The sequence below is a fragment of the Mytilus californianus genome, unplaced genomic scaffold (assembly GCF_021869535.1).
Source record: "Mytilus californianus isolate M0D057914Y unplaced genomic scaffold, xbMytCali1.0.p SCAF_12, whole genome shotgun sequence".
NCBI classification, from domain to species: Eukaryota; Metazoa; Mollusca; class Bivalvia; order Mytilida; family Mytilidae; genus Mytilus; species Mytilus californianus.
The window spans coordinates 41,203,556-41,275,644 of record NW_026262604.1 but is presented as its reverse complement, the minus strand read 5'-3'; the positions used below and the strand labels follow the sequence as shown (position 1 = coordinate 41,275,644).

The 72,089-nt window shown below is 33.3% G+C and overlaps 2 protein-coding genes across 4 annotated transcripts in view; one reads left to right on the top strand and one right to left on the bottom strand.

The window, feature by feature from the left end:
• The window catches only part of LOC127721072 (uncharacterized), an 18,956-nt gene extending 7,271 nt beyond the window's left edge, over nt 1-11,685 (top strand). Inside the window, exon 3 of the mRNA XM_052227756.1 lies at nt 11,651-11,685. Coding sequence (XP_052083716.1) covers nt 11,651-11,685 — 35 coding nt within the window. The remainder of the gene's footprint in view (nt 1-11,650) is intronic.
• Nucleotides 11,686-33,175: 21,490 nt separating this feature from the next.
• On the bottom strand, nt 33,176-64,259 carry LOC127721824 (adhesion G protein-coupled receptor L4-like). Of its 3 annotated transcripts, none has more exons than XM_052228631.1 (15): nt 64,138-64,196; nt 63,589-63,681; nt 56,248-56,553; nt 54,979-55,083; nt 53,875-54,011; nt 50,763-50,909; nt 50,334-50,428; nt 48,319-48,566; nt 47,087-47,271; nt 41,929-42,078; nt 40,948-41,078; nt 39,734-39,993; nt 38,330-38,399; nt 35,218-35,411; nt 33,176-33,569 (listed from the first exon to the last, which is right to left on the bottom strand). In XM_052228631.1, exons 1-15 carry the CDS (start codon nt 64,139-64,141, stop codon nt 33,340-33,342), a joined length of 2,355 nt encoding a protein of 784 aa, XP_052084591.1. In that variant the 5' UTR covers nt 64,142-64,196; the 3' UTR covers nt 33,176-33,339. The 3 variants fall into 3 exon arrangements, with proteins under 3 accessions (XP_052084591.1, XP_052084592.1, XP_052084593.1); XM_052228632.1 differs by having other exon boundaries at nt 40,948-41,066; XM_052228633.1 differs by lacking the exon at nt 63,589-63,681 and having other exon boundaries at nt 64,138-64,259.
• Nucleotides 64,260-72,089: the final 7,830 nt, after the last annotated feature.

Below are 72,089 nucleotides of genomic sequence, written 5' to 3'. Positions count from 1 at the left end.
TATAAAAGACACCATACCTGAGATTAGGAGGTAATTCATTTATGACCATGTAAACTTGCCACACACTGAATGCTGAGGATCTGTAAGATTATGAAGAAAAAGGATTATGTCTTTATATCTTTTGCAATACTGTCTTAATCCTACAGATTGCAACTTCCTAATTTATTACTGTTGACTTTGAACAATTTTATTCGCATTATGTTCAATAGCAAACAAAAGCTGTAGTGTAGTGGATGGAGCTAAATTGTAGTGGTTAGCATATCAGACTATTACAAAAAGGTTCCTGGTTTCAATCCTTGTTCATGGGAGAAAATTTAAAGGACTGAATTTTTGGCTCTCCCTTGACACCATTTTGCAAATATATGGTTTTGAGTGAGGAATGATGCTTGTCTGTATGATGGGGTCGATAAATGACTGACCCGTAATAATATACCCGTTTAAATGAAAATAGATGATAAACAACTTAAATAATGACAGCTAGCTCATAGCTCAACAATGTGCATGACATTGTTTATATTTCAAAGTGTCCAGTATGTATATATATATATAAATATAGCCTTACAATTATCACCTTCACTGGTGATCAGATGGATAAATCTGTTTAGAGTTGTCTTAGAGTTGTCACTTGTTCAGACATACTTATAATATAATTATTTCTATGACTGTATCATAGGATTCTTCATAAGATACTTTACAGATAGTTTTTGGTTCTTAAAAGCCCTGTTGTATGTATGAATGTAAAAAAGGACACACACAAGAAAAGTAGATCTATAGAATAAAAGATCCGCCAGGTGTCGTGCTCTTTAAGATAATCGCATCCGATGTAAAATTCAATCATATTAATAGATCAATTAAATAATCTAAATATTGGCCAAAGAACCTGATGAGGATGAACGGCCTTGGTCCGAGTGTGACCTAAATTGATATCCGAAACACCATGCGGAATAAAAATAATAGAACAAATAATCCATTACAATAGAAAGAATACTTAAATAATTGTATGACATTAATACACTAGGGAACAAACTACGAGTGTCAAAATTAAACCCTCATTACAACTTATAATACTGTAAAGTGTTTTTCAAATACAAAGACATTATAGAAATGCTTGATTACTCCTTGGATTGGTTTAGACACGTGTAATAATTTAATCATAATAGCTTGAAGCCTCTGCTTCTCTCGTTGTCTTGCCTTCGTATTGCTTAATCATCAGATTAAGTAATCTCCAAGTAAATCAAGTAGACATATTATATGGTCGAAACTTTTTTGACCTCAATATACAATTTGAATGAAAATTAGTTTAGTGATTTTCTAATATTAGCAAGAAGGGTATAAACCATAACAATGAGCCAACACATAGCTTGAAATAAAGGCTCGATACAACTCTATAATACACCGCTACAAATGCGATTTTCTATGGAGCATTTACCACTTGGGGGATCAAACTATATATCACAAGATGAAAAGATACTTTTCATTAACACGAACACTGAAATGGAAACCCAATTATACAGCAAAATAAACCAGAAAACCCCATTCTTCTCTCAAGCGCACTACATTTCGGATGTAAAATATGAATAATACAAGATTAGAGTTAGATATAATGGATGACGAAATTCCTCCATCACAACAATCGACTCCCAGGCATAGAATCATTCCTATCAGTTTCGACATAGGAAGTCTAGACGAGGTATTCGATGAAGAGGGGATAAATATAATCACAGAAGCATGTGAAAAAATCGAGTCAAAACTTAAAAGAAGACATCATGCAGCAACCCTTACCAGAGACCTCAGAAGATATTCCAATGATGAATTACCTACATATGCAAGGATTGCAAAGGCAACATTCGCCCCTTTTATCGGGGACCCGGAATCAGAGAAATACTTTGACAACAAAGTGACAGAGTTCAACAGAAAAATACGCCGGGATTTTAGGGAGCATATGCTGGACGGTGCCAAAGAAGTAGTAAATACGGTAGCAAAGGACATTGAGCTAATATGGCGAGACGCCTGTCCTAAACTAGACAATGGAAATAAGGAATGTGGAAAAGAACATTAGTAAATTAAATGACAGGATAATGGAAATGAAAAACAAGTGGGCTGCTGAATACCAAAAGGCGGCAGGTATACCTGAAAAACATGAAAGAAGACAAGAACATAAAGCTGGAACTAAGGATAAATCTGAAATCTCTGATCTAAAATGAGAACTGGATGATCTAAGAAAAGAACTGGACAGAAACAGGGGATATCAAAATTACAGAGGAGGACACAGAGGACGTCGGTTCAACCATCAATACAGACACTCGTCTTATTAAAGACAAAGATAATTTAAATATGTGAACTGAAATGCTACATTAAATAATTTTTATAATGAACTCAGATCAAACATCAGTTAAACAATTCAAATTAAAATCTATACAGGACTTTACATAAGTAGTGGATTATTCTTACTCGGCAAACACATAATTTATTACTTTCAGAATGAGGTAAAGTTTGTTTATGTTACTGATTGTAATTAAATAATTAAATTATATTTAGTATTCGTAAAATGAATTTATGGAAATAGATATTATAAATGATACACAATCTTATTATAGGTCTCACTCTAATCAACCGAGATAAAAATAATAACATGATTTAAGGTCAACAAATACTGTCCGGTGATTATCTTCACACACTTAATGATATCGTCTGATAATCTTAAAACTATACAACGGGCGAACACATTTTGTAATTAGATAAGGCTAGATTTCCTGCTAGTAAGAATAGAAGCATCGTCTGCTAAAACAAATGAAAAATATTACAAAAATTTCAATTCTCAGAAGTTTAGGAGCAAAGCTATACATATATGTTTTTCAGTCAAATAATCAAAACGAAAAAATAGCACACGTTCGATCACAATATAAAAAAAAATTGTCAGCTGCTACGACAAATAATCATACTTGAAACCTTTAAATAAACCGTATAATAGATGATTTGTTTTCAGATGTAAAAATATCGTTTTGTAGCCAACTAACTGTATGAAGTCACAACTGATATGATGCATATGTACACCTACTACTACGCAATAGGAACATTCAATGCTTTTAGCCAATCAAATAGCAAAGTACTATCAATTTACTTCAACCAATCAAAACTATAAACAATAAATTGAAAACACGTGCACATCAGTCTTTACAAATCCCTATAGATAAAACTCACTTCGATGGTCAGCATTATCGGATACACATAGCTATAAATTGTATACATACAGAGGTGTTCTGAAAGGAAAAACACCTCAAACAATCATTAATCTTCTAAGATATAGAGCTACAGTAAACATATTCCAAGATTTAAAATTGTATACATACAGAGGTGATTTAAAAGGAAAAACTCTTCAAACAATCACTAATCTATCAAAATATATAGCTAGTTGTAGAAATTTTACAAAGCAATAGTTAACGAAAAATATTGGAAAAAATACGAAGGTGATTCTAGGAATAAATCTTCCTTTAATTATCAATTCTAATACATATACAGAATATACAGATAAATAACATATAGATATATACATAATAAAAGGGATTGAAAAGGGAAAGGCTTGTGCGTATCTGTGCTATATTATACACAGTTAGATAGAATAAAATCGTATGCCTAATAATAAAAGAAGACGCCTGAGAAATCAAATCAGGATAAGAACCGGAAACTTTTGAAAAACAAACAAAGGAAAAACAGAAACAACAAACGTAGGATATCTTACAAAAGAAAACTGAAAGAAACCGCTAAAAGCATACATAACTTAAAATATATTGATATGTATACCAAACAAAAATTAAACGAAAACGAAATATCAGTTCTTGCTAAGGGCTTAAAATTCGTTCCTAGTCCAAGCATAAAAAATGCAAAGGCTAATATTCTCATTGATTTTGAAGAACTAGCTCGAAAATGAGATGCAAATATCAGTTTGACGACGGATCAAGTAATTTTATCCCTCATCCATTTCAACAGAAAACAGGATAAAATCCTACTCTCGCTAATAATGCAATTGAAGACTACATTTTTGCTACTAAGATTGAAATTGGAAAATTAAATACTAAAAAAATCAAATCAAACATGTCCATAAATGAAAAAAATAGCACTATCGACTTTGAGGAATAACAAAAATATCATAATCAAAAAAGAAGACAAGAATTCATCAACAGTGATACTTGACAGAGATAAATATAACAAATTAGCCATGGATCATTTGAACGACCAAATTCACTATGAACAGGTGAATAAATCTGACTTTGAAGAACTTATAAAGATTCTCAATGAAAAAATAAACAATCTGTACAGGAAATCTTACATTGACGATACTACTCTAAAATATCTATCAATTCCTAAAAATACAAGAGCTGGGAAGACTTTATTTCCTACTTAAAATTCACTAAGTGATGGCCAGGACAGAAATTAACTAAAAGTAAACAAAGTATGGTAAGACAATATTAATATTATGGGAAGACCCATTGTATCAATATGCAACAGCCCACTTGAAAAAGTAGGGACATTCCTCGATTATTTCATTAACCCGGTGGTAACAGAACAATGGACTTACACTAAAGACACCACCGACTTTATTAACAAACTAGAAAAAATCAAACTTCCTCAGGAGATAATTAGGTGTTCATTTGATATTTCTTCTATGTACACAAATATGCGTCATGAAGAAATAATTGAGGCTGTAGATCGTGCTTGGCCTAAATAAAATATATTTAAATATGAAATCCAACTTCCTCCTAAAACAGAAATGCTGGAACTACTAAAAATAATTCTTGAAAATAATATTTTGAATTTCACGAAAATATTTTTAGGCAGAGAGTTGGTGTTCCAATGGGACTATCAGCCGCACCATGCCTAACAGATCTGAGAATGTTTGAAATAATATCAGACATACTAAATCGATTCCAATATTCGGAGGACATCTTAATGATTTCAATTTACAGGGATGATGGATTTATTATTTTTAACAAATCTGAAAGACATTTTATGGAATTAATAAAAATTGCTAATAGCATTCATCAACTTATTAAGTTCACACACACCATTTCAAATACCGAAATACAATTCCTAGACGTAACAATATTCAAGGGGAAGAGATTCTTGAAGGACAACATTTTTGATGTTAAACTATACCGGAAACCTACAGATAACTTCCAAAACCTAGACAAAACCTCCTCTCATCCTAATACTGCCTTCAAAGGATTCATTATTGGTGAAACAATAAGAATAATAAGATCGTCGAACAATGAAATCCACAGACAACAGGAAATAGATCTTTTCAAAAATAAATTAATACATAGGGGATATGAAGAAAGCGAAATTGAACCGATAATAAAGGAAACATTAAAAAGACCTAGACATGGCACATTGATTTATAAAAAGAAGAGAAAACATATAGCGCCGCCTCTAGTTTTAGCAACTAGATACAATCCCTTGTTTAAACAACTTGGCAGAATGGTAAGAAAACACTGGCACATCATTGAGAAAAATAAAACTGCAAAACAACTATTCCCAAAACCACCTATAATTGCATATAAACGGCATAAAAATCTGAAGGAATATCTTACACCAGTAAAACTATAATTTGAATGTAAAAAAGGACACACACAAGAACAGTAGATCTATAGAATAAAAGATCCGCCAGGTGTCGTGCTCTTTAAGATAATCGCATCCGATGTAAAATACAATCATATTAATAGATCAATTAAATAATCTAAATATTGGCCAAAGAACCTGATGAGGATGAACGGCCTTGGTCCGAGTGTGACCTAAATTGATATCCGAAACACCATGCGGAATAAAAGTAATAGAACAATTAATCCAATACAATAGAAAGAATACTTAAATAATTGTATGACATTAATACACTAGGGAACAAACTACGAGTGTCAAAATTAAACCCTCATTACAACTTATAATAATCAGAACATGTAAAGTGTCTTTCAAAAAAACAAAGACATTATAGAACTGCTTGATTACCTCGGATTGGTTTAGACACGTGTAATAATTTAATTATGAGTCAAAAAGAGAGACAAATGTATGCAGTTTCTGACGGCGGCGGACAATTTGTTAAAGTTAGTAATTATTCAGTTTAAAGGGAACCACTTATGGTATATCAGTGATATTTGGTATGCGGTTGTATAAGTATTTGCACATCTCATTTCCATGGAGATTATTCAGTACCGCCCCCTCAGTCATGGTCTATTGACTTGAAAACAATTGAATAAGAATGGAAACAGGGAATATGTCAAAGAGACAACAACCCGACCAAAACAACTCAAGGCCACCAATAGGTCTTCAACATGCGAGAAATCCTGCACCCAGAGGAGGTCTTGAGCAGGCCACAAAATCTTAATGTATACTAGATCAAGAAAACGGACGCCACTCTTCACTTCGAAACAAAGAGATGAACTAAAAGTAAAAAAATATACAAGACTAACAAAAGCTATATGTTCCTGACTTAGGACAGGCGCAAAATGCGGTAGGGTTAAACATGTTTAGTGAGATCTCAACATTCCCCCTTTCACATACAGCCAATGTAGAATAAATAAACACACCATGATACGTACAATTGAAAACCAGTCCAATGTTAGAAAATGTTAAGTAATAAAGTAAACTAAGTAAACATACAATGATAGACATGAATTAACAAAGGACTACTAGCAATTAAACTGAATGCCAGCTATGGACTTGAAATGAACCGATATAAAAAAAAGTATGTCCAAACCAATAGATTTTCCAACAATATTCCTCCCAATAGGGTTTTAGAATAGTATCATCATTCATAACTAAAAGCTTAAACATAACAAAGTGTCACAGTTATAAAGCTGGTTTTATAATAAAGTTCTTCATTTACAACTGAAATACGCTGAATTCAAATTGTCGTCATCAGACCAGGTAAGCAAAAATAATTTTGTTGTTGTAAGTAATGAATGTTATATATATATAGAAATATATATAGAACTATGAACTAACAAGGTTAAATAGTAAAAGATGTATTTTGTTAAGATGCAATGAATTGCTCATTTTCAATGTTAAAGTTCAAGTTTAAGTGGAACCACTAATTGTAGGTCAATGATATCTGGTGTGCAGTTGTATTGGTATTGGAACACCTCATTACCATGGAGATAATTTGGTCCCTCCCCTGTAGTCATGGTCTATTGACTTTGAAAATTGTTCATAGCTTACATGTGTAAGTTTCTGATTAGGTCAGTTTAAGGGGAACCATTAATAGTTGGTCAATGATATTTGTTTTGCAGTTGTATAAGCATTGGTACATCTCATTTCCATAATTTGGTCATGCCCCTTCAGGTATGGTCTATTGACTTTGAAGTTTTCAATAGCTTACATTCTTAAAGTTTCTGATTTATAAGTCAATTTAAAGGGAACTATTAATAGTTGGTCAATGATATTTGGCGTGCAGTTTTATAAGCATTGGCATTTCTCATTTCCATGGAGATAATTTGGTTCATGCCCCTTCAGTCATGGTCTATTGTCTTTGATTTGTTTTTTCCATAGCTTATATGTTATCATATTAAAGTTATAGTATTTTGCATTATTGTATACGTTTGTTGTACTATCAAAATTACGCATAGGCGAGACATATGTTTGTGTCCACATTTATTTTTATTTTTTTGTTGGTAAAAACTGTGATGAATAAAAACATAAAATGGACTGTTTTTAACATCACAAATTATGTATTATATCATTGATGAAATATCTAGAGACAAAAACTATAAAATGAGCAATATCAGGCTCTAGTGAGCCTCTTGTTTACAGATCAAGTCCCAACACCAGTAAAAAAAACCTGTTCATCACAATTTTGTTACAAATATTTTGGGTTTTGCACTATGCTCAAATCTGTACATGGACTACATTTTCTGCAGAGAAAGATTTAAATGCTGCTATGGTTTACAGAACTGTATTCCAGTTATTCAACAGAATAAACTATAAATAATGAAAATCAGGTTGATAGAAAATCTGTAAGGTATTTACTATTCTCCCTAGACACCATACAACAATTTTCAGAACCATTGCCGACCAATCAAATGCATTCTAGCCTGCTCTAATGTTTACGATTCTCTTTAAGATCAATGACATATCCAGATAGCTGGTATCTACACAGAGGCTGAAGCTGCAAATCTGAAGGTATACCAAATATGTTCTATTGTTATCAAGTCTGTACTGTTGACTAATTTGCACACATTCTAAACGTTAACATTGCTTTAGTGTTGTAATAGTTAAGCATGCTTTCCTCACGGACAGGAGGTCTTGGTTTGTAACCTTGTAGTTTTTAATTAATTTTAAGACTTCAAAATTGGTATTTGCAAATTAGCTGTCAAGCAAAGACTGGTTGAATCAGAGTCAAATAATGTGTCTGGGTAAGGTGACATGTCTCCATGCCAACTTATGAATTAGCAGGTTAAAAATCCAGCTCAGTGTCAGTTTAGTACAAAGAAGGGTTGGTAAATATATAAAAAAATTAAACTCAGCACTCAGGTTCAAAAGATTATTTTTGTTTGAGGTTAACTGCTGATCTTATTGTTTTAAAGTTGAAAAGATAAATCTGTATCAAATAATCTTATAAGTGTTTCATTTTCATGATATTTGTTTATTGTGTGACTTTAGAATATGTTTCAATAGTAGATCTATTTTGGCATATTATTTAAAAACTTTTTAAGATGATAATGAAACTTGTTAACTAAATGCTAATCCCATAATTGAGTACAAATTCAACATAAACTACCTTGACCAAAAACTTCAACCAGATCTTGAAGTATGAATCGAAGTGCAGAATGCACCTCATGTAGGCATATCATAAAGTATTTGATTAAGGAGCTTATTGAGATGACTGATGTTACTGATAGATAGATACTGATGTGCTGTTGTTATATGATGTTAAGCTTCATGTTAGACTTTTTATTACTTCTGATGTGAACAATACATTCATATACTAATATTCTAATTAAAAGTTTCTTCTTTTGTTTTAGATGATAGAAATATGCCCCAAAACGTCTTGTTTCATTCCGATAAAGACAAGGGCAATGATATTTGGGGCTGCTAGTTCCAGGGGAGAATTAGAAGCCAGGCTTTTGAGGGCCTTTTATACTGAGGACGAACTTAGGGATGCAAAATCCCTTAGTAACCTCAAAAATGGTGCTAGTATTATCAGTGCCATAATAGGTAAGCTATCCACTATAGCAACTTAGGGGTCCTTATATATTTTTGTTTATTGCTAAAATAAAATTCAAACTGCAATTGTGAAATGCCAAACTTAATTAATTGTTTGCTGTTCCCCTATCCATGGATGAAAAATATGGGTAGGTAGGTAGGAACATATCTTTCTTTTTTAGTAAAACAAATTAAAACCATATCAAAGCAGACACAAGTATAATTATAAAATTTCTAATAAAACAATAAAAATAATCTTTGTTAAAAAATACCAATGAAATTATTTGGGTAGGGCTATTTTTTCTGGGAAGGTAGCTGAACAGCAAACAAACATATTTTGTTTTTAAGCCAAACATATAAAAATTTGGTAAAAAATATCATAAAATTAACACTTAAAAAATGACACAAAATCCTGAGTCGCAGGTTCAATATACTACATCCCATAAAATACTCCACTTAAACCTTATACTAAATTTAAACATGGATATGTATGTTCAACAACCCTTTAAGATAACTAAAAGAAGCATTCAATTCTTTAATTTAAATAAGGAATCTAAAAATCTTAACAATTTGCAAGCCAGAAACACCTTTCATTTACATAAGATAATAATTGAGACTTGAAATCACAAATCTAAAACAGTTTATGCTAAAACTACACAAAAAGTGTTATTTCAAGTTTTTATTTATTTTGCTTTACATTGTTGTCACATTGACATATGAAGCAAATGCTATCATGAATATTGAATTTCATTGGGAGATCAAATCCTTCTGACAGATAACCTAAGCTCCAATCAAAATTTTAATTTTATGAAACATCAATACATCTTTTATAGCAATGCATTCTTTTAAGCTTGCAGCACAAGAGATAATAAAGAAAACCTACCAGAAATCAAAACAAACAAAATAAGGAAAACATTACATAATGCAGTTGCATATGCTAATAGGTATGTACCATTATGCTAATATATATGTAAAATTTTCTAATGAAATGCAATAATTTACATCATGTAAGGATCTTGTTAATCTTACATATAAATTAAAATATGATTCAATAAATAAGTCTCCACACTCCAGCCATGTAATTCCCAAAAATGAAAAGGAAGAAGATGTGGTATGAGTGCCAATGAGGCAACTCTCCATCCAAGTCACAATGTATTTAAGGATGTACTTAAGTGAGGTTTTGGTAAATTTTGTCAAATGTTCTTGACTCCTTGGGTTTTTTCCTAAAATACAGGGTTAAATATTTTGACCCATAACACCCACTTTTCTTTTTATAAAAATCTTCAAATAGCTTATAAATGGTCATTAACAAAATTTAAGCAGACTGTTGATTTCCTTTCTTACGAGTTGAGACCCAAATAATACTAATGCTAATTATAAGGTAAAAAGCTTTTTCCCGCCATTTTATTAACATCAAATATCTTGAAAAGGAGTTCCATTACATATAAATATTTTTAGCTTATTTTGTTCTTTAAGTAATGCTCTTCTGATTTATTGTATTCATTTTGAATTGTTGATTTTAATGAAAAAAAAAAATTTCAGTTTAGTCCATCCTTAAAGTTTACTAGGAGACACCTGCAAAATCGCTGTACAATTTGCAAATAAATTCGTAAGTTTAAATAATTTCATCTTTTAGTCAAAACATTGGGTAGGAGGGGGAGGATCACTTGTCTTATACGCTTTCGCGTACGGATCGATAACGGTCTCGGAATTTGGATATTTTCTCAAAAATTGGCGTTTTCTCTGGAAAAAAAGATTGTTTCAAAGACAAATTTAGGAAGTACAAAACACTACATTTATAGGTCATATCACAAATATTTCCGGCTTTGTATAGTTTCAGAGGAGTTGCAGCTCAATGAAATCAGTCTCTTCCTTTAGTAGTATAGATACTAGGTCAAAGAACTAATCTATATACAAAACAAGAAAGAAAAACCCTATAACTAGTATCAGTATGAACCACACCAACAATCAACAACCACTGAACAACAGGCTCCTGACTTAGGACAGTTGCATATAAAATATGCAGCGGGTTTTAAACAATTTAAAGGCGTGCAAACCTTCATCCTAACCCTAAACAGCAGTATAACATAACAACATGAAACGACAGTAGAAAATATTAGTTGAACATGGCTTAACTTGATCAAAAAGACAAGGCTTATAATTTCATATGACAGACCAGCATTATGTCTCAACACACTCATCAATGATGTTCAATGCTTAGATCGAATAGTTAAAAGCCAATTATAATATTGCAACATTGTTTGGAACCTTCAACTTGATTGGACAATGTCACAAATCTCAGGGTATCAATTCATGATTGATGGTATGAAATCATGTATGCAAGGGAAGACGTTGCATGTCAATATTTGTAGAAATTATGTGTACCCTTTTCTAACATAAAAATTAAATATATTACAAACAATTATATCAAATTAACCACTTTTGTTTTATTTGACAGGGACAAGAAAGAAATGGTTAGAAAGCAAAAATTGAAGAAAGTTCAAAGTCCTTAAATTAATAAATTTTTAATTCATATCTAATATTGTGTCACTTTTTCTTTCATGTATAGTCAAAAGACTGAATTGACACAGATAGGTGAAATTTTTTTGATTAAACAAGGGACCTATAAGTGGAGAAGGTTGGATAGTATAAAAGAGGTAATTAAGTAAAAAAATAGTTGCACAGCAATACTATTGTTGGAAGTTGTAGTACTGAACACTGACTGAACAAGGACGCAATTTTGCTGAATGGTTTTTAATATGGCTGAATTAATAGTTCTTATTATGGCTGAATATGTCTTAATAAGGCTGAAGGTTGGATGAATTTGTCTAAATAGTTCTTAATATGGTTGAATATTTCTGAAAATATCTGATTATTTCTTTATATGTCTGAATATTTCTATATATGTCTGAATATTTCTTAATATGTCTGAATATTTCTTAGTATGGCTGAAGATTGGAAGAATATTGGCTGAATAGTCCGAAATTCAGTAAATATTCAGAAATAGACACAAATACAACATTCAGACATATTCAGACGATTATTCAGATATAATTCAGAAATAATTAAGACAATATTCAGCCACCAATTTTCCATAAGGGAAGGCATGGTTGCCTTATTTAATTACGTCACAATAAGAAATTTGGAGAAAAACAAGAAAATCGTGACGTCATTATTGAACGTTGACCACTGAGTTCAAACGAACCACCCCCAAGAGTGACCGCTGAATAGAAAAATGGTCACCATTGGTCTTCCTCTGATCGGCAGTAAAACACTCGGCTTAATGGGGCGTCCGTTTGGCTGTGCGGGATGTACAAGTTCGCAGCCACGTCCGTTCCGAATGGGGACGTTAAATCCGATGCCTTGTGTAAAGAGACTGCCACGCTCTTTGCACGTTAAGAACTCTTGCAACAACTCTTTGAGGGGTCCGTATGTGGCCTGTTGCAAGGCTAAATTTCTGTCCTTATGCTATATTTTTTCACTTTCCCGTGGCAGTTCATACTACCCCGACTTTCATTCCGGACGGCCTCTATTGCATGACCTTCCTATTGTATTTATTTGTTCTCGTCCTTAACATGCATGGAATATTTGCAACTGGACGTTAAGCAACCAGCAATTATTCAATCAATTTAACGAAGCACAAGTTGAGTAATAGTAAATCTAAATAATCAACAGTCCAGGATAAGGAATTAGAGAAATATAGATTCTACCACTGCATCCAGGGTGATACGATATATGTCTGCTCCAGACAGTTAAATTTTCATATTTAAAAATGTGAGGCTTGTCGAGCTTTTTAAATATTTGAAATGTAAGTGTCGATAGTGAGGAAATGTCATATTTCACTACATTTCTATGTAGAGTGTGTTTACAATTCTGGTGAAAGTAAATGCTCCAAAACAGCTCATCATATGTACTGGCAGCACAATATGGCATACAAACCTGCAACACCTTCTTTTTCTATAATTATTTGAGAAATAATACTTCTTGTGTATTAAATATAAAGTAAATTTAGTTAACCTTTCTTCATATCACCATTTGTATATGAGAAAAAATGGAAATGTTTCTTCTCTGAGCTACATATATACAAATAAGGAGATGTTGTGTCACGATCCAGATGGACTAATAGATATTTGAACAGATATTTGTTCAGTCTTACATCTATATAATAATATAATTTGTGAAGTTGTCGTCAAGAACAAAGAATTGCACTGGCGGTCTTTGCGCGAGACGCCATTTTCATAGTTTCTATTATACATAATTTTGCAATACGCTTTTATATATATATATATTAAATATTATTCACGTTTGGTTCACCTGTGTTAAAACGCCCACTGATTATGCATGGTCTTATTGTATACATGTTGGCTATTTTTAAAAAGTGGTCAGTCGACTGGTTTATATTCACATATTCAGGTAGATTCGTTTCTGCTCGAGGTTTTGGTGTGGAAGGATGCAACACCCGTCAGATCATTGACATTGTTGATACTTAAATTTAAAATACAGTAGTTCTGCTGTTTTTGTACATATTGAATCAGTTCTGAGGTAAGTGTTTTATTCTTACATTTATTGATTTTTTTTTATTCTTTTTATCGAATTTCTAAAACTTTCAAACTTCTGACGATAAATTTTCCAGAACGTAAACTGTACAATTTAGAATGCATTGTACACGAATTTTAATATATATTAAGGCTCCGATAAAGTCGAAATTACAATCTGGGGGTGCATTTACAAAATCTACCAGATTTGTACCTTATACTTATTTTTGAAGGGTGAAATTTTGTCAAATTATGTAATTTTTATCAGTTTGTGGGGCCATACAGGGCTTGCATCAAACCTTGGAATTAAATACACTATTTCAATTTTATAAGTTGAAAATTCATCTCCACAACACACATTTTTTTCACAAAATGTACCCTTCTTACATCAATGTTGTATTACCCAAAATTTGCACCTAGTATTGTTCATGTTTCAATGCAGGTCGAACAATACCTTATGCTTGCTAAAAGTCATCTATCTTTTCATAAAGTTAAGAATAACAGAGTGCCCCACGCTGACGGATAGCCGCCATTTTACACTGTTGCTGTATGATTGAATTTTTACTATTTAAGACTGCTTATAGGCTTTGATCGTCCTCGACACTTAATAGCTTGAAAATTCAAATGTGTATGAGAATATTAAGCTCTATTTTATAAACATTGTTTACCATTCACACAGTAAAATAGACTGTTGAATTGGATGTTCTTTGGCCTTTCTGAAACCGAAAGTAGAAGTTCATGAGTTGATATCACATCGCACTTTCGAATATAAGAAAAATAACAATTTTTATACATTTCATATGAATTGAGTTTTCAGGCATTGAACAATCGATGTAATTATTAAATTCCAATGCGAAATAAATTACTATTTGAGTGGACTCACTTCCGGTTTGAAGAACTATGGTTGATCTGTTGATAAAGCGAAGTAAACATTGGGATAATATCAGTTTCTTGGATAATCGGTGAATTTTGATGGGTAAGGAATTAATCCTATATATTCAAATAGTTGTACAGTATATATATATATCACTGAAAAGTAAACACCAGATGTCCCAATTGAGCCCTTAACGGGAGTGATATAATATCGAAACTGCTTAATATTATACAGGTAGCTCTTGTGAGAAAAAAACATAAAGATTGAATGAATACTTAATTCAAATGATTATATATGGTGTGATACATAAATATATAGATAGATGATAATTACATAGATAGATGATAATTACAGAGATAGATGATAATTATAAAGTTAGATGTTAATTATTTATAATGGGAGTTTTTTTTTCCTCATTTGCATTTCCCCCTACAAATGAGACTATAAAAATGCGGGGCCCCCTTAGTTGCTTCCCTGGGCAACTTAGGGTTGATGTAACAGGTGATAATTAATAAAATATGTTTTTAAAAAAAAGCCCTTAACGGAAAAATAAATACAATGTTTATCAAACAGACATTTGTACTCGTATTTCATTTTGGTGATTTAGTATTACTTTTAAAGTAACTAATTATTAAAATTATGGAAATATAAATGGTAAAAGTATGGATAAGAAACACATTTTAACAAAGGTAAGTGAAAATTAAATTATATCTAAAAATGGTAAAAAGCGTGTATGGAACAGCGGTATACTACTGATGCCTTTATGTATGGAAAGCAAGGTTGACAAGAGGAAGCCACTGTTGACAATATTAAAACTGTAATTATGGGTAGTAAAAGTAAACAGAACAGAGTGTTTGGTAGAAGTTCGGGTAGGCATAGCAGAGTAAGAAGAGGGAGGCATTTACGGAGACCTATTTACAGAATTAAAAAAAGTCAAGAAACATCAGAAAAAAATTTTTGAAGATAAAGATAAAGAAATTCCATAACTTCTATGACACTACGTTGAGAAAACATATGTCAAATAGCTCTATTTATTCCGCTTTTTCCTCTGGTGATGACTTGAGAATGAGAATACGCAAAGTTAAAGACCTCAATCCCAAGGTGTACAGAATGATGAACTTAGACTGCTTGCAGTCACATGTTTCAGAAATAACCATGCATGTATGTTTATGTGTAGAGGCTATGAAGGTTGCATCAGAAGGAAACACTCTAATCAAGCTACAGACAGATGTGAGGTCTCAAGGTTTAGCTAGCGTGATGATGGCATAGTGCCAAGGATGTTTCAAAAAAATTAAATTGGATACAATTCCCAAGGTCCCTGGTTCGAAACCTTTAAACGTCAACGTGCGTGCTGTATTTGGAAGTATGGTCACTGGCAATGGCCCATCACATTTAAACGAACTCATGGCCACTTTCAATTCACCTGGTCTGTCTCACTCTACCTTTACATGGCAAATGGTGGCATTCCATATTAGAACAGGAGATGATGCTAGCAGGTCAAGAAGAAATGCGTTTGGCAAAAGAAAGGAACGATTAAAAACACGAAGTTCCTGCTGTTACAGTGATCGTAGACGGAGGTTGGCCAAAGCGGACTAACAAACATTCATACAACGCTGCAGGTGGGGTAGCAATTATTATTTGAAAAGCAACCAAAAAACTGCTACACATAGGTGTTAGGAATAAGTATTGTTATGTTTGCAGTCAGAATGACAACAAACCACACATATGCTTCAAAAACTGGAATAAAGATAGTCAGTCCATGGAGAGTGATATCATTTTAGAAGGTTTCCAACAGGCAGAAGAGAAACATGGTTTGCGGTACATGCGAGTTGTAGGCGATGGGGATTCGTCAGTTTTTGCAAATATCAGGGAAGGAGTCCCAGGCTGGAGAAGAGAGGTTACAAAGGAGGAATGCGCCAACCACGTATGCAAATGCTACAGGTCCAGCTTAGAAAAGATGGTAACTGAGAATCCACTCTACAAAGAGAGACACCATTTGTCAAAAACAACACGAGTGCGCCTGGTTAGCGCGTTAAGATGTGCCATCCGCTTTAGGTCCAAAGAACTGAATGAACAAACAGTAGACAGATCAACTGCAATTAAAAGACTTCGCCATGACATTATAAACTCTGTCAACCATGTTTTTGGTCAACATGACAACTGTTCTGATTTCTGCCGCGCAAAAATCCAACAAACAAATACAACTACCGGTATTAAAATTTCATCGAATTCTGATCCTCCAACAGCATCCTCCCCCACCATACCAACAAACTCAGATGAACAAGATCTTTTAGATTGTCAGATAGGTGTCTGGTCAGAAGGATCGCCACTAGCACCCGAGAAGAGTCAAGACTCAGAACAACAATACAGTACAGCAATGTTAAACAGCATATAATTACGGATGTCTTGACCTTGCTGAACAGAATAGCTGAGAAATCTGACCGCCGTATCAGCAACAGTACCACGAACCTAGCAGAGAGCTGGATGCATTTCCGAACCAAATTTGATTGAGGAAAGGTCTATAACCTTTGTAACAGTGGGCCGTGGCATGCAAGATGCTATGGTGGGGCTCTCCGAATGAATTTAGGTCCCCAGTGGTCAAGTCAGGCTTGGGAAACTCATACAGCAACAAAACCAGGAAAACATTTCAGAGCGATTTACAAACGTAACGAACAGATGCTAAAAACAATCCAATCGTTACAAATCAAAGCCAAATGTTAAACAGAAAAGTTGGAAACGGAGAGTCTCATCCCTAAAAGTCTGCACATCAAGCATAGCTAGACAATTGTATGGTACAGATGCCATTGAGGTTAGTACTGATGTATCTTACCACAGAGCTTGAAAAACTTCAGAATGATTTTTTGGAAACACATATCAATCTTTCAGCCGATCAGTGTAAACACATTACACTATCAACAGTTCAACAGTTTCAGTCTGGTCTTTGGCATTCTATCCGTAATAAAAGAATAATTGCTTCAAACTTTGGATCCACCATTAAAATATTACGGACGCCATCACGAGTTGGTTGACCGTTATGGAATAACCGTTTCACAGATGATATCGGATATGTTCCTTATGTCGTAACTACAATACCCTTCCCTTTTCACGAATATGACTTACCAAATTAGACTATTTACCGGATTTGTAATAACATAAGCAACTCGACGGGTGCCACATGTGGAGCAGGATCTGCTTACCCTTCCGGAGCACCTGAGATCACCCCCAGTTTTTGGTGGGGTTCGTGTTGCTTAGTCTTTAGTTTTCTATGTTGTGTCATCTGTACTATTATTTGTCTGTTTGTCTTTTTATTTTTGGCCATGACGTTGTCAGTTTGTTTTCGATCTATGAGTTTGACTGTCCCTCTGGAAATTTGTCCGTAATTTGCTGTACTCCCAATTTAAAGGAAATAGACATACCAGAAATGGCATTCTACAAGAAGACACAACCAGAGGAGTATAAGCTGATGAAAGCAGAATATAATGAGAATATCTGTGTGAATAAAACCGGTCTTGTTATTCATCAAACCAACGCATTTTTAGCTGCTAGTCCAGGAATGTTACATCATCAAGTGACGGCACTGTACTTTTTGCTTTCAAAACCAATCAACTTTTATGAAGCTGCAAATTCAAACAATTTCTGCCTCAAAACTAAGACTTTGTTGTCCATATCAGATGATCATACAGAGAATTAATCGAGATGTTGACCTCTGGGAGAATACTCTACTACCCAAACTCAAAACTTTCTTCAATAATGCACTTTTCCATGAACTAGCCTCACCACGAGAAGGAAAGAACCCAGGCATTAGAGAACCAGGAATATAGGTGAGTTTTATATAAAGATTGAAATCAAACAAAAAGCAACTGTAATTAAAATTGTGTTGTTTACTTAACAACATGTGATTTATTGAACTTACCAGGTATTGAATCTTTATTGAGAAGGAAAATCTTCCAATTATCTTTATACAGGTATTGTATATAATTGTCAGCCTCTATATTGAGAAGAAAAATCTTTTAATTATCTTTATAAACGTAATGTATATAATTGTCAGACTCTGTATTGAGAACAACAATCTCCCACTTATGTTATTCAGGTATTGCAAATATTATACTATCTTCATGTATTACTATAGTCTTTTCTAATAAAGCAAATCATCATTTTTTCGAGTATGAACGTGTTAAATGGATAAGTGATGAGAAATCAATGATTGGAAAAATTCATTGAATAATTAATATAAGTAGATAAGGAGAGTAATTTAGAAAATACACTGACATATGAAAGTATTAAAAATAAAAGAATGACAGTTAAGTAAGTCAAATGCAAGTAGTTATTAACAATTGCAAATTAGTGGGTAATTAAATTGATTGATTGTTGGTTGCTTAACGTCCAGTGGCAAATATTTCATGCACAAATTAACAATAAATACAATAGGTAGGTCCGGTAATAGAGGTCAACTGGGTTGCAGGTCGGGAAAATTTGGACTGCCACGGCAATAAATGAGGGCACATTGGATAGGGACAGAAATTCAGCCTTTCAACAGGCCACCTACGGACCCCTCAAAGAGTTGTTGCAAGGGTTATTAACGTGCAGAGAGCGTGACACTCTCTCTACACGAGGCATCGGATTTAACGTCCCCATTCTGACCGGACGTGGCTGCGTACTTGATACACCCCACACAGCCATACGGACGCCCCACTTTGGCAAGGGTTTTACTGCCGGTCGGAAGAAGACCTGTAGTGACCATATTTCTATTCCCCATTCACCCTTGGGGAGGGTAATCAAATACAATTTCAATAATAATTGAAAACATAAATATAAGTACATGTGTTTTTCATTATGTATATTATGAAAGGAGGTGAAACATATATACAGGTACTATAATTTGTCCATACTCCTTAATTATTTTCCACATATATATAAATGTTGATGTCTAAGAGCCAGAAGATATAGCCGCCTCACAACTCTAATGTGTGAACCCAAAAAAGGTCCACCAGAAAACATTTTTGATCAAAATCCACATTGTCTGCCTATTTAATAAATAATTATTTTGTTTATAGATACAGGTATAAACACACAAGTTCACTGTATCTTCCGGCTTGGGAGATGAAAGGGAAACATTCTGTTTTTAAAGGGGGTGCCTATTTTGTTGAAATGTTTTTCAGTATGCAACAAACCAAATTTGACAACCATTATACAGCTTTTTTTTTTGTCATCAGACTCTGATACAGCCATCACTCAACCTAACGAAACTACACCAATTAGACTGACGTATGTAATATTCCATAAGATCTGTATGAACATTATGAACACAATCTTAACAAGATTGCTACACATAGCTGTATGTCACCCACCGTTGGGACAAATGATGAAAATGGTCTAAGTCCCATAAATTCTACAAAATTTTATGATTCAAAATGTCGGTCGAGTATGCCCATCTACATATCATACCAATACATCCTACCAAATATCAAAGCAATCCATCAAGCGGTTTCAGAGGAGTTGCGTCCACAAGACCTTTCCATTACTATTTCCACCCAACACTTCGTGGCGAGGGACAATAAGAGATGGTGGTTATGTTTTACCGAAAAACTACATGCTCAGATAGTGGAAACCATAACAAGCCATCTAGAGGTCACCTGATGTTCTTAAACCCAATGTAAACAAATACCACACATCACCCTCCGATTGCCCATATAACACTGAAACGACATATAAAGTTAAATTATGGGCTTAAATTAAAAAGTAGTCCTTGATACATACATGTATGAATGTACACAATATTATAGTGAATAGTATTAGTAGGTTTCTAAGACAAGAATAAGATATTTGCCAATTGTTGTTTCATTTAATATTTTCTAATAGCATCATTATTCAAGAAAGTGGGACATTTAAGATGTACATTTAGCCAAATTCCTATAAATATTCATTAATTTATGCCGTTTCAGTATATATATATATATATATATATGGGTAAAACCAAAAATCATGTCGGGTAATGACGGGTATTATGAATTTCGGAAGTTGTCTTATTTGATGTGATGTCAATACAAAATATAGAACAAAACAATTCTGGAGTATTTTTGGGAATGGAATTTCAAGATATGTTTTCTCATCAAAAAGAATTTCAAATATGTGGAAGGGACATGTAGCATTAGCCTTGTCAATCTGAATCTGCCCCTGACAATGTTAGTTATTTTATTACGTTCATGTGATTGTCGCCGATATTGAACAAGACAGGTATGTACAAAATGAAAAACACATTTGTATTATTTAAGTTATTAGTATGCTTGCACTATATATGAAACATCTCTCTTACTAGATGAGATAGTTTTTGCCTCCATATATTGAATACTGGACATACAATGTAAATTTATACATTTTTTTATGAGATAGTATGGAACAACCAAGTACCTTGGTATTTTAATTTTGTAAGTGTGTTCTTATTTTATTATATCATGAGATGAAGGTAGGAACAGTTGTGTCGTTACTTAAAGGGACAGATGAAAAATTGAATGCAGTCTATGAAGTGTTGTATGACGGAGATGATGATGTTTATGAAATTGACAATTTAGTTGAAGATTAGCATTCTGGTTCTGTATAATTCTGTGACTTATAATGCATACTAGGTATGTACATTTTTATCTCCCCATAATTGAAATCAGGGTGAGCTATTTCCTTCACATCCTCCTTGTAGCATATCATTCGTAAACTTTTTTAAGGGAGTAATTTTTTAAGCCTAAAAGCAACCAATTATAAAGTAATGAAAACTTTAGAGATACCCCTTTACAGCAATAATTTCAACGTCATATATCTCGAAAACTAGCGCATGAATTTGTAATATTTTTGGATAATTATAACTGATAGATAAAAATAAATTAGCCTTTTTTCTTCAGCATAAAATGCTAGACAAAATTCTCTATTTATACCAAAACTCCTTACATGTTTCATTGCTCCCTAAAAGTAAAATGTTAAAATTTTATTGTTCTTTGGTCAATTTCTGCAAAATGATCATGATGATAGATTATGAAATAGGTAAGCAATTCAGGCTCCATCATACCTGTAGTTGTATATGCACATTAAATAATGACAGGGGTATATCCTCCTGATGTTTACTCTCGTTCACTTTTCAAAAAATGACATATTGTTCAGAGCAAGTGTTGTTACTATGTCCCACTGTTTGGCTAAGGGAGATTTATCTTTTACCTTTGTCCGTCCGTCTGTACATCACTCTGTAGGTCCTGAATTTGGTTTCTGCTCTCTAACTTTAGTTTGTTTGAACCAAATATTATGAAAATTATACACAATGCGTATTACCATTAAAACTTCAGTCATAACCCACGAACAGCTAAATCGTCTTTAGCCGAAGGTGAAGCAACATTTTTATGATGCACACTAGGGTGGGTTTTCCTGTATATCTATTAATAGACATGGAATTTTCATATATTAAATAGAAAAAAATCATATACTTATCCATAATTAACACAAACGTAATTAGGAACACTTTAAAATGCCCTTATCCTCCAAAGAAATTAATCAATTAATTTAAATAGTGTCATAATAGGTGATTATGACGTCAGAGGGTATACTCATGGGTATACTCTCCCGTAGGTTTAACATTAACAAAAAGTCGCCAGAACTCTGGTCAGATTTTTTATTTCGTGCCCCTCAAGAATTGAGATATTTATTTTGTTGCCTACGTGCAATCTTTTTTTAAATGTGGTCATTCCTTAATTTAAATGCCTTGCAGTTGAAACTTCACATTGTTTTACATATACCCATAACATTTTCATTTATTTAGGTATGTACACATATGGAAAGGACACCTAACTGGAAAAGTGGCATCCTACTTGGAGATAGTGGATATCCATGCGCTCATTTGTAATGACGCATTAAGCACATCCTGCAAATGAAGACCGTCCCCAAGGGTGACTGGGGAATAAAAGTATGGTCACCATTGGTCTTCCTCCGACCAGCAGTAAAAACCCTTGCCAAAGTGGAGCGTCCGTTTGACTGCGGGATGTATAAATTTGCAGCCACGTCCAGTCAGAATGGGGACGTTAAATCCAATGTCTTGTTTAAAGAGAGTGCCACGCTCTTTGCACTTTAAGAACCCTTGCAACAACTCTTTGAGGGGTTCGTAGGTGACCTGTTGCAAGGCTAAATTTCTGTCCCTATCCAATATACCCTCATTTCCCGTGGCAGTCTAAATTTCCCCGACCTTAATCCTTGACGTCTCTATTACAGAACCTACCTATTGTATTTATTGTTAATTTGTTCTCGTCCTGAATATGCATGAAATATTTGCCACTTGACGTTAAGCAACCAACAATCAATCAATCAATCAAATGAAGATCAGACAAGGTTTAACAGGCATCATTCCAGAACAAGATGTGTTATTGAAAGGACCTTTGGTAGGTGGAAAAGGCGTTTTCATGTACTACATTCAGATGTATTAAATTAAGAAAAGAATATTCCCGTTATCAATGTTCATATCAACACAGTTTTTTTAAGGTAAACAGCAAAGAAAATGTTGAAACATGATTATTATTTTTTTCAACTAAACATATATATATCCAAGAAGCATCAGTGATGTCCATTACCTTTACAACCGATAATTTACAAATTAAGATTTGCCAAAAACCCAAACATATTAAAAGAAGGTCATATTATTTTATCCAAGGGCAGAGCTTTTGTAACTTTGAGACAAAACCATAGGGAACAACTATTTAACTTGGAGGAGGAATGCAAACAACGGAATGATAATTTTTTTACCTTCTCTCTGATAAAAATTTTTATTCTTCAAATATCTGTTTTTTGTAACCCCTTCTCAGTCGTTTAGGGGACAACAATTTGATTTTTTTTGGGGAAGGGGTGGAGGGATAATTTTTAAAATGAATAGCCTGTACTGGTAAGAGCTGAAAACAAATAACCTCACATAATACAGGATGAAAATGAATATTTTGCGGCACAAAATTCAGGAAATAGTAACGTTTTGTGTACAAAAGTGAAAAAATAAGCCTGCCTAGGAACTGATGAAAACAAATTGTCAATCCACAAAAAAAATCATCCTGCCCCTCCCATCCCAGAATATTAAATTCCCTAAAAGAAAATCACAAATGCATGTATAGTTTGCTAATGTCATAAGTTCATATGGTTAATAAAGAATTTTAGATATTATTTTACAGATTCGTATGAAACCTGAAAGGTTAACGTGAGGGTACCCAAATTGCACTTACTTTGACAGTTTTTTCACCTACGTTTTTTTATGATCCAGACAAATATCCATTATGGGTTTATTTGGTAGATGTATTCTTATTTACTATATAATTCCACCAGTTTAATTTTGAATCTATATTGAATCATAGTTTAATGGGTTTGAACCGACCTCCAAACTATCCACGATTCTGTAATAAGGAGTACCCAAATTGCATCCATGCTTAAATTCACACATTCTCCACCCCCCTCCCCCCCCCCCCCCCCCCAAAGGGTGACTGGGGAATAGAAATATGGTCGACCAGCAGTAAAACTCTCGCTGAAGTGGGGCGTCCGTTTGGCTGTGCGGGGTGTACAAGTTCGCAGTCACGTCCGGTCAGAATGGGGACGTTAAATCCGATGCCTCGTGTAAAGAGAGTGCCACGTTCTTTGCACGTTAAGAACCCTTGCAACAACTTTTTGATGGGTCCGTAGGTGGCCTGTTGCAAGGCTAAACTTCTGTCCTTATCCAATATACCCTCATTTTTCAGTGGCAGTCCGAATTTCCCCGACCTTCATCCCGGACGGCCTCTATTACAGGACCTACCTATTGTATTTATTGTTCTCGTCCTGAAATGCATGACATATTTGCCACTGGACGATAAGCAACCAACAATCAATCAATAAATTCACATCCTTAAAAATCGAATAACAGATTTTGTTTTATTTCTTCAAATGTTTAGAACAATTTGACATTAGTCTATGCTTACTATTCATTTTTTAAGAAATGGATGCTTGTAACCTATTTTATTTGCTCATTTTTAAAAGATGACTTTTTGTGAACGTCGCATGGTGATGTTTCCGTAGTTTAACTTTTTCCAGTGAATGCTTCATCTGTTGATATATACTGTGAATGTTTAGTGTATATTTAAATACATTCACCTATGTTGAAAGACGTTTATAATGTCAAATCTTAAAAATACAAATTGTTTTGTCTCAAAGAAAACTTGTAAGATTTCCTCAGCTCTTTTTGTTGAATAGGTGCAATTTGGGTACTCGGTGCAATTTGGGTACTGTGACGTTATGCACCATTATAATGGTTTGTGCCATTCTGCACAACATAGCATTGTGGACGAATTAGCCTGAGCCTGAAAGTGAAGTAGAGGAGATTCCCAATATTAATGCGGTGTACAATGGAGCCAATAATGAAAGAAGAATAAGGGACCACATCACCCAGATGTACTTCACACATTAAATTCTTATAATTACTTATATACTGCTTTTTATCTTTTTTTATATTTCAGTAGGTAGAAGACCTTGATGCATCATACCATGAACTTTCAGTCTGTCATACGACTATTATCCTTGGCCTCATTTTTATGGTTCAACGAATGCTTAAAAACTGTTTAGTTTTTTTGTCATGTGAATTTCTCAATTATTATGAATAAAAGGATAATAATATTTGGTCTATATAATCCCCGCAAGGTCATCATGTCCGTAAGACATGGCTCACCTGACTTATCCCTCATTTCTTGGATCAGTGATCAAGGTTAAAGTTACGTGCTAGGTGCATTTCTCAGTCACTATAATCAGTAGTTCAACTATACTATAATTGGTGAATGTAATGATTATAATCCGTCTGGCATGTATCATCTGACACTGACCTCATTTTCATGGTTCATTGGTAAATGTTAAGCACCTGTAGTTTGGTCCTTATCTCATATAATATATGCAATAGGTCAACTATATATGGTCGGTTTGAAAATGATTGTAAGCTGTACATATACAAATAAGATGTGCTATAATCGCCAATGAGACTACCATCAACCAGATTTCAAATGTAGAAGAGAAAGTAATTATAGGTCACTGTACAGACTTCAACAATAAGAATAAAACCAACCGTATAGTCGGCATAAAGTTTTTGTGATACGTGTAGTAAAAACTTTATCTAAAAGACTTTCAGCATAAACTAAATTGGTCAGTACAGCAGTTGAGACATTTTAGTTTGTGCACTTTTGTGTATTTAATGTATTTGCAAGAGGAAAAGAAATAAACCAGAAGAAGAGTTAACATATAAATATGTAATAGGATAATCAAAACACGTTTTAGGAAATAACAGGTTAATATCAAAAACAATAGTATTGTAATTAATGTCTACTGCTCCATAAAAGAGAACAATCCAGCAGTAAGGTTATCATCAGGTTTATTGTGTAATCTTTCATATAACTGAAGCAGGTTAGTCGTTACCACTTCCCTTTCTTAGACCTTGCACTGTAATATGTTTATATCCTTAGCTGTCTTTTTCTTTGCTTTCTTTTGTGAAGGTTCATTCTCATTGGATCTTGAAAACAACAAGATAAAACATAAAATAGATGTGATGAATTCCACTAGACCAATTTTTGTATATACATTGAACTGTGTTGAGTTCCTACACTTCAACGTGTACAAGAGGATAACATATTAAAACGTAATACATGTATATCGGGCATATGTATATATTCATTTGTGTTGATTCTTCCTAGTCTTGGTTATGTTTTTTGTGTTAAGGTCTACCTATAGTTTTGCAATGAAACGAAACTTAATCTGTGAATATCACTTACTAATTAGACACAAACCATTCATCATTTTTTTTGGAAGGAGGATGGGTGTATGGGTTGTTCTTTGAACAATTATTTCCACTTATAACATATAGAGCATCAATAGTCTTTGCTTATAGTGAATGTTGCACCCCCATAATTTTCACTTCCCCTCTAAAACAAATTATATGTTTTCACGAAATTTATCAGTTAAAAGAAAATAACCATATGTACTAATATGTACTTAAAAGGTGATTTGTAGTTAAAATTTACTTTTAAAGCTGATAAGAACATTTATATCCTTGTAATGTCAAATGTCAGTGCACTTAGGGTTTAGAGTATACCTAACATTCAGTTCATGAACTAGGGAATCAGTTGTGTTAAAATGGATATCAATGCGGTTCCTCCATACAGCCTCAATCTCCTCATTTACACTGGACTGCAATGTGTGTTCTAATTGGTCTAACATATGTATGTGTATTCATTAGAACAAACTATAAATCACAAAATAATTTAATACATTTTCTTTGATGAATTTTCATTTCTGCATCCTTATGTTTTATTTTCAATTATTTCTTATTTTTGCAAAAAAAGGGGGACAAAACATAGTTCGCTCCAACGGCTCTACTAATTACTTTAAACCAGGAGGTTACCTTCGGACTTTCAATGAAAATAAAAAGCTTAATTTGTTTTTAATTTTTAGCAGAAGCAAGCTGTTTTTTTAAATCATTTCAAGAACATACTATTTTTTTAGAAAGAGTATTCATTTAACAGGTACACATTGTTCAAATCAAACATGTTTTGTTTCGGTATTAGCAAGATCTAAAAAAAATCGATTTATTGATGAGGGTCTGGATGGGTGGTCCATCATTTCTGTAATTTCTTTAATTTTTGAAGCCATTTTTCTCTGCTCTTTATACTTTTTGCCCTTAATTCTCTATTCTTTATATCTTAACACCTCATTATTCTCTATTCTTTATTTTTATTTTTGGTCCATTTTTCTCTTTTCTTTATATTTTTTGCCGATTATTCTCTATTCCGTAAACCCGCATTCACACCCTAATTTATGAATCAAACTTTTTCCAAGGAATTTTGAATCAAACATTTTTTCAAAAATGGATGATTGGTCGTAGCCTAAGTGAGCATAATTTTGTTGTTGGTGGAATCATATAATTTTTCTATACAGCACCCCATGATTTTCACAGGAAAGATAGTGTTCACATCCAACCGTTCGCCTGTTAAGGATGAATAACTACAGTGTACATGGTCACGTCCAGTCCAACAAGGGAAGACAAATCTGAATAGAGCTCCCCCCCTTAAAAAAAATAATTACCATATCTTTTTAATTTAACACAACATACTATGTGTCGACTGGCGGACAATGGTATAATATAACAACAGTAAACCGTATGTGGTCATTCAAAGACAAGAAATTGGTAGACGAGGACAAAATGGGAATGATTTCTATTATTCAGATGAGTGGTGACAGAAATATGAGATAGGACTTTTTTCTCTCAAAATAGTTCTACCTTTGTTTCCTGAATGATGGATTATGAACGATATAGTATATTGTGCATCATAGACGGAATGTCAGAACTGACGAATATATTGAAAATATGAAGTTAATTCATCAGAGATGCTTTAAGTGTCAGCATAATCGTTAACAGGCTTTTGGCAATGATTTTAATGGCTGGTCATTCTGAAGATATTCTTCAATTCTACCCTTCATCTCTTTTTTTACTAAGGAGGAGGGCCTACCTGAAGGAAATATTGTACATTTACTTCCACTGAGAAACTTTATTCATGCATAAAATAGTAAACTAGAACATAGGCACTTAAATAGCTGCTCCACTTGGCATTGCTTACTTAAGCCATTCTGAATTTATTCTTAGTATTCACAAGGATTTGTATAGTATATATCACTATATAAAAATCCTTAATATTAATATTGTTTCCCGGGATATCACAATGAAAACAAATGTTTGCTGCAAGCTGTTTTGTAATATTCATTTTTTAACTCAAATTAAGGGACCGTGCACGGGACAATGTTAAAAAAATGTAATTAACGATGAACAGGAAATAAATTAATGCAAAACACCTGTCTTGCACGGCTGAACGTCAAATAACAGAGCACCAAATACGGATGCATATTAAATAAAAAACGATTTAACACCTCCATACATATTTTGCTATGACACAAGCGGCTTTTTTTCGGCGGCAAGGATGGTCCAATTGCAGGGGGAAATGTTAAACAAATAAGCTACATAAGGTGAGATGTTGACACAAACTGATGGAATTTGGGGACATTTGCCTTTAATAAATGATTTAAGGAAATAAATGATTTAAGGAAGCACACAATACTGTCATTGAGATTGTCGGTCTACAACTAAATAAAGATGCATCTATTTTTATTTCGAAAGCCAGGGTTACTATTTGGGATTTCCCTGTTGTATATTTGTAAACATTGCAGGTGAAAAGACAGTTTAAAAAGCATCATTACAGTAATTTGAAAACATTTTAAACATTTATTACCTTCTGATCACTCAGTGGCAGTTTCCTGCCCACCCGGAACTCCACAGAAATAGGCGGTGTCCCTCATACAATTGATAATGTTCTCCTCTTCCTGTGAAGGCTGGGTAGGAGGAGGACCACCACCAGTTTGGGTCCTTTGCCTCTGCACATTGGTAAACTTTGCTTTGCTCCACGGCTGAGGTTTCACCATCTATTCCTCACTTCTGTCCTGAGGCAGACCCCCAATGAATTGACCTGGCTGGTGATATCCAGCCATACATCCTGCTTTTTGGCATTAGTCACTTCTTGGGAATGTTTCCCCTTCAGGAGGTCAAGATATGTGATCACTAGTTCACTAATAAGGCTACTCTCACAGGCAGTGAAATTCAATTTCCTCTCACATCTCTTTACAAATGTTTATTCGCAAATACCTATGCGAGTAAATTGTGATGTGCATAGAATTAGGTTTCTTGCTAGAAATTTCGGTAATACACTCATAAAAAATGAAAACAACACGTTACATAAATTTCATGCGTTAGAAAAGCTTTTCTGGATTTACCTTCATCAGGAACGCTCAAAGCCAAATATTTGAAAGCCAAGGATTTATAAGAACCGAAACAATCGAAGAGCTATATGACCAAAAAAAACTAATAAAATAGCAAAATCCATCTAAGGCCAACTTTGCCTGCGGGAGTTGAAACCTTAGTTTATACTTAAAATTAAGTTCGAATATGTCTTATTTTGTAAATTACGGATAATATTCAAATGTATAATAATTTAAAGACAGACGTGTTATGTTGTAGTTGTATTTCTCTAACGAATTTATTGTGAACTATGATTTATTAATGCATTGTTGAACATGATAACGGGGTTATTTATACTCACTTACAATGCTTTCTAATTAAGAAAAGGCTTTAATTTTGAAAAGACATCAACACAACAGTTTAAGTTTTAGCACATACTTACAACTTCTCGTCCAATCAAATTGCTTATATTTGCCTTCTAATTTTCATAGTACATACTTTTCCCGTGTACTAAGTAACTACGCATGAATGACCACAAGGGTAAGATTTCATTGTATCGTAATCAAGATATTTAAAACAAAAATTGCCACTGGCTATTTTGAAATAAAATGCTGTGTTCCAAATTAAATTAAATAGTTTGTAATTAGTTTTCACGTTGATTTTTAAATATCCTCCTATTAAAATCTTTGGATCTAAAAAATGTTTTTGACAATCGCAAATTTCTTTCATTCAAATAAAGGGTAATACATATGGTTCTTTATACCTTGATTAGAGTACAACGATATCTTAAAATTATGATAATGTATCATCCATGCAATTACTTTGTACACAAAAAGTGTGTACTATGAAACCTTGTGAAGGGGAAATTAAAGCAACTTGGTGATAATTTTTTAAACTTTTTTAAGGAAGGTGATCTATTTCGTCATGAATTGATTGATTTATTGATTATCGGTTGCTTAATTTCCAGTGGCAAATATTTCATGCATGTTCAGGACGATGTCATGAATTGAAAAACTGTGATTATGTCTGAAGATAATGTGCCAATTATATATATATATATATAAACATATTCTGATAAATCTTTTAGTTTTTACTTTGAAATAATAAAAAAAAAACAAAAAAACACAAAACCTATAATCTGTGATCTATTGGTAGTTGCTTTTTAATGCCTATCTGCTAGACTATATCTATGGGGACAAACTATCTATATGTTTCAAATCTATTATAGCTTTAGTTTTACTGTGAAATTAAAAAATGTTTTCAAAACATGTAAAGCTTCCACTGCAATTTAATTATTGCCTGCTTTTGGTCAATTTATTTGGTCATCTTACCATGTAAGAAGAACATGTATAGTAAAACACCGCTTTATATCAATATACATACTTACACCAGCTGCTACCATCTTTTCATTCTGGAGTCAAGGGCCTTTTGGAATAACATATTTTACAATGATACTAGTGAGTAGATTTACAAAACTTCGTTAATGAGCTCCGTTTTACAAACACCTGTGATACAAGTAGTCAGCGAAAATAAACTATCAATAGACCAATTAAAAGATTACTCGAGTTGTAAATATGTGCTAAATTGGATAGTCTATGAAAAGGTATATACTATGAAATTAAGAGCTCGGGGCAAGCCCCTCGCTCTAAATTTCATAGTATATACCTTTTTATAGACTAACCTAGACATAGATACAATAGATAAGCGTTGATTCATGAAAAACTAACGATTCGCCCTCCGGGCTCATGGTTTTTTTTTCAAGAATTAACACTTATTCATTGAATCTATAAAAAAAATTCCACACAAAAAAATTTAACTGTAGCGTGGCGGCTTATTACGATCATTTCGTAGTGCAGACCACTCAAAACAACAGAAATGTAATGTCCAAATTGTATTTTTTTTCAGAGATGAACAAGCGTTTTTATATTCCACGAATTTCGAAAAACCCGACAAAATAGTTCCTCATTAAGACACATATATATGTTTCTGCTCTATTTATTGTCGAGAGGAAACTGTCACTTAAATCATACTTGAAGTGATTTTTTTTTGTTTCAAATTTCTAACTTTAATCCTTCTTTAATCCATAATTCACTCTTTCCTTAAATTAGTAACACAGCACTTGCTAATTGAAAAGGACATCTTGATGTTTATGTTGCTTTGTAATTTCGACCATAGATGGAGAACTTGGGTCTGCTTGTTTATTTACAAACTGCCTTATAGTGAAATTATTGTCAACACGAAATGGAACCTCTGCCCAAATTAAAGTCTATTTTATCGGCGATCAAAACAATTCCTCAGATTTATTGAATTACTACCTACTCTAGAAGCATCGTTAGTCAGATGTAAATACTAAAATATTCAGAGATCTGTAAGAGTATAGAGTCCTTCTATCGTGGAATTGAAGATTCATATTAAAACTATTTCAAATGGATGTAATATTTTAAAGTATTATTTCCACTGGAAGACATATTACAGAATTTGTACCTGGCGAAAAAAAAAAGGGAATAGAATATATTTAAAACTTTTTTGAATCGAGCGTCTTTTGAAGACGAAACGCGTCTGACGTACACAATTTTAATCTTGGTATCTATGATATATTTATTCATAGCATTGTTTCCAAAGGAACATGAACACGTTGACACTTCTTTAAGTTTAAACACTACACGTCGCTGACCTTTATTATTATTCCTCAATAATGAAAGAATTATTCAAACTGTGTGGAACATCAGCCATTTAGTTCAGTTGCTTGGCATGCAAGATGCAAATGTAGTTGTGTCAAAATCCGAAATCCGAGAAAAAGACTTTTATATCAAAATAAAAGATGGCACTGCCGAAATAAAAATCTCATCAAAGATACCAGGCTTAAAGTTGTGAACGCCAGAAGCGCGTTTCGTCTACAAAAGACTCGTCATTGACGCTATGGGTTTTGCTCTTTGTTGAAACCTTGCGGTGACCTCAATCAGGTTATGTATCACTAGATTAGACATATTATCCGCAAATGTATCATTTTCTGTCACCTTCCCATGTGTAGTTTCCATATCGAAGGCTGTTATGGACTGTCCTACTAAAATCATTACTCAAGTATCAGTGATGAAATTACATTCCTGTGCCATTTCTCTATGTATTAATTCCAAAAAAAAAACCGTTTATGCTGCTGTAATCTAACCCCATTTCAAAATACAACCTAATTAAATCCTCCACTGACTTAACAGGAGACATAAGAGCGCAATACTACGTGTAAGCTGTAAGAATTGAGCACACAATGTATTTAATTATGCGCAAAATATAATAATTCGTGCGATTTATACGGAGCGCACAATATTTTTATATTGAGCACATAAAATAATAATTTTTGGGCACAATACAATATTTTTCCGGAACATTTTTATGATATTGAGTACACAATACATTTATTTCTGTATATATGTACCTAACGGCAATCTGTACAGGTAAGATCGGTAAGGAAGCTACAATCACGAAAGTTAAAATTTACTAAACAATGCATGTTAACGTGTTTTCCGGCATTGGTTCGACGTTTGACAGCTTATTAAAGAATAGCTAGGGACTTCGATCGTCAGAGACGACTTTATTAAGAAAACAATGGAATATCTCAACAAGACTTTGGGCGGTAAATCTCGTCTGATAATCGTAATAAATCTATTTTAAGTAAACAGATCAATAATTCTCAATTCCTCTCACTCAACGCATATGTTACTTTTAATAACGCTCTAACCCCAGTAGCACAAAAAAGCTAAACAAACAAACAAAAATATATATGGTATGATTATTTTTTTTAAGATTGTAAAACAGACAAATAATAACTGTATCCTTACAACACATGTTCAAACATTAGATGTGCGGGTTTAAATGTGACCCGGGATTATCCTCTTTGTACACGACCAATGTTCAGCAAATTACCATATATACGTACATAAAGTCTACAACCGTGTATCTATTGTCTTTCCTGATACAGCTGAGCTATGTTTATCAGTTGAAACCCCTTTTCCCGAACTTTTTTCTTTCTTTTCATTACAGATGCTCTCTCTGTGTCCCAGTGTGAAAATCAGGAAAATAAAGAATCCTTGACACACATTGAGGAATACAAAAATGTATTGAAATACTATACTGGCTTTGTCAATTGTAAGAAATCCAAAAATCCATGTCAAACCTATCAAAAAAATAAATAAAAATGGATAATTAGGTTTTTTGTATAAAAGTAACAAATAAACTAGGAAATCCTTAAAAAGCAGCAAATTATCCAATATTTTTTTCTACTTTTTTGTTAATTGATGTGTTGGTCAGTTGATGCACGGGTAAATAAATATACTGGTATTGTTTTTTTTGCTCACTTTACCAAAAGGCGCAAGTGTGTTATTCTTGTCATTTGGTGTTCCTTAACTTTTACAAAAATATCCTCCTGAAACTACTTGGGAAATTGGAATCAACACTTTCCATCTTTTTTTAATTGTGTCCAATGATCCCGCCTGCCAACCAAAATAGCCCAAGTGGCTAAAAATAGAACATAAGGAGTAAATGAAAGTTTTGTTTATTATCTTATAAATGGCTATAGAAAGAGACAAATCTGACAGTGACAGAATTGTTCAGATCTACCGACTGTCTTGTTTCGCCAAAAATTGACAAACGTCTTTAATTATCTTTAAAACTATAGAAGATAGAGAGAAATGTTTCACATCAAAAGAATTATCAGCAAGACATAATCAACAAATAAGTAAACTTGGCCAAAATAGTTGGTCGACTGCTGATAGGAGTTATTGCCCTAAATGTTGCGTTTGAATATTTGTTTTCGTTTGTAGCTGATCGGCTCCGTATGATGTTATTGCCCCTAAACTTTGCTTTTGTATGTTTGTTTTCGTTTGTACCTGATCGACTCCTTATTATGATGTTATTGCCCTTAAACTTTGCGTTTGAATATTTGTTTATATTTATGCTCATTCTCTGAAAATTAGTATAGACAAAGAAAAAATATAAATAAGTGAATGATCAGCAGATCAAATTACAAATTTGCCAAATGTCGAAGTCGTTGGTCGACTCCTTATCGGAGTTATTGCCTCTAAATGTCGATTTTTACCAACTTGTAACATTTTTGTCCGAAACAAAAGTAGATAAGTTGTATATTTGGTCAAAACAAATGTAGATAAAAAAAGCTGGTAACAGCAAAATTAATCATCAGGATAAGACTAATAATTAGTCAACTTAGTATAAATCGTCAGTCAACTAATAATATTTATCGCCCATTAAAGATGATTGTCCCCAAGGGTTACTGTGGAATAGAAAGAAATGCTCACGTGGTCTTTTTCAAAGCAACATTAATACCCTTGCCGAAATGGGACGTCCGTTTGGCTTTTCGGAATGTATAAATTCGCAGCTATGTCCGGTCAGATTTGGGACGTTTTATTCAATCCCTCGTATAGAGAGTGCAATGTTCTCTGCACGCGAAGAACTCTTTGAGGGTCCATAGGTGGTCTGTTGCAAGGCAAAATTTCTGTATGAAATATTTGCCACAGGATGTATAGCTAACATCAATCAATCAATGCAATTTTTATCGAGAAATAACCAGCAGTTCAAGATCTGCAAATATAACCGCATGGTCGAAATAGTCACTTTACCCCTTATTAGCCCTATATAATATAACTAACAATAACTCTCCTGCCTACAATACTATAAATCTAATGCTGCTACAGGCATGTATAAGAAATTTGTTCGTCCAGAATTTGTATGCAATATTTGAGGCTTCTAGATAATCATTTTTTTAAATTGAAATTTTGAAAATTTGCTTGTAAAGATACTATTATTACCTAACAGAACATTACTAGACACGGCTGCTCTGATTCTCTTCCTGTTATCCCGTTTCTCGTCATCTTTTGACATACCAGGTGATCTAATAGACAGACGTCTAAGTATACAAGTAAAAACTATCAAGTTTGTCAGTAAAATAGTGCCAACAGGTGCTAAGAACGCATAAAAGAAAGCTGTTCTGGATAGCCAGCACCTGTAAAGATATTTAGTCGTTTTATCTAATTACACCTATTTGTTAAGCCTACTACAGAATAGGAATTCGATATACGGTGTGATCACGTTTTCACATGTATACCAGTTAGTTTTACAGTTCTGGTTAGGTGTGGTTTACTTTATATAAAAGATAACGAAATTATGCAATTTTTTATGAGGAGCGTAAAGGGGGGGGGGGGGGGGGGGGGTATCTGCACGGAAGAACGCGAAATAAAATTGCCATTTCACGATGAACGAACAATTAAAAATTTCTTGCACGTTGATCTTTTTACCGATTTCACGAAACACGGTGAATAACGAATCTTTTTCACGGCTGCACGTGAAATAAAAATGGCAAAACACGTTGCACAAAAATAACCCTTTACCACCCTCTGTTATGTTGTTGATATTTCATCATTTTCAAAAAAAATAAAATCGTTTACCTATACTTTTTACTATAAAACTAAGATTTTATATCGTATGCAGTGCGTATGACATTTCTAGACTGGTCGATTTCAGGAAAGTTCGAGATATGACACTTAAATTTGATAAAGACATGTCAACATTTTTTCATTAAGAATTTTGTGTACTTATCCTTAACCCATTTCTCTGACGTCAGTCTATTGTTATGACAATAGATTATTTTTCAAGAATCCATTGTCAACCGAAATTAAATCGTATTCTTCCAACTTTTAACTCATAATTTACTAACTTTTTACATCCCGACAACGTACAACACATTCGGAGTTCGAACTTGCGAGTATTTTCTTCAATAATCACGATAGTCTTCGGATCTTGCATGATACCACTCAACTACGATTGCTGATATACAATTACAAATTGATCATGCTTTTCAATAAATTATGTAGTTGTCTCATTGACAATGAACGTCTTTCGTTTATATCCAACATTTACATGTATAATAGCTAGTGCTTTAATTGTTTTCATTTTTTTTCTTTTGTATTTGGGGCGGTTTTTATAAGTCATGAAATATAACGTTCAACATTCGACATTTCTAAAGCAAAAAATAATAGAACGTAATTTAACTTTGCCAAAAAGCGGTATAATTAAAATAATTCCGGGTACATGTTTCGAACTTCGTATCATTAAATTACCATTTTGTTTCGTAACCAATGACTATAAGATCACGGCTATCGATGAGATGGATTTAAAATGAAAATATTAACTTATTTATCCATTCAAGACTACTAGATTTCTCCCAAAGAATAAACCAAGAGTTCCAAGTGTTGAAGTTAAAATCACCCCTTCGTAAATTATAGCCGCCAAAGGTGACTAGGAAATAGAAATATGGTCACTACAGGTCTTCCTCCGACCGGCAGTAAAACCCTTGCTAAATAGGCCGTCCGTTTGGCTGTGCGGGATTTACAAGTACGCAGCTACGTCCGGTCAGAATTGGGACATTAAATCCGATGGCTTGAGTAGAGAGAGTATACGCTTTCTGCACGTTAAAAACCCTTGCAACAACTCCTTGAGGTGTTCGTAGGTGGCCTGTTGCAAGGCAACACATATGTCCCTATCCATCTTCCAATTTCCCCCATTTTCCAGTGGCAGTCTAAATTTTCCCGACCATACATTCCGGACGGCCTCTATTACAGGCCCTACCTATTGTATTTATTGTTAATTTGTTCTCGTCCTGAACATGCATGAAATATTTGCCACTGGACGTTAAGCAATCAACAATAAATCAATAGATTGTAAATTTTACGGACGCCATCACGAGTTTGGTTTTTCTATGTTGTGTTTTGTGTACTGTTATTTATTTTTTGGCCTTTTTCTTCTTTTGCCTTGGCAATGTCAGTTTATTGTCGACTTATGAGTTTGAATGTCCCTTTGATATCTTTCGCCTCTCTTTCACGTTCAAATAATTAATTCTGGTTTTATAATAGCCAACAAATGCCGGAATCTTGGTTACAAAATGTCTAACAGCTAATATGGAATATACACTCTGAACAATTGCAAAATCAACCGGGAACAGACGTATAAAATTTAAAATTATATTTTACTTCTGTTGACTTGGCGGGTACCTCAATATAACTTGTGAACCGTATGGATACCAAATTTTGAAACTATTTAAGAATAAAATAGATAAAATATGATTCACCTGATTTATGTCAAAACGTAAAATACACAGTCGTGTTTACCAGAAATGGGTTAAGCTTGATAATTTATAAGTAGAGGATTCGGAAACGACAATCGCCTTGCGACTAGCGTCGCGCGTTTATCTTAGTTGACGAATCCATTACTTCTTATAAATTTTTTAGTACTTAAGGGCATACGATACAGTTCTGATCCCACGGTGAATTTTTGACGAAAGTTCGCATAGAAGCTATTTTTCACCAAGTAAATTCAAATATGTAATATTAAATAAAACTTCATGTGCTACTTTTAGAAATAAATAGGGTCGAAATTTCAGACATTTACTGGGAATTTCGGTTTCTCGGACATTTCTATCCTTTGAAAAGATACACTTAACTTTTTAGTTTCAAAAGATAAACGCAAGCAGATTTTTGTAAAAGCATCTGGAATATCCTTTCGACATAAGTGTGCTTTAAATTTGTGTAACAATTCTTTGGAAATTATTCCTTTTTATCACATTTTCATGATTTGAGTCAAAGAACGGCATTTTTTGCTGTATATTTATCTTATTTAAAATAATTTCATCGGTGATTTATTCATAAAAAATGGCATAAAGAATTTTCATACATAATCAAACCAAATGTCATTTTTAAAAAGAGGGGTCCATGAAATCGTTTTCAAGTTGAATCAGTCTGAATGATAAAAATCAGTCGAAAATGCATCTTTTCCCGATATGTCACAGTTTGACGTCGTGAAAAATAATATTTTACGTTAGCAACGTCATTACCTTCCATGTAACTGTATCGTATGCCTTTAACTTACGCCTTTGTTCCTCCGATGTACAACCGGTAGTCTTTTGCCAACAAAACTGCCACAGGAATTACGGGAATTCCTATGAAAATAATTAAGTAAAATATATGCTTGTTAAAATGTTTCGTAATTCAAATTACAAAAGTATCAATTCATGTATACAAGTATGTTTCTTTTATTTCTAGAAGGTTTATCTTTGCTTTATGTATAATTTAAATGCGGTTTGTCGTATATTTATACATTTACAATTTGTTTTCAGAGAAAATCTGTTTATATCAATTTGAGTGAAAATGTATTCGATATCAATGGTATATTTAAGAAGAAATGTGGTTGAGAATTTGAGTTCCTTATGATTTCGGAAAGACATTAAATTTTGCTATTTGTACTTCAATGTTTCCAAGGTATGTTTTCTAATACTCTTCATTGAACTATGCATGTGTCACACCTGTAAAGTAGCGTGAATTTTCTGGTTTTCAATAGTCAACATTCATTTTCGCTATGTAACTTGCCAAGTTTCTCATTTAACAGTTACCAAATAATAATGAAATGTATTATTTTTTTCTAATGATAGTATTAAAACTTTTTGAATGCTTCTGTACCAGGTATAGATCAGGCCGTTGTTTTGACCTTTTGTCTTGTCAGGGATTTTATAGCTTTCTATTTACTATAAGGGTTTTGCTCATTGTTGAAGACCGTACGGTGACATATAGTTGCCACGATCCACGTTATGTGGTCTTGTGAGGAAAGTAGGTCTTATTTACAATCATACCACATCTCCTTAGAAAATGAAAGAATATGGAGTAAATGTACATGGGACAAAATCGCACACAATACATAGAAAAGAAAGTAAATTATCAATGAACAGGGCTTTTATTCCTGTTACTTATTTTCATAATAATAATGACGGAAGTTATTATTATACTTAAAACAACTGTCATAATGACATAATTCTTGGAGATCATCCTATTCCACCTAATAACATTTGTTGTCAAAATTGTTCTTTTATTTAAATGTTCCTGGTTGTTGGCAATTGCGTCGTTGTTTCAATCTAATCGCAAAAGTGTTATAATTGTCGGTTGTTTGACGAACTGCTCAGCGTGTGCTTACCAAATATTTTCAAAGAAATCATAATATAACAGTGATTACTTAGTATTGACCAAATTACAACCATGAAAGAAATAAGAATCTTCATAACTGACAGAATGAGTTTGAATATGAGATTAGCTGACACGTCTCTAGGAAAAACAGCAATGAAAGTTACATAAATACAAATTGTCTCCAGTCAGTTAAACAATTAGAATGCCTCAAACCTCAATTTGATTTTCTTATTTTGAACTTTGTTCATTTTTTATGTTGTCCAAGTGGTCACGTAATTTCAGTGCTAAAAGAATCGATCAAAACTCGACAAGTACTTACCCCATGCTACTAACGAACACTTGATCAATGAAATGTTTTCTGTTGTCTGCATTTTAACAATGCCGTAACCGAGTTGGATTCCTTCGACGAACATCCACATAAAGGATACCAGCATAAAATAATGTAGTAAGACACTAACGGTCACACAAACATGTAAATTGTCAGTTTGTGAAATACCAGTCACAAAAACAACCAGGAAACAAAGAAGAGCAAGAGAATAGTTGAATAAGATTATTGATTGATTATTCTTCCGTAATGCCCTAAAAGAAAAATCGTTACATTTAACAACTTCTTTTTTCTTTTATCAGAAGTGTGTTGAACCTATATGAAATATTGTACTTTGTTCTGTATGAATAGTTGTCTCAGTGGCAATCATCCCACTTCTACATATTTTTTAATATTGATGTCTATATAAAGGTCATGCGAACTGTATCTCTGTATGTGATCACTGATGAAACGTCAACTTTAATATAATTTAGTTTTTCTGATTCAAGTGGTGATACAAATAGAAGTTAGTACTCCAAAGAGGCTGTCTTATACATAGCATCAACGCTTTGTGTCAGTTATGAGGAGACTTTCGGCAATCAATATCTTTTCAGTTATACACGAAGGAAGGTTTTGTTTAAAGTGATACCTACTACAAAAGTCGAAGAGCTTGTAAATTAAGGCGACAGTAGTTTACCGATGTTCAAATCTCATGATCATAAGTCGATAAAAAAGAGACAAATCAAGGCAACATAAAAAACCTGAGGAAATCCATTGACCCCAAAAAAAAAGCGAGACTTGGTGCCTCTCCTGCTATGCATGTATCACCCGCCATACGAATTCACTCAGTCAAAATGCCACAATCGGTAAAACTACATTTCTATCTAAATATCCGCGAAAACATATTGCTAGTAAGTTGGGATACCATCACATCGTGAACTACATCAACTGCGAAATTCTATTGGAATTTTTTACTCGGAAAGTAATATACATGACTGAACATTAAACTTACATAATAAGAATCATTATTATACCTTGCATATATGATAAACAATTATATTCGGTAGCACGTTATCATATGTCATGGAATAATTCATTATTAAATGATAAGTAGGAAGAATAACCCTAAAAAAAAATCCAGCAGTGAATAACCCTATTCACGCAACCATGAAACCGCCCCACACACACACATAGATCAAGAATAGCTGATAGAGTACAATATACTTAACCTAAATATTATAAAACTGATGACATTGCACGAAAGTCCACCAATAGATAATAATAGACCAAGCCTGGATAATCCATTTATGAGTAAATTATCTACAAGGTGTTCCTCTCCCTCTATATTCTGCAATATACACTAGTAATTTAAAAAAAAAAATATTTACTAAGTATTCGACCATTAAATTAAAATTTGAGTGTATATAGAAACGCAACGCATATTGATATGGATAAAGTGACCTTAGCTGTATTTGACAAAACCTTTTTGAATTTTGGGTCATGGATGCTCTTCAACTGCGTACCTTTTCACTTTTTTTTTTTATAATAGCGTCACTGGTGAATCTTTTGTAGACAAAACGCATGTATGGCGTACAAAATTAGGAGCCTAGTGTTATTGGTGAGATTTTTTTGTGTTATATATGGACAACAATATTTCTGTCAACTGATTCCTCTAGGAAATACCTTCACATTTAGCACACACATTAGTCTCGCATTGAATTTTTCAGTACAAAATGTTTTCAAGATCAAGGTTGGATCACATGAAAAGAATGCAAAGGATATCCACAAAACTGCATCATAACTTGTTAGTTTTGCTATTTGGTTGAAATTTACCATTAACAATAGTTATATCAAATTGAAGCTAAAATGTGCAATGAGTTAGTTTGTTTCTCAACATAAAACTCACGAAAGCGCTAGTAATATTATGTTTGCACACGATAAGAAAGTTGAAGTCTTAAAAATAATAAGTCGCCTTAAAAAACGATTTGATGGGTTAAATTCATTCATTTGAAAAATATTGCGTCTGTATTGGCACTCAGTATATGAAATTTTTTAACACCAGTACTGTTAATTTCCAATTGAACATTTGAGAAAGCAAACTCTTGAGTCGAACTGATTTATAACACTTAAGCGGTAAAACCGATGTAAACTATTTAAAAGTATTTACTATTATTATTCATGAAAATGCGTTGCATAAATCAAATACTCACAACTATTATGGCAAAGTTTGTTAGATGATCACACAAGCAAATATGACGTCCCGATTCTGTTCTATTTAGCCAGCAACCGTCTGTTGACCATCCACCAGACAAACTATTACTACTATAATTCCAGTAACCACAGTCTACATCGCTTCTTTCCTAGGTACATAAATCATAATAAGATATTGAATAAATTTTCTAAAAAGTATATGTATGCATATTCAGACGATCCCAGAATCAAAAAAATGCCATCGAACATGAACAGAAGCAATTCACAGACATCTTAAACAGGTCACACATTTGAAAACGATGCATTTTACTTCAATAACAATCATGATGAGTAACTCTTATTAAAAAAATCTCTTTGCAGTCTATTAAATATTGAAAATAAGTAGTTTAAAAAAAATTTAAATTTTCTCCTGATGAGGCACCTTTTTATTATTTCCTCATTTCGAATATGAGGAACAGTTTGTTTAAGCTGTAGCTCAGTTATTTTTCTTTCTTTTAGTGACTCTTTTGTCAGTACTAGTATTTCAGCAGATGAAAAGGTTAAAACATAAAACATCAGCAGTGGTATTTAGTAAAATGAACTGTTCTGCTAGCGTAACAACCTACTGGTTTTTCCTACAAAACACCATGAAGATTCATATTCGTTGAAGATTATATACGTACCCTACCTTAGCTTACCCGAGTGTGTCAAATGATAGTTAACTCATACATATGATTTTGTTACTTTGTTTAGAAATCATTGTTTATCGTACGTCTTCATAAGCTTAAATTATTTTATACGGTACTCTTTTAGTCTTTACTATATTCTTAAAGAAAAATGTAAAAATAAGGAGATGAGGTATAATTCCAATGAGACAACTTTTCACCAAAGTTCAAATAAAGTGGATGTAAGCAATTATAGGCAACCGTACGACCTTCAACAATGAGAAAAACCCATACCGTATAGTAGACTATAAAAGGCCCCAACATGAAAAATATGAAATAATTCAATTTAGAAAACTAACGGCCTAATTTATAACAAAACACTTAACGAAAAACAAATATGACAGACATGAACCAATGACATCCACGGAACTACAGGCTCCTGACTTGGGACAGGCACATTAAGAATTTGGCGGAGTTAAACCTATTTGTGAGCGCTCAACCCTCCCCCTAATCTGGGACAGTGGTGTAACAGCACAACATAAGAACAAACTATAAAAATTCGTTGAAAAAGGCTTAACTCATCAGATCGATACAAAGCAGAAAAACATCAAACATCAAACATAAACACAATTCGGACGTGGCAGGGTTTTTATCCATCCCTCATGCTTAACAACAAAACGGATGCTAAGTACAGATCTGAGAGTACTTGCAGTTACTGCCAACTAGTTCAAAGCCAATAACTTATAAAAACAATCATGTATCTAAGACTTAAATATCAATCAGTACACATCGAACTTCCAATGGATTTAGTGTAAAGACGTAATTAACAGTCAGAGAAAAAACATGACATTGTGCAATGCCAAAATAAATAATCGACAGATTGTAGTACCGTTAAAGTGCATATGTGTATAACAAAATTCTTAGTAGGATTTTAATTTACTGTTAACAAAATCAATATTTATACCAATGTAAACAATATTCAAAGATCTATTACAGTGTTGAGTTGGTAACCTTTTAGAATAAGTTTATTTAAAGAATTGATAAGTTTACCCGGATCGTATATAACTTTCCGGGCTCGCTAAACAACATCACCGTAAAATTTAGGGTGTGCTATTCCGTCTGAAATAAGTATTTTACAGGTACAGCCAATCTTGCAAACCGAATCTTTGTATCTATGGAAGAATTTAGTAAAGGTTTCAAGTAATTTGTGGTAACGAAATCCCTGACTTAATCATTTATTAGATTGCGCTCATTGAAATCCAAAACGTCACTCCACACACGGGAATAACGAACGAGTTGGGAAATATAAACACCGTAAGATGGTGCCAGTGGAACATCACCGTCCAAAAAATGAAAATTAACAATGGGAAGAAAAAATCATCCCTATTGTCGTACATTTTTGTGTAGTTTCTAGTGTAAAACTGAAATGTCTAAATCTAGGAAAGGACACTTATTGCTGTTAATAATTGATTTATTTAAATAAGTTGATGTGGGTAAATTTCGGCAGTATATTAAGAGAATTCTTGATTATTTAACGAAAAAATATCATCAAGATAACGGTAAGTGTCGTTGAATTTATCAATTAAATGGAATTAAGACGGTTCTGTACTGAGTTTGGATATAAACAGTGATTCATAACAGTACAGGAACAAGTCTACCTACAATCTGTCGACAAACTTTATTGCCGAAACGTACATAAATGTTGTCAAGGAGAAAATTTGTGACTGTAGTCATCTCATCACACCTCCAGTAAGTATATCTAGCATACTTACCTTTCTCGTTTGAGAAAAAGGCTTTATGTGAGTTGCAGCAAATAAATATGCAATTTAATTTATCGAACGACCACTTAATTAAATAGGAAAACTTTTGTTTGATAAGATTGTATGACAGTGTAGGATAAAGAGTAAAAAAGTCAAAACGGTCTTCCGAATCAAAAGGACCATCACAAGTACGTAATTTATCTAAAACATCCAAAGAATTTTGTATACTCCAAAAACGGTTAATTCCACTATTTTCATGTTTTATTACAAAATTAATTATCAGTTCTTTGATAGTAGTTAAGGAACTCGTTAAAATCACTAAAATTCTAGTTGTAGAACACTTACCAAATGCCGAGGTGAAACGATATTTTACTGTTTTTTGTGTTGTTTATGTAACCAATAATATAGTGGTGACCTTCAAATATTCAGAAGAGGCCTTAAGCTGAGCTGTGGTTGTGACATAATTATTCACTATATGACTCTCTGTAGTGCGTACGTACAGCCTTGAATGTAGTTGAATGTTTAATTTCATTCTTAAGGACTTCCGTGTAGTATTTACGTCATACCACCACCACATTGTTGGTACGATCACAAAACGCTTAGCGAGTAAAATTGAGAATGGAAATGGGGAATGTGTCAAAGAGACAACAACCCGACCATAGAACAGACAACAGCAGAAGGTCACCAACAGGTCTTCAATGCAGCGAGAAATTCCCGCACCCGGAGGCGTCCTTCAGCTGGCCCCTAAACAAATATATATACTAGTTCAGTGATAATGAACGCCATACTAAACTCCAAATTGTACACAAGAAACTAAAATTAAAAATAATACAAGACTAACAAAGGCTAGAGGCTCCTGACTTGGGACAGGCGCAAAAATGCGGCGGGGTTAAACATGTTTATGAGATCTCAACCCTCCCCCTATACCTCTAGCCAATGTAGAAAAGTAAACGCATAACAATACGCACATTGAAATTCAGTTCAAGAGATGTCCGAGTCTGATGTCAGAAGATGTAACCAAAGAAAATAAACAAAATGACAATAATACATAAATAACAACAGACTACTAGCAGTTAACTGACATGCCAGCTCCAGACTTCAATTAAACTGATTGAAAGATTATGTCTTCATCATATGAATATCAGGCACAATCCTTCCCGTTAGGGGTTTAGTATCATACCATCATAACATATATGAGAAGAACATAACCCGTGTCATGCCAACAACTGGTTTTTAAATAAATGTGTTTAGTTCCGATGCAAAGACCCTATAAGTGAATCAATATTAACGCCAAAATATGCAATCTTTAATGACCTGACAACAGTATCGTAACTATATCCCTTCTTAATAAGTCTATTTAAAGGTTTTGTTAGCTTCAGAGGTGAATACTGACATTTTTGTGCTTTATAAAGAATATTTCCATAAAAAATTGGATGTGAAATACCTGAACGTATAAGAAGTCTGCATGTTGAGCTATATTTACGAATGATGTCCTTATACCGATGATAAAATTTAGTAAATGTTTTGACTAGTTTGTGATATCGAAAACCCTGGTGTAATAATTTTTCAGTAATACATAAATTTCTCTCGTTAAAATCTAAAACATTGTTACATACACGAGTGAATCGAACAAGTTGTGATATATAAACACCGTAAGATGGTGACAAGGGAACGTCATCATCTAAAAATGGTTAATTAACGATAGGAAATGAAAAATCATCTCTTTTATCATATATTTTAGTATTAAGCTTCCCGTTAATGATATAGATATCACGATCGAGGAAAGGACAGTGGTCATTGTTAGTATTAGCTTTATTTAAAGTAAGTTCAACAGGATAAATTTCTTTAGTATACACACTGAAGTCGTCATTATTGAGAGCCAAAATATCATCCAAATATCTAAAAGTATTATTGAATTTGTGTATCAGATGTTGTTTCGATGGGTCTTTGCTGATTTTTGTCATAAATTGTAACTCATAGCAATACAAAAAAAGGTCCGCAATAAGTGGTGCACAGTTAGTCCCCATTGGAATTCCGATAACCTGACGATATACGGAATCTCCAAAGCGAACAAAAATGTTATCTAGTAAAAATTCAAGGGCATATATAGTATCAAAGCATGTCCAATTGACATAATTTTTTTTGTTTATTGCTACTAAAAAATGACCTAAAAGAGTTTGAACATATATATTCACATTCTGACTTTTTAAATGCCCATTTAATTAGGTGTGTAAATTTTTTCTTAATGAGAATGTGAGGCAATGTGGTATATAGGGTAGAAAAATCAAAACTTTGAACAGATTCAAAATCACCAATATATGCATGCAATTTATCAAGTACTTCCAACGAGTTCTTGACACTCCAAAAGTAATTAATTCCACTATTTTCGAAGGCCTTATTTGAACAATTTATTATCAGGTTTTGTTTTTAATCCTAGAAATGGGCGTATTACTTATTCTTTTATTTATTTCTAAATTATTTTCGAAATGTGATATGCGAATATCAACAATATTGGGACATTTATTCAAATAGGAATCAAGTGACTTTTTGTCAGATTTCCCCTGTTTACACCATTTTTTACAATAGGATAAAAGAGCATCTTTAATACCCTGACGACACTCTTCCCATTTATTTTTGACGGTGAACGATATTTTGGTCCTTTTTTCAGAAATTTATAACCTCTCGGTCTTAGACGATAACCTCTATTCTACACGGTACTATTTAAATCTTTACTGCATTTATTTAAAACTTACCGTTGTTGGTTTGAAAAACGTTTTCACATTTAAACCATCTAGGCTGTTTATAAGGGATCCATCAATTTTCAAAGTAGCTGCAATAACTCTACTATTCGTGTACTCGTTGGTGTGATGCGATTTTGTAAGAAATAGCTTTAAGTCTTTGTAAATGTAAACAACCACTGTCTTTGTAAGGTTAGTATCTGTTGATTGAAAGAAAGTATTTATTGCAGCTTTATTTGCCATCAGTATTAATTACACTTGCACTGTTATCAAGCAAAATTTTATGTGATCTCGTTTGTGGAATGCATCTCACGCTAGTAAATCTTATTGTGGCAGAGTGCGATTCAACAGTTTAGTTGGTATCCATTCTACCTTTTGTACTTACAGAGTAAAACGTATGACTTTACATGCAAACAGTCATTAGCTTCGTTTGAAACCTAAATTTTAGAGTAAAACAGATGAAAATCATTGGAAAGAAACTGAAAAAAATTTAGGTAGATGATGGGTCTAAATTAAAAACAATAACAAATTTCTAATACTTTGCAAAATTTTTTGTTTCATTCTATATTTTATTTTTTCAAAAATAAAATAAAAAGTATGGGTCAATGAACTAATTTTCTAGCTACAGGTTGTGCAAAAATTCTATTTATTGTACAGATTATACATAGAAAAACCGACTTTTGTGCTAGTAGAAGAAAACTTAACGATAGAATTGTTTAATAAAATACGCGAAAAAAGCTGTTAAAAGTTGCTTCCAATAAATAAAAAGAAAATCAGGGTCACCGTGATGTTTTATTGCTACAAAATAAGAAATAAGAAATACATTTACTGAATAGTCCTTTACAAAATAGGATTATTTCAGTTAAATATATGGCTCAGTCAAAAAAATATTGAATCAAACAAAAAAATAGTAATAGTACCGATGTATCACATAATTTCTTCACTTAAATGAAAAGTCTTACAGATGAAGTGCATTCCTGTCTTTTTTTAACGATTTACACCGAGAGTATTTAGTTTTTTTACAATCCAATTTTTACTGCTTATTACTCGTTTAATGATGGACTGAATTTATATATATGAAGATGATTCCTGTTTCCAAATTCAATATATATATAATTGTTTTTTTATGAATAAGTGCATCGTCTGTTTTTTTTTTGTACAGATACACAATGACATAAAAACTCCCGATGCATTACACAATTTAGAGTCAAATATTCTACTGAAATCGAATGTATTATAAGACATACCAGAAAACAAGTCAGGTGGTAACAAAAACGCTACATCCAGGTTATCCACATCTAGATCAGTTTCGGAAGAAAGTTTTGTTGTTGCATTGAGTGCAAAATATGATTGATCTAACTGAAACCCAATGACTGGAACTTCTGTCAATTGCACAGACACAACTAGCATTATTATATGGTCGGTAAAAATGTCTGCTTGTGTTACGTTTTTCATGTCCAAAGATACAACCATCATATCTAAAATTTGTAAAATCCTGCAAAAAATCGAATTTATTTTCACTGTAGTGACTTCCTCTTGACTAAAAGCACCACACAGCATATATACATGATATAGCGGAATATGAGTTGTTTGTTGTTTTGATCATTTACTTCAATGAAAAATTCCGTTGGATAAAATATGTCCCCATAGATATGCACACACCTGACAAAAACTAAATATTTGAAGAAATACAACAGAGGAAACGAACTACATGAGTTGAACATTTATTAGAAATCAAGGAAACACATTTATGACAAGATGGCAACAAGACAACCACTGGAATACAGGCACATGGCGTGGTTGAAGTATATACAGAATGTGGGTAAATTATGTTTGTTAGCGCTCAACCCGCCCCTAAACTGGGACAGTGGTTTAACAGCATACCATTAGGGAAACTGTATAAATCAGTTGGAAAGTGTTGGTTCATTAGATTGGTATTATGCACAAACAATATATTACAAAAAGATGAAATATGTAAGGACCGATCTATGAGTAATCGCTAATACTGAAAGATAGTTCAAAGTCCTATTTCAAATATCAAATAATCCATGTTTAGCCAGACTTAAAAAAATAAAAACATAATTTAAGATAACAGGCTAATGATTGTGTATGCATTCGTCTGCAAAAACTCACCAGTGACGCTCAAATAAAAATTTAAAGGCCAAATAAAGTTCGGAGTAAAGAGCCTTGGAGACCGAAAGGTTTTGCAGTTGGATAATATTTTCCTGGGGCAGTAGTCAAAACACCTCCGACGGATTTAGTGAAAAGGCTTTATTAGCGCAGTCTTGAGAAAACATGACCCGGGCAAGGCCAAATTACAAGTATCGGCAAGATCTAGGACTAGAAGTGTGCAATACATTAGTCGTTATGCCTAACTACATTTAACTTAAAAAACATTTGAATATACTTTCATTTAATGGGTCAATTAATTTCACATGGGTCGTATTTTTTTGTGAGCTCTATAAACAATAAATTATATTAAAATTAGGATGTAAGATCCTGTTTGTAATAACATTTCTGCAGTCAAACTTTGAAACCAAATCCTTGCATCTTTAAATGAAAAAAAATTTGAATAGAGGTTTTTAGTACTTTGAGGGAAAAAATTCCTCACTTAATAAATTTACCAGCTAAATGTAGATTATATTTATTGAAATCCAAAATCTCAATAAACACATTTACGAACAGTTGGAAAAGGTATACAGTGTAGAAAGAATCTACAGGATAATCACCTTATAAAGTGGGAAATTGACAGCAGAAAACGAAAGAAATTCCAGTTTCTACTGTAATACAATTGAGAATAGATGCCTCTGTAAAACTAAAATATCAAGGACAATTGTTGCAGTTCATATCAGATATAAAGTTAATTACATTGAAGACATTTCTGCAGTATAGTTTAAGAATGATTATTATTGCAAGCAAACATAGCATCAAGGGAACAGTAAGAGTTATTCAATTCCGCTATTAAATTAAATTGTAGAATTGAGACGGATACTTCCTATAAGCAAGTCTGCTATTTGCGAAACAAATTTGTGCTTGTAGGCATAATACAAACAAAAATTCCAGGCTTATAATTTTGTACACCTGACGCTCGCTTCGCTCAAATAAGACTCAAAAGTGGCGATTAAATAAAAAAAAACAACTTGAAAGTTCAAGAAAGGCGGGATAAAAAATCAAGGTAATAAAAAAAAAACATTCATCAAATAAAAACAAAGAAACCAAAAGAAATTAAAATCATTTACCTTTTATTTAATGGTTAAGTTACCTGTTTGTTCCTGCATATTCATCTTGTACTTGTTGCAATATATTTGTTTTAACTTTACAAATATTGTCGACTGTTTCAACTATGTAAGTCACATCCTGTAAATTTATAAATGTTTTATTGCTATGTCACTATATTACTATAAACTGAAACGGGTATATTTTAACAAATCTTTATAATTTTAAATAATTGATAGAATTTTTCTAAAATTTGATTTCTTTCGACATTCCAAATAATACCAAACTTCCCTTTCCTGAAATAATCCAAAAGATGACCATTGCATACTGTTGGATAAAAGTGTGAATAACTTATTACTGATAAATAAATTAAAATTAATTTAGAATATAAATGATCTCCAGAAAAGCGTTACGGACGCACGAAATTAATAATGTGTTTGTATAATTTTCTTTACAAATTGACACGACATTTTACCTTGATACTGATACTTCCAATTTGGTCAATATCTTCTAATATTTCTATAACAGTAATTACGTCGTCCGCAGTTAAATGGTTGGTGGTAGCTGTAAGGTTCTTAAGTTGTGACAGGACTGTCTCTGTATTACTGCTATTTATCTCTGTCTAAAAAAAATATTTTATCAATTGTAAACTATTTGAAATGACTATATTGTAACTTGTATTCCTCAAAAAATTAATATTTAGCCATTAAATATGACAGATATAAAGAATGCTTCTTTTTGTTAGTAATAGATACTGTACGTCTTTGTTGTTGAATAATTAAGTAACTTATTATCAATATATACTGACTATGACAAAATATATTGATAGGAGGTTTAACTTTCGTAATAAAGCATATGACATTAATTAAATTAATTATTTTTGGAATATTAAAAACACAATAAAGCTTATTTAGATACATTACGCGCTTTTGACGGTTGAAAGCCATGATTTTTCGACTCTTTACATTACACTTCCACAATCAAAGCCGGGCTTCAAAGTTATTGAGGTGGCGTGAATCAGATGTTGATAAAAAAGATTCTAAAGATCTTACATACAATCTAAGACTCTTTCATCTTGCAATAGTATTAAAACATTTGACTTTTCTACACTTTACACAAGTATTCCCCATTCCAAACTAAAAGGCAAATTGAAAGAGTTGGTCCTGCTTTGTTTCATAAAAAAGAATGGCCAACGTAGATACAAGTATCTTGTCCTAGGGAGGGATACATCCTACTTTGTAAATAATCTGATTCTCTGAAACTGACATTATCAAGATGCTTGATTTCTTGATTGACAACATATTTGTTACGTTTTGAGGGCGCATTTTTTCAACAAGCAACCGGCATTCCCTTTGGAACCAACTGTGCCCTCTTCTTGTCGACTTGTTCTTTTATTCATATAAGGCTGACTTCATACAGGAACTTCTTAGGAAGAAAGAAAAGAAGTTAGCAGTATCCTTTAACTTTACTTTTACTTAACCGCTACAAAGATGATGTTCTCTCACTAAATAATTCAACATTTGGTGACTTTGTTGAACGCATCTATCCCATCGAACTTGAGATAGTTAAGTCTGCCTCATATCTTGACTTACATCTTGAAATTGACAATGAGGGTCGGTTGAAAAAAAAACTTTCTGACAAAAGAGATGATTTCAACGACCCAATTGTGAACTTTCCATTTTTATGTAACAACATCCCAGTTGATGCGATACTCCAGGGCTTGTATTTCCTATTATGATTTTCTTGATAGAGGGTTGCTGCTCACAAGGAAGATATTAAACCATGAGTTCCAAGTAGTGAAGTTGAAATCGTCCCTTCGTATATTACGGACGCTATCACGAGTTGGTTGACCGTTACGGAATATCCGTTTCACAGATGATAGCGGATATGTTTCTAATGTCGTAACTACAATCTCGTTTCCTTTTTCTGAATGTGACCTAACGAATTAGACTTATTACCGGGTTTGCACTAACATGAGCAACACGACGGTGCCTCATTAGGGCCAGGATCTGTTTACCCTTCCGGAGCACCTGAGATCGCCCGCAGTTTTTGGTGGGGTTCATGTTGTTCAGTCTTTAGTTTTCTATGTTGTGTTTTATGTACTATTGTTTGTCTGTTGGTCTTTTTCTTTTTTAGCCACGGCGTTGTCAGTTTATTTTCGACTTATGAGTTTGAATGTCCATTTTGGTATCTTTTGCCTTTCTTTTCCAAAAAAGCATATTAAACAAAACGTTTCCTATTTAATTAAATTGTGCTTTGAAAATTCTGAATGCAGCTGTTTTTGCTGCAACCAATATAAAGCCTTCTCCTGTAATGAAAAAAAAAATGAGTATGATAGATATTTTTACTGGAACTGTGATGAGTGATTAAGGCTGTACATGTCTGTTTGACAACATCTATGTACGTTTCGGCAACCAAGTTAATCGACAGGTTGTTGGTATTTTTATTGGAAACCATAGCGCCCATTAAATAACAGACATGTTGTTTGATTGTTATAAATCCAAACTCAGTTAAGATTAGTCTAATTGCAATTTAATTGAAACATTTAATAACACTGACCGTTACCTGCTTGATGATAGTTTTGCTTTAAATTACCAACATTTCTCTAATTATACTGTAGAAAATAACCCCAGGGAACTTCTAACTACATTTGATATTAACAGAGATAATTGTCCTCTTATAGATATGAATATTTCAGTTTTACACGGTACACTCAAAACCAAATATTTTAAAACGAAGACCATTGTTCGTTCCGTAATGTTAATTTTCTTTTTTTTTTGTAGACAGTGATGTTTCTTTGACCCCTTCTTACGCGGGGTATATTTCCCAACGCGATCATTTGCCATGCCCGTGTCTGTAGTGGCGTTTTAGATTTCAACGAACGTCAACTAAGTTCTACTGGTAAATAATTACGTCAGGGATTTCGTTACCAATGTTTTTTTTTTGGCGCTTACATTGATTTTGTTGTTGATTAAATGAAAACAAAAAACAAATATGTATTGCGATACAAATATGAAAACTTTTGTCCTACATGCTGTCGATTTTATGGCTTACATATAGGCAGTGCGCAAGGTCGTACTTTTATCAGAACTGTTATGACGTCTTTACTCTCAATCCTTTAGATATGATTATATTTTGGCAGTACACAAAGTCATATTTTTCTCAGACTTGTGATTACGTCTTTACACAACATCCGTTGAATGAAGAGATTGCTACTTTAGTCTGAGAGAACAAGCTTTATTCATTAGATGTTATGGCTTTAAACTACCTTTCAGTAACTGTGAGTACTCTTATATATACTGTGTGCTTTTTGCCTATTTTAGTTGTTTTCTTTTGTGCTTCGCGCCAATCTAATCATTTTCTACTGATTTTTACAGTTCGTTGTATAGTTGTGCTGTTACACCATGTTTCAGCGCTCCCAAAATATTAAACGCATGTGCATGTCGTTGGTTAATGTAATGGTTAAACCGGACCAACATTTTAAATGAATTGTTGTGACGTCATTAACCAGCTTGTATGATAACAATATTTGAAATTTTGACAAACATCTGAAGAAATATTTTAGTTTCTGCATTGCTTATTCTTACTCTTTTTATTTCCTCTAACTTGTCAGATGTGTCTTCAATCGAAGTGATAAAGCAGTAATTATGTATAATGACATTTCTTATTTCTGAAGAAAATTTGCCTGTTTTGATACACAAGGCTGATGCCGCTGGTTTTCGATCTGCAATTATAACAATGTATAAAACGTCACATTTAACCACATATTACACAAATCGAATTATCAATCAAATTCTTTTTACATGTCTTTTGAATACATGTCTCATTATCAATCAAACCACATCTTATTTTATATTGATTGCAGGGTTTGTTGCACGTGCTGAGTTGTTTTAGTTATGTGTTGTTTGCTTGTTAGCGAGCTGTCTACCTTTAGTTTGTAATATGCCCTGTTAGATATTTGTTTCATTTGAAACCATACCACTACTCCTTATTTGATCAATATATAAGATAAAGGATAAACAAATTCAGACTTATAATTCGCTATCTTTCGTCATAGAAAAATAAACAGGAATAATGGAAAATTTTCTTTAAACCCTTAGACTAAGCTAGTTAAGTCACAAAGAAGGTATAATAAGTTCTTTCGTGGTATTTCGTGTACCATTTCTTTTTTCATTGGTGTTATAAAGTTAATGGAGAAATCATAGGGAATAAACCAGTTGTACTTGCGCACAAAATTCCCAAAATATATCGTAAAACTTAAACACGTGTTAAAAAACCTGTACAATGTAGGATGACCGCTATCGTCATGAATGTGAACAAGGAGATATAAAAGGCACCGACTTTGCAAAGAATTTTGTGTTATTTAAAAAAATAAATCTGCTTTACGTGCAACACGTTTCAAGCCGATCATGTCCATGTAAAAATTCGTTTTCACAATAATAAATGCATCCATTGAACTGAATTGCAAAATAACAGTGTTTATTTCTTTGTTTTTCATAATGTTTGATTTGAATTTTTGCATTTTTATTAAGGTTTTATTTTAATCATTAAGGAATTTTATTTGAGTAGAATATTTCTGTGCAAAGTCGTTCGGTTGTTCTGTGATTGAGGGGTTAACATATGATATGGACAATTGTCAGTACAGATTTGTGTAACTATACAAAATTAAAAAAAATTAAAATATTCCATACCTTTTCCACATATTTCATAAGAATTTGTCATTGTATTATTTGCAACCGGTTTAAAATGTAATGAAGCACTTAAGGCAGGACTGTATATTGTTCCATTGCATAAATCTAAAAATATAGATATATTATTTTCATTTTTGTTGAGATGTGGTATAGTTCGACACATACTCGTCGAAGATTCCAAGCTTATAACTTGTTACGCCAGACGCGCGTTTCGTCTGCATAAGATTCCTCAGTGATGCTCGAATCAAAACCGTTGGAAGACCAAAAACAAATTCGAAATTAAATAGCAATACAAATTGAAAATTCCGAACAGCTGTGCCAAATAAGGCGAAGGCAATCTATTTCTTTGGGATTGGGGTAGGAAAATCTTAGTGTTTCGAATGATTCAACATTTCATAAACGGTAAATTTACAGATATTAACACAAGCAGTAAATTCACCTAGCTATAAAATTAGGTTTATTCCACCATTTTCTACATAAGGAAATGCCTGTACCAAGTCAGGAATATTACAGTTGGTTTCAATTCGTTTAATGTGTTTGAGCTTTTGATTTTGCCATTTGATAAGGGACTTTCCGTTTTCAAATTTCCTTGTAGTTCGATATTTTATTTACTTCACATTTTACAGAAAATATATCTATCAATAATATTTCATCTCAACACGAAAGTGCTGACTACTAGGTGGGTGATGCCCTCAGGGTAGAAATGTCCACCTGCAGTCGCACTTACACAGTGGTTGTAAAGAAGTAGCTGTGCGTTGTCCAACATTGTAACGTTTTGAATTTTTTTAAATCTTCATGAATGACTAAGTTTAAATGTACTAGCGGGTTTAGTTTATTTAAGAACTAATTACAATTAAATTATCTGCACCTTTGTTATATCCAAAGTATGTTTAACATGTGTTTATATAAATGTCGCTTTTGAAAATAGTGCTTTATGATTTTATACTGAAAATTAATGTATGTTTACATAGTTTTGGCTGCTGGATCCCAATTATTTGTCAATATAAAGGAACTATAAACAACTGTAATACGAAAGGGAGGTTAAGATAGCTATAAAACCAAGTTTAACTTACCATTCCTTTCGGAAAACGCATGTATCAAGGCCGGATGACAGTTGTTGATTTTGTCAGTTTTTATGGACTTTACCTTTTTGAATTTACTTTGGAGTTTGGTAATTTAGTTTTACTTATTTGATAGAAATAAATACATTAAATTGTGTCCTCTTAACAAAATATATGAATTATGAAGATGAAAATAACACAATCAAACCTGATTTGAGCATCAGTTTTATGTCTTGAGATTTCCCCTCACCAATCTCACTGTATGCAACACATGTGTAAATGCCCTGGTCGCTTTCTGTCATACTGATTACCGTCAGTGACGGGTTTGATATTGTACTTCCGCTATATTTATTTGTATTGGATGATGATGTTATCACAAACACATCATTTTTAATTCTCCGCCACCATTCTACGGACAAAAGTTGAATGTCTGAACTCACGTCACATTCCAGAGTAATGGACGATCCTAACTGTACCGTATATGATGATTCTCGAACAAAAACATTGGGGACGGCTGAAACGAAACGAAAAGTGTTGATTATAAGTGTTGAGCAACCTCTGTGCAAATAAGACGATTTAAAACTTCAATATACAAGAAAACAGACTTTATTTCCTATGATTTTGTCTGTTATAGTAATTACAGTAAAACAATCAATTACACAAGGGTACATACTTTTTAGTTGAGTGTAATTTTTTTTTTTTTTTTTAGATTTATGAAGAAAGTGTACTTTCTCTGAAATAAGTCCAAGTGCTTTTATCCCTTAAATAAGTGGTTTGTGTACATGGAAAGATAAGAGGTTCACATGCCTAATAGAAATGTCGTTTTTGTAGATATATTTTCAATGTAAATATATGTCATAAGTACGAAATGAGTTATGAGAATAACAGAAAAATCTGAATTTGATTATTTAGATACCCAATATTGTTTAATGAGATAGATATAATAAAAATAGACATTTTACACCCCAGTGAGCACATCGATTTCAAGCAAATTTCAGGTTTCATATTTAGTAGACGATTGGAACAAGAATTCATAAAGGAACAATCTTTGTCGCAATTAAATGGCCGTTTCTGGGTCTTTCCGACAAAGGAGTAGGTCCGGTAATGGTCGATTTTGGCCTCAAATTTCAGGTTCATATGACGAAGGATTTTGGACACTTTTTGAAGACTTAAGTGTCTATTTCAGTTGATTCTATTAGTTTATGTGAAAGATTTTAACTGATTTAGTCATTAAAAACGCTCTGATTAAAGCTTAAATATGAAAAATATATCAAATATGCCAAAAATGTCACTTTTCAGATGGTTTTTGTAAAAAATGAAAGTGTCCGCATCCGTGTTCATCCTCAACCTTTATATATGTTATGTATTATCATCAAATACAACTTACATTTCAATATTAAGAATGAACACAAATGCGGCCACTTTTATTTTAGACGGAAACCGTTAAAAATTTAACTAAAATGCTAAAATTGTGAAGATTTCAGTAATTTAGCCTGACTAAAGGATGTTAGTACCCGATATATGTGCATTGTTTTGTCAAAAACAGCCCATATTTATGTAGCAGAAGCATTATTCTTACCAATAAATAACTTAAAGTTTACATTTTAACAATTTTGTAAAACTGCTATATTTTGGGGCCAAAAAGGGGTCTTACTGGACCTACTCCTTTGTTTTATGATCTTTGTTTTTAGTTGTCTTGTCAATTGATTTTTGCTTAATTTTTTTGAAAAGACGAGAAAATTTAAAAGAGAGGGTATAATTAAACTAACAAAATATAATAGAATTCTGTTAGAGGCAGATAAATCACACAAACCCGGAAGCCTGAATTATTCTAAAAGTCAGTTTACGAAGGTTATTTTTGTCGATTCAATGACACCAGTATATGTAAAATCTAGTAAACAATATTTTGCAAAGAAAACAATCATTTGGCTTTTATAATATTGATTGCACAATGTTTTTTTTATTCCCAATGATATATTTCAGAAATTATTGGGCTAGTTGGTTTTAGGAACAAAATTTACTTAAATGATATAAATAATGTGAAAATGCTATAATGGTTCAGCTTATACATTGTACACTAAAAAGTGAGCTTAAAGTGAAGTAAACAAATTATATGAAATATTTGTAAATAATGCAGTTTTTACCACGGGGTTTAATCTTTGTATTGGAAGCTTCAAAAATCTAACTTTTGGGCTTAAGGTTAAAATGCTTAATATTCAATTGTCTATGATGAGTAGCCAGAAGAAATAGTTTTTTTTTTTCTCTCTAACAAAAAATAATGCAGTTATTTCTATTTGAATAATTAAAGGCTAATATTGGAAGTACAGCAGATTAAACAACGCTTTTCATTTATATTTTGTATCTCCTACTATAACTGAAATTATTTTGTACGCTGCTCTTTTAAAAAAGAGACAAAAGATATCAATGAGGCATTCAAAATTGTAAAGTTGAAGAGAAACTAACTACGCAATGAATAGATTACACAACACGACGAAGACAAACACGTCTTCAAAACACTACGTACTAACTAGAGACTTAGCAACACCAACCCAACCAAAAATTATAATTTAGGAGAGAACGCAGATCCTGCTCCTTTAGTGGCACCCGTCATGTTGTTCTTGTTTGAGTACAAATCTGGTCATAAGTCTCATATAAACAAGTACTCAATGCCATGTGGACTTTTGAGTGACAGGACATTTTCAATATATATGAAAGTTAAATTAAAGAATGCTGCAAGATGTTTCTTTTCAATTTGTCTTTAAAAAAATTGAGAATGGAAATGGGGAATGTGTCAAAGAGACAACAACCCGACCATAGAGAAGACAACAGCCGAAGGCCACCAATGGGTCTTCAACGCAGCGAGAAACTCCCGCACCCGGAGGCGTCCCTCAGCTGGCCCCCAAACAAATATGTATACTAGTTCAGTGATAATGGACGTCATACTAAACTCCAAATTATACACAAGAAACTCAAATTGAAAATGATACAAGACTAACAAAGGCCAGAGGCTCCTGACTTGGGACAGGCGCAAAAATGCGGCGCTGTTAAACATGTTTTTTGAGATCTCAACCCTCCCCCTATACCTCTAGTCAATGTAGAAAAAACAAACGTACAACAGTACGCACAGTAAAACTCAGTTTAAGAGAAGTCCGAGTCCGATGTCAGAATAGGAAACAAAAGAAAATAAACAAAATGACAATAATACATAAATAACAACAGACTACTAGCAGTTACTCATGTTACTGACATGCCAGCTCCAGACCTCAATTAAACTGATTGAAAGATTATGTCTTCATCATATGAATATCTGGCACAATCACTCCTGTTAGGGGTTTAGTATTATACCATCATAAAATATATGAGAAGAACATAACCCGTGTCATGCCAACAACTGGTTTTAGAATAAATATGTTTAATTCCGATGCAAAGACCCTATAAATGAATCAATATTAAAGCCAAAATATGCAATCTTTAATGACCTGACAACAGTATCGTAACTATATCCCTTCTTAATAAGTCTGTTTAAAGGTTTTGTTAGCTTTTGAGGTGAATACTGACATTTTTGTGCTTTGTAAAGGATATTACCATAAAAGATTGGATGTGAAATACCCGAACGTATAAGATGTCTGCATGTTATATTTACGAATGATGTCCTTATACCGATGATAAAATTTAGTAAATGTTTTGACTAGTTTATGATATCCAAAACCCTGGTGTAATAATTTTTTAGTAATACATAAATTTCTCTCGCTAAAATCTAATACGTTGTTACATACACGAGCGAATCGTACAAGTTGAGATATATAAACACCATAAGATGGTGTCAAGGGAACGTCACCATCTAAAAATGATTAATTACGATAGGAAATGAAAAATCATCTCTTTTATCATAAATTTTTGTATTAAGCTTCCCGTTAATGATATAGATATCAAGATCGAGGAAAGGACAGTGGTCATTGTTAGTATTAGCTTTATTTAAAGTAAGTTCAACAGGATAAATTTCTTTAGTATACACACTGAAGTCGTCATTATTGAGAGCCAATATATCATCCAAATATCTAAAAGTATTGTTAAATTTTTGTATCAGATGTTGTTTCGATGGGTCTTTGCTGATTTTAGTCATAAATTGTAACTCATAACAATACAAAAACAGGTCCGCAATAAGTGGTGCACAGTTAGTCCCCATTGGAATTCCGATAACTTGACGATATACGGAATTTCCAAAGCGAACAAAAATGTTATCAAGTAAAAATTCAAGGGCAGATATAGTATCAAAGCATGTCCAATTGACATAGCTCTTTTGTTTGTTGCTACTAAAAAATGACCTAAAAGAGTTTGAACATATGTATTCGCATGTTTTATATGAATTGTGCTCCATATGATTACAAAGACAAGTCTGGCAGTAGGGATGCATAAAATATCAACTGGAATACGGACTGTATATATACTCCAGACAGTTTTAACATAATTATTATAAAAAGTAAAATCACAAAAATACCGAACTCCGAGGAAAATCAAAACGGAAAGTCCCTAATCAAATAGCAAACCCGAAAGCTCAAACACATCAAACGAATGGATAACAACTGTCATATTCCTGACTTGGTACAGGCAAGTACCTGTGGACATTTGTTTTGTGTTGCAGCCTGTATTTTGCCCTCAAAATGTATTTTAGTTATTCTGGTCGTCGGTTACTGTCTCATAGATATTAAACCAATATCTTCCTTCATTTATACTCATTTGAATTTGCTGTTTAAGATACTTTTGATTAAAAGAGATTATTTTTACATTATTATGCATCATTGTGCATTTCAGAATTATGTATGTGTTTAAGATTGTTTATGCTTTAGTTCATTTTTATTATAATTATTCTTTTTATCTACTCATTGTACTTGCATTCCTAATATGAAGTTGCAGTTTTTGTTTTTTGCTTGCCTATTCGGTGTGCATAATGAGTCGATCTACCGTTTTATTTTCTTGATATATTAATTGCTTTCGCTATAATATGATAATAAACATGACGGGCAATGCAAGTTATGCACCTTGGCTTTTTTAGTATCACCTACTTATAATATATTTAAAGGGGAAATCTTAATAGTTAGATTAACAAAATCTTGTTTTAATCTAACAAGAGTTGTATCTCAAACGAAGGATCAGTTTTCATTTGTTACCGTTTCCATTGTCTTTTTAAACAAAAGTTTTGCAATATCGATATACGATATCTTTTTTAAAACTTTAAGGCTTTTTAAAGTACAGAAAAACAAACAAAGTCATTCAGAAGAAAAGTAACCTTCTATTGTTAAATCTCCACATAACATTATCGTTATTTAACCGCATATGAAGGTTAGTAAACCATTGTTAGTTATAAGAAATATATTTTGTCATTCTAAAATGGTTTTACATTATACAACAATGACAAATAATGAATTGCAGTGATGTTTGTATATTTATGAACAAAGTATTATCTTATCCCACAGATTATACCGGCATTTTTAAAAGTATTATGTTTCACTGTTAAAGTGAATTTACTAAGACCGTGGATCGGAAATTTATTCGTTGAATTAGATTTTGTTTCAAAAATGTATAAAAAGCAGAAAAATTACTGTCATGCATATTGCCTAAAACATCTAAAGATCTACTACAAAATATTCCATCACAGTCTTTATAATATTGCAAATATATCAAAAACGATTTGTATTCGCATGCTCTTTATCACTCGTGTTACTATGTCACATGATCAATTTTAAGATCAATTGCATTGCATTCGACAGTGCTTGTTCTACAAAAATTAGAATCGTACCAACAAATTCCTTGCTTTAGATAATGAACATATTTGAATTTATAAAGAACGACACTGATTCAAACAACAAATATACATAATCAACATCATCTTTTTGTTATCGACAATGTATTTGTGGATTTGAGTGGATTGATATTTTATCAAACAGTCCGTATTGCAGTAGGCAGTATTTGTGCATCCATACTGGCCTACTTGTTTTTGTACTCATACGAATCAGAATTCGACAAAACGTTCTAAATGATGAAAATAAAAAGCATAGTACTGTCAAATTGTCACATATGGTTTCATATCACATATGGTATCATATCACATGTGGTATCAAATCACCTATGGTATCAAATCACATATGGTATATCTCATATGGTGTCTTATCGGTCGTCCCTCTGCCTATATCCCTATGTTCAGCTCAGCATATCACGGCTTTTTGACGTGAAATACGTTGACCCGGCCTTAGTAACTTTGACCCGGACATATCAGCGACGTCATATGTATGAACCAGCGTTAATACGTTTGACCCGAACTTATCAAGGCATCTTCCGGTTCGCTTGTGAAACAAAGAAAACACTTGTTTTTATCATGCAAAATACGCAAATACAACCCGATAAATCGATTATCTGGTTGTCTGCATATATATATTGAAAAAATATCAGCTGATCGACACAATATGAATCCTTTTTGAACTCGTTCGCTGCGCTCACTCGACAAAAAGCTTCAGAGTGTGACTTGCAGCTGATATATTACAATATCCATATGAATACAACCTGATAATCGTTACATATCACATATGGTATCAAATCGACTATAGTTTCATAACTCATATAGTATCAAATTTCATATGGCATCATATCACGTATATTTTCATATCACATATGGTATCATATCACATGAGGTATCAAATCACACATGGTGTCATATCACATATGGTATCCTATCAAATAAAGTAATATGTCACATATGGTATTATATTACATATGTATCATTTCACATATGGTATCACATCACATATGGTGTCATATCACATACTGTATCATATCACATATGGTGTCATATCAAATATGGTATCAAATCACATATGGTTTCATATCACATATGGTTTCATATCAAATATGGTATCAAATCACACATGGCTTTATATCACATATGTTTTCATTTTATATCACTTAAATTAAGGCGACAGTACTTCACCGTTGTTAAATGTCAGAAATCAATAAGTCAAAGAAAAGTCAAAGTAACAAACAAAAACAGAGGGAATCACAAAAACTCAAAAAGGACCAAGACCCGATGCGTCCACAGGGTAAGTGTCTATGCATGTGTCACCTGCCATGCAAATTTACAATCAGATCATAGCGTTTGGCATATCAAATAGTATAATATAATATAACTATTGTGCATATTCTAACCAATTCGATTAGTACGTTTAGAAAGAGTCAGTCGTTAAACTATATTTTCAAAGGTAGTCTGAAAACAGCATATAGAAAAAGTGAATATTGCACGGTTATTTTCAGAATATCTGACACAATCGAAACAACCTATCAAATGAACTACTGCTCTTCTTCTGACTTTTGACAATGATAATATAACAATAGTAGCCTCTCTATGAGGTCGATACGAGGATATATCGACATCGGACTTCGTCCTTAGTCAATATACTTCTTTTAGATCGACATATCCTCGTATCGACCTCATACAAAGGCTACAATTGTATTACATATTACATATATATCATAACATATAACACAAGTATGTTCTTACCTTGGCTATAAATATATCCAAGAACCGATAAAAACAAATCCACTCGTATCCACATTGCTGATATCCACATATTTAATTTGAATCCTAACCAAACTAAAAACAAAATGTGAGTAAACTTTCACTCAAAACAGTAAATATTTGTTATTTCCTTCCTGTACTATCGCGTTTGTATGAATATTCACCCATGTGTGAGTGTGAGTGTGTGTGTGTGCGTGATAACAAAGATACGGAGACGAGTTGAACATATCCGTTGATAAATTTAAGGGTAGGAAAACTAAATAAGACAGATTGAATCATCTGATAGTAAAACTCTCCCTATTTTTTTCGAATAAGGAAAACATTATAAACGACACGAGACTTGTCAACATAATGAAAATTTGTTTGATTAAAACTTTTTTATGCATTTGAAATCTTGAAACAACGCGTTGACAATTTGTGTCGAAATCAGAGAAAATTTGAAATAATACAGTAAACGGATGCCATATATTATTTATTGTGCAAATTATGTTTTGAAATTTTGTTAAAAAAATTGTGCATATTAATAATTACCCATCTGATCCAGTTGACGTACGTTTGTCGGTTAGTTGAATAATAATACAATGTATTTAAAAATGTTTAAATACCTTGATCAATAAGAACACCAGCTATTTTAAAATACCATTTCCTGTTTCACATAAAAGAAGTCGATTTAAAGCGGGGAAATTTTAAAGAATAAACAAAAAATTATGTTAAAGTTATGACCTTGAAAAAACGTCTGTTCAAATTGTTCACGATACACATGAAAGCTGACGTTTTTCTCATGATGTTAAACAATTTAATCATTTTTTTTTCGCACTAGCTTAATATAATTTTATAGGCCGGACGCACGTTCCGTCTATGAACGAATCAGTAGAGCATTTAAAACCTAAAACTCATGAAATTTTATTTTTTTTATTAAATACAGCTAACATGGCTAAGATAGCAAAGTATTTCGAATAAGTTTTGTGAACAGTTAATATAGAAATATATGCCCATATCCATGATATTTCAACACAAATGTGCTGACTACTGCAATTCTTAAAATGTGATCAATTACAAAAATAACGATCAGAATAACAAACGATAAGGTCATGGATGACTTAATGTTCACAAGTAGGTCATGAAAACACTATTATAAGTTTAGGTATAAGCTGATCATAGCTCTATAGAACGCGGGTGCCATTTTAAAGTAGAGAGACAAAGGTGTCGCTTTGATCAAATATTCTGAAGGTATGCAACTTTTACGCTATTGTCGAAAATTTCTCGAGATTACAGGTGTGTCGGAATTCAGATGGGAGTTAATTAGGAATACACAGCAGCAAATCATCTCGCATATGATTCAGACACTGACAGGAATATCATTCGAGCACAGGCATTAATACCAAAACTTCTACTGAAAAAATTACTGGTGGGAAAGTCGGGTAGAAACCCTGAGTTTGTAAGAACAGCTGCAAGCCTTGTCATGGCTATTTGAATGTCCAGCAAAGAACCTGGTTCATTATCTGTTAACTAATTTTGTAACATTTGCTCATAATTTATGTGTGATCAAAGTTTTTAGGAAAACAAATTATCGGAGAGGGTCGGTTTGGAAAGAATTTCTATAAATCAACATTCCAGAAGTGTCTGCATATTGGGTATATATCTTCAAGTTGGTATAATATTTCAGAACTAACGTTTAATAGCATGATTGTCTTGATGGAAAGTTGGTGTTAACAATGTCCAACAATTCAACTTGGTTAAGTTGATGTCAGCCTTTCGAAAGTTTCATGAACGTCATCAATAGATGGTTGACCGTTATGAAATATCGTGTGTCACAATGGACCACATATATGGAACGCCACAGCTGTCTTATGTGAAACTCTGATATTACGTTATGTTGTTCTGTTATTACTTGATGATAATTTGTCTTTACATAATATGATTTTGACATTACGTAATGATGTTTTGATATAACTCAATATGGAAAAGTCATTACTTTATGATATTCCGATATTACATGATATGGTTTCGTATTGACTTGATATAGTTTTGTCATTACTTAATATGGTTTTGTCATTACTCGATCTGGTTTCACCATTATTTAATGTGGTTGTGTCATTAGGCAATGTGGTTTTAATATTACTTGATGTGTATGTGACTTGACGTAATGTAGTTGTTTCATTACATGATGTGGTTTTGTTATTTCGTAATGATGATTTGTCAATTCTTTATATGTCTTTAACATTACGTAATGATGTTTCAAAAGGAGTAGGTCCGGTAAGGGCCGATTTTGGCCTCAAATTTCAGATTTATCTGATGAAAGATTTTGGACACTTTTTAAACACTTAAGTGTCTACTTCAGTCGATTCAATTAGTTTATGTGAAAGATTTTAACTGATTTAGTCATAAAATACGCTCAAATTCAAGCTTAAATATGAAAGATCTATCAAATATGCCATAATATGTCACTTTTTAGATGGTTTTTGTAAAAAATGGAAGTGGCCGCATCCGTGTTCACTCTCACCCTTTATATATGTTTTGTATTATCATCAAATACAACTTGCATTTAAATATTAAGAATGAACACAAATGCGGCCACGTCCATTTAAGACGAAAACCGTCTAAAATTTAACTCAAATGCTAAAATTGTGAAGATTTCAGTAATTTAGCATGACTGAATGATGCTAGTACCCGATATATGTGCATTGTATTGTCAAAAACAGCCCATATTTGTATAGCAGAAGTATTCTACTTTCCAATAAATAGCTAAAAGTTTACATTTTAACAATTTTAGAAAACTGCTATATTTTGGGGCCAAAAAAGGGTCTTACTGGACCTACTCCTTTGACGATTTTACACTGCATGATGTGTTTGTTTCAGTATTTGATGTGCCCATGTCATTCTTTGATGTGGTTATCCCATTACTTCTACGAGGTAAAACCACGTGACCATTTTGGAAAAAATATGTTCTATTTTTAGACCGATTTCCATACGTCGTTTGTGTAATGCGCTTTGGATGAGTACCGCTATCCATTAAGTTAAAGTTCAAATTAAAGTTCAAGTTGTTGTTCAGAGTTATTTTGTATGAAAAAAGGAACGACAGACAAAAATAAGAAAAAAAGTACTAAAACATTAACAGTAATTCGGAGATATCCCAAACCATTTGGTCCTGCCGTTTTTTCCTTAGTTCTCAAATGGAAGCTGTAAATTAATAAATAAAGTAAAGATTCTTATTAACCCTGTGTCTCGCCGGAAAATTCTGCTGTCAGTGTAAAAGCGTAAATTAAATGTTGACTGACTGTACATTATCCGGTACACTTAACGGAGGAAAACATGTTTTTCTGTAGATGCTTTTATCTTGATCTTGAAGAATAACTCCATACAAGTTTAATAACAATTCATGGAGGTTTACAAATTATCATGTCAAATCAGTTTAATTCGGTAATATTTCAATCTATCCTAATAGGGGATAGATTGCGTTAACTTTGTGAAGTTGCCGTTTCAGTTATACGAGTTATCTTTCTTTATACAGTTTCTTTATAATGTAGGTTTGCGATTTTCTGAAAATCAAACTACGCTTCTCTAAAAAGAGTCATGTGGCCTAGCGGACCAATATCGTTTGTGACGTCAGTGTATCGTCTGCATTGGCGTTCAGAGATTTAAAGAAGAACAGGCAGACATTTTTCGTCAGATTTTTCAGATTGTGTGATAAGAATATGGGAAGAACGGCCCGGAAGACTAGGAGCCCATACGCGGCGGCCAACAGGAAGTCTGCTCACCATTCTTCAGATGGGGAAACAGTTATTTACCGGAGGACTGGAAGTGTGAAGGCAAATACTCAGCGAGTTCCCCAGCAGCAGCCGACCGCTAGCCTGAGTCCAGAGTTGGAGCAGGTGGCAGATACTGTCACCGCACGCATCGTGCATGAATTAAAGGACCAAATAGCTAAAGCAATTGAGGCTATCCAGAGGACACCCATACCCTGCTCAACCCCAGATACAGATTTGTCAGGTATAAATATCACTAATAACAGCATACTTGTAAATGATAATGATAATATTGCCCCGGTTAAAAGTTTCAATGATGACCTTGGGGTGCACATTTCACAGCAAGTGAGAGACAAAATTATTAATGGGGAATATGTAGAATTGGAAAACCTATTGGTTATTTCTCATTCTGAGCAATCAAGGGCGGTAGTTATGGATAATAATGGAAATCTTAATTTAAAGCCAAAATCCGGGAAGAAAATATCCGAGATCAATACATGGTTCGATGCTATCTTAATTTATACTAGCATTTATACAGCAGCACATCCTAGTAGTACCCCGGGTTTACTGAAGTATATTTATAATGTTAAATTGGGGGCAGGCAGATGTGCTGATATGGGTTGGTTAACCTATGATCAACAATTAAAACTAAAACGGGCCAGAAACCCATCAATAAATTGGGGTTGTGTAGACATGGGAGTTATGGCTTCTGTATATATCCCAGGGTGTAACTCCAACAAAAGAACCTCACATATCTCAAATGAATGCAGGTAAATGTTTCCTGTACAACTATAAAGGAAGATGCGGCCGTTCAGCTTGTCGTTATCTTCATAGATGCTTAAAATGCGGGGGTGCTCATGCAGCGTTGTTTTGTAATTTAAAACCTACACAAAACAGTCAGAATGAGAAAAGAAATCCTTATGAAACATTTCGGAGTGACTTTCGGAGAGAAAAGAGTTATAAAAACAATGTCAATGGATTTAGATTTAAGTCAGCATCGTCAGTCCCCGGAATCATATAGGCTAATTGAGTTAGGGAAGACACCGATTAAAGTAGAAAGATTAAGACATTTTTTAAAAAGTTATCCGAATAAAATTGATGCACATATATTGTTAGATGGATTTACAAATGGATTTAAAGTAAATTACATGGGTCCGCGTCAAGGTTTTAATTGTTCAAATTTGATTTCGGCAAAGCAGCATGAGTCTGAATTAGAAGAAAAAATTGTAAAAGAGATTCAGGCGGGGCGAATAGCGGGCCCCTTTAAAAACAAACCCTTTTCTAACCTCCGCCTATCACCGATAGGGCTTGTAGCTAAAAAGCCTCCTCCTGGCTCTAAAACTCACGGATGGCGTATGATACAACATTTGAGTTATCCACTAGGAAGTAGTATTAATAGTTTTATTGACCCCCAACTAGCAACCGTGCAATACACATCCTTTGAAAACATTCTTGGCACTATTAGTACACTAGGAAAGGGGGCAGAACTGGCACGAATGGATATAGTCTCGGCATTTAGATTATTAATATTGCACCCTGATGAATTTGTTTTATTTGGTTTTCGCTTCCAAGACAACTTTTATTTCCAGAAAGCGCTCCCAATGGGATGCTCGGCGGCGTGCGCGCTGTTCGAAAAGTTTGCATGCTTTTTAGAGTGGTTGGTCCGGTTTCAATCGTGCAAGGAATCAATAGAGCATTATTTAGACGATTTCTTGCTTGCCGGAAAAGCTAGGTCGGGGGAATGTTTGCATCTCATGAACAATTTTAGGACTATTTGCAGCGATATTGGAGTTCCTCTAGCGGAGGAAAAAACTTTAGGTCCTTCGTGTATTATGACTTTTTTGGGGTTAGAAATAGACACTTTGGAGATGGTTATTCGAATACCGCAAGACAAATTAACAGAGGTTAAGGAAAAACTGGAATTGACTATAAAGAAAAGAAAAATCACTCTGAGGGATCTTCAATCTTTAGTGGGCTCTCTAAATTTTTGTGCCAAAGCAATTCCGTCAGTTCGAGCTTTCAGCAGGAGGTTTTGTGATGCGATGTGTGGGATACAAAGGCCAAATCATTTTATCCGAGTGACACTAGGTATGAAAGAGGATATAAAATCTTGGCTTACATTTCTCGAGAATTTCAATTGTACTTTGGCTTTTGGTAAGAGCGAATGGCTTTCAAATTGTGAAATTCATTTGTTTACAGATAGCGCTGGTAACCCAGATTTAGGTTGTGGGGTTTACTTTTCAGGCCGATGGGCTTGTTTTCAATGGCCTTCTAGTTGGGAAAACACTGATTTAATGGCTGATATAACCTTCTTGGAGTTGGTGCCTATTGTGCTTTCGATTTTGTTGTTTAAAGAGGATTTGCATAACAAGCGAATAGTTTTTCATACAGATAATAAGGCACTTGTTAGTATTTTGAACAAGAAATCCTCAAAATCGAGACGGGTGATGGAGTTGGTTCGGCCTTTTGTATTACACACAATGCTTTTTAATATGCAATTTAAAGCAGTACATATTGAAGTTCGTTCGAACTTCATCGCTGATGCTATTTCACGTAAACAGTGGCACAGATTCCGCATGGTAGCACCACAAGCAGAGACAGAGGCGACACCAATTCCAGAAACTTTTCTGCAGCTGAATTCCGATCTGAAATTGATCGTCTAGTAGATGCCTCTCTAGCTTCGAACACGAAGGATACATATAGAACGGGGTTGCGGAGTTTCGAGATATTCCGGAAAGACTTTAATATGGAGTGCGTGTGGCCGCCTCCCCCCGCGCATATTGTGCTTTTTATTGCATATTTATCACTGAAAGGGAGAGCACATAAAACTGTTAGATGATACGTGACCGCTATCGGTTTTCGTTCTACAGTCTCAATTTATGGACTATTCACAAAATTTTATTATACAAAAAATGTTAGAGGGATTGAAACGCTCTAAGTTCTCGAAGGATAAGAGGCTTCCAATTACATTGGAACTCTTGGCTAGGATAATTGAAAAGTTGCCATCGATTTGTTATTCAGCATATGAATCTTTGTTTTTTGCGGCAGCTTTTTCAGTCGCCTTTTATGGCTTCCTACGAGTTGGAGAATTGGTTTACACAAAATTAGGCCAAGCGCAAAATATAATATCAATACATGGTACACAAATTTTATGCGGAGCAAACGGGGAGTTTATTAGGCTTCACTTAACTCACTCTAAGGGGGGTCACACTGGTAAGGGTATTTCTATTGATATAAGGAAGACGGATTCCACAGTTTGTCCAATACAGCTACTAAAAAGATACCTAAGGGTAATCCAAATAAAAATGGTCATTTACTTTGTCACCTTGGTGGAAAATATGTGTCTCGTTATCAGTTCTGTGGTATATTATCTAAGGCATTGAAGGTAATAGGTATTGATTCAAGTTGCTACAAGTCCCATTCATTCAGGATTGGAGCAGCTTCAGAAGCCTCTGCTAAAGGAATTTCTAATGAGGAAATTATGAAACTAGGACGATGGAAATCTGTTGCATATAGGTCATACATCAGATAGTAAAATTTTTATTTTGATGTGGTCATATATTAATCAAAGACAATTATTGTTTATAGATGTAAATAGTTGGTACATGTGTTATTAAAAATTTAATTGTGTTTTAATAGGGACACTTGAGAGATACTAGTATGAGAAAAAGTCTGTTTGGATAATAGGCTCGTCCATTGTGAAACATGCATTTACCTATGCCCGCACCACTTTTGACGGCATCCATTTGGGTTTGAAGCGGAAAAAATGTTCCATTTGGTGGCAAGGTAAAGGGGGCATGAATTGGCACGAATTAGTACCAAGGATAAAATATTTATTAAGATTTGAACAGGAGCCAGATTTTTTAATTATACATTGTGGGGGCAACAACATAGGCTCCTGCAAGTTACAAAATTTTAGACGGCAAATTAAGTCGTCTCTTTGTAAGGTTTCAGAATTGCTCCCCAAAGCTAAACTAATTTGATCCCAGATACTACCGAGGCTATTTTGGCGGAAAAGCCAAAACATTAAGTCTCTGAACCGGGCTGCGGTCAGAATAAACAATTTTGCTGGTTGGTTAAGTCTTAAGTCTGGTGGAAGATATATAAAATATCCTGAAATAACATGGAATGAGAAGGGACTATTCCACAAGGATGGTGTTCATCTTTCAAACATGGGAAATGAACTATTTTTGTATAGAATTCAAAGTTTTCTCCAGGAAGTTGTGTAAGCGTTACTAATGAAGAAAATGTGCAGATAAGGATTTAGTGTACAAACTGTGCGGTTACAAATTTAATAATGGTTTGTTAATTTAAGTCGTGCACTTGCAATAGTGTGCTATGACGTTCGTTTATTTAAAGGCTTCCCCCTGCGAGAGAAGGGATTAATATAAATATATAGTAACCAAAAGTCAATAAGGCCATGACTTGTTGCGTCGTTTTCTTTTTATTTCATGGCGGTGGTCGCATGGTAACATGTGACCATTTGGCGGGAAAGCGACACAACGCCAACAATCTTGCACCATGTTCACATAATGGACTATAATATCCGTTACTGAGCTTCTGTTCCCAGGGCCAGTATTTTTAAAGTCAATGTCAGTATTCATAAATGGACAGTAATGATAAAGTGCTCTTTTTGTACAGATGGTTCTAATTGATCATTCTTGATCCATGCTAATGTTATAATTGATCAATCGTGATCCATGCTAAGGTTTTGATTGATCAATCGTGATCCATTCT

Excerpts from the sequence above, each read along its gene's own strand:
- LOC127721824 (XM_052228631.1), bottom strand. Across the intron at positions 56,554-63,588 it reads TGGATATATTTATAGCCAAG|CCGTCCCCAATGTTTTTGTT; the intron begins GTAAGAACATAC and ends GTTTCGTTTCAG. Across the intron at positions 50,429-50,762 it reads TTGGAAGTATCAGTATCAAG|GATGTGACTTACATAGTTGA; the intron begins GTAAAATGTCGT and ends ATAAATTTACAG.